Source organism: Phaethon aethereus (genome assembly GCF_964289735.1).
Source record: "Phaethon aethereus genome assembly, chromosome: 3".
Lineage (NCBI taxonomy): Eukaryota > Metazoa > Chordata > Aves > Phaethontiformes > Phaethontidae > Phaethon > Phaethon aethereus.
In genome coordinates this window covers 63,784,714-63,856,802 of record NC_138576.1, presented here as the reverse complement: position 1 = coordinate 63,856,802, position 72,089 = coordinate 63,784,714, and the positions used below count along the sequence as shown (strand labels likewise).

General features: G+C 40.6%; 1 protein-coding gene across 1 annotated transcript; it reads right to left on the bottom strand.

Moving 5' to 3' along the window:
* Positions 1-14,438: 14,438 nt before the first annotated feature.
* On the bottom strand, positions 14,439-71,159 carry ENPP1 (ectonucleotide pyrophosphatase/phosphodiesterase 1; the record flags this gene model as incomplete). Its single annotated transcript, XM_081997778.1, has 25 exons — positions 14,439-14,606; positions 15,448-15,604; positions 16,323-16,455; positions 17,266-17,346; positions 18,336-18,471; positions 20,230-20,384; positions 23,263-23,314; positions 23,716-23,891; positions 26,892-26,979; positions 30,817-30,886; positions 31,913-32,040; positions 33,114-33,145; positions 34,648-34,779; positions 35,943-36,051; positions 38,127-38,199; positions 38,513-38,578; positions 39,852-39,961; positions 41,013-41,132; positions 42,494-42,573; positions 46,168-46,265; positions 51,197-51,257; positions 51,427-51,552; positions 53,563-53,679; positions 55,321-55,393; positions 70,968-71,159. 25 exons carry the CDS (start codon positions 71,157-71,159, stop codon positions 14,439-14,441), a joined length of 2,733 nt encoding a protein of 910 aa, XP_081853904.1.
* Between the last annotated feature and the right edge of the window lie 930 nt (positions 71,160-72,089).

Here is a 72,089-nt window from a genome sequence, read left to right as displayed (position 1 = left end):
TGACTTGCACTCCTTTTTTTTTTTTTTTTCCAGGAACACATGTAGCCTTCTGCTGGAAGCATGCATTTTACACCATTTCACAGGTGTTAGACCTCTGAAGGTTTTATCTCTGGAGGTAAAGAAATTTAAATACTTCAGTGTAAGGTCTCCTAGAGGTGCAGGTAGGCATCATGCTGTTTCTAAGACTTTCTTCCAAAGGTATTCTGGGAAAAAGGAGCCCTCGTGTGGAATTCATGGCATCTTAACTGATGGTTAAAATGTGGGCCTTTCAACCATGAAGATGTTTCCTGATTTCATTCTTTGTGCCTAAGATGCATAGATGCAAGAATAAAAACTTGAGTTCAAAAGTCCAAAGTGACTTACATGGGAGAGAACATTTGTTCACATTCCTTCCAAAATACCTTGGGTTTGGATGTTTGCATCCTCAGAAAATCCTATTGTGCAAGTTTGCTACTGTACTTTTAAAATATTTTATTTATGTATGAAAGTGTATTCATTCAAATGACTAGCTCCTTAGAATGGATCTCCAGCCATATTAATAATACAGTTGGTAAAGGACCACTGAAAAGTCAATACTCATTTAATAAATGATACTCAATTAATCATTAAACAGGAATTCAAGGTGGCTGGAGACCAGCGTCTCAAATAATTTGTGAAATAACTCTAAGCCATCGTATTTCAGATTTTTGTACCATAACACTTTCGCATGGATTTGCAGCTTAGCTTTCTAACACAATACAGATGTGAACAACAGACATGGATTATAGCCCTTTCATATGAAATAGGCTCTACTCTCCAGATGGAAATTTGTCAGATTCCTCAGAACTAAGAAACATCCAAAAGACACTAGTTAAGAAACTCTTCAAGAATGAGCCACTTTTAATGATCCATAACCACACAGGAACAAATAAGTCTTTGAACAGTATCCAGTTGTTTGTCTCACAAAGACGGGGACTCAGCTGAGAAAACTGACTTTTGGACACCACTAGAAATCACATACGAGATCATTTGTATTTTTTTCATGTAGCATAGCTTTTTCAGACATCGCACTTAAAGACAGCATTTGTACCATTACACCGAAAAGAACATTAAATGTAAGAAGGAACAGTAATATTCTTACCTAAACATGTAATAATTCAACCATTCTGGCTTTGCATCCTACCACCAAAAACCCAAGTTCTTTAAAAACAGTGCTTAAATGTGGCTTTAACTGATGTTATACTATGCCTACATATGGAAGTAGTTAGCAAGGAGAAGTTGGGATGAAATACCAGTGTAAGGCTTTGCCCAAAACCCAAGAAAAATCCAAGAGAGGAAGTAGCTCAGTTAACTTATTTTTCCTCTCATTTTCCACTTTTTTTCCTCCCTGCAGTTCCTTTGATTCATGCCCATAAATGGACATACCAAAAGCCACCACATTCTCACAGTGTTTTTCAGCCTGCCTGGAACCAGGAAATACCAGGAATTTCTTCAAGGAACCTGTTCCCAAACTGTACTAAAGCCTTCAACACATTTAGCGTTTGAACAGAGGTTGGAAGCATGACTCAGGTCCCATCTCCACTGCATGATCCGACCATCCAGCGTTGCTCCTGCATCGGAGAATGACGACGGCTTGCAGTCATTACCGCTGGCCCTTCAGCTCTTCTCTGTGCTGCTCCGAGCCTGCACCCCCGGTGCAGTGGAGTTGGGACGATTCTGAGAAGCCCTCCCAGAAACCTCTGACTGCGTATTGTGGCAGCATTCCTCAGCTCCTGTCTGTTATTGGGGCAGTGCCAAATGCAGGAGTATTTACGTTTGCTTGATCGTAAGTAAATCCAACCCTAATAGTAGTATAATAGTGTTTATGCTGTGAGGAACAAAGAATTTTACAGCCTCGCGAGCCGGACCAAAAGGTTGCTAAGGCGGTACTGCAGCGTAAACACAATCCAGTGGTGCCTCCATTCATTACTCAGCCCCATTAACTGGGCCACTGAAAGAAATGCACAATCCAAAGAAATGTTTGTTGTTTTAAATTAGTCCTATTAAAAGCAGGTATTTAACAGCTTTCAGCAGCTACGAAGTATGTTTTCCTGCTCCCGAGCTAAATGCTAAGAACCAGCTTTTCAGCCAGTTTTCAGGACTTGGGTCAGCCTAATTGACATAACTGCAGTCATGCTGGTTTAGACCACCTGGAGCCCAAAGTCCCGAGGCTGTACGATGTTAGGGGAACTGCACGGGGCTGTGTGCCTGGAAGGGCTCCCAGGGGAAGGACACGAGGTTGCTCCTGTGGCATTTGCTGGGCAATAAGCACTTGCAGGAGCACAAATTGCACGAGAAAGTATTCTGTAAACAGCTAGAAGTACAACCTCCTAGGGAAGTGATAAGCCAGCGTATCTGGTAAATGAATGTGATGGACTAAGATTCAAAATAGATCTGAAATACTGTTCAAGCTTTAGACAATGTAACACTGGAAGGGCGTTAGATATAATCATACTACACTGTGATATGGTATGGTGTTAATTATGCTTTCTTAATTACATATTTCTTGAATCATGCAATTAAAAAAAAAGTTTTTATCCTTAGCCAAAGACGACATTTGATGTCTTCTGATGAGAGATCATCTCATCATGGACTTTGTGATTTGGCACAACACCATTCTCTGAAGGAACTTTGCCCTAACTCTCAGGCTTCAAGTTATATCACATGCACCGAGCCGTTCACTGATACAAGAACAGGTATGGCCCAGCGACATCTGTAACGGTGCTCTGCTCTCACACAGCTCCAGCCCCTGGTGGAAAGGTTGGCGGGGGAGAGGACTGGTAAAACAACAGAAAACAGATCAGCTAAACAGATGACCATCCCTCTGGGGTTCAGCTTCACAGCCAACAAGACGAAGAAAGATAATACTGTGCAAAATTTGCACCTTCTGGTCTGTGAATCAAGAGCAAGAAAGAAATGTGTATTTGATGAAAAGCATGAGAATAGTTGAGGACCTCTACACGCTGTAAAGCCAGGGAGTAAAAGTACACAGTCTTGCTGCAAAAATACTTATTTTCACAAATTTCCAATTTTTGCCACCCTAAGGAAGGTCAGTGTTAGAGTTCATTGATCTCAGTGGAAAAGAGTATTTGTTCTGACTTAATTCTCAAGAACACCATGTATGCAAGAGAGCAAACATGCAGAGCAATGGAAATATATAAAAAGTCACATTTGGCCTTTTCCATTTATACATATTGTTCTAATTCTAGGCTTGCCCTGAGGTCAAAAAGCCCAAGGTCAGTAAGTTGATCAAGCTTCTGAAATCTAACATGGTAGGAGTTAACGAAGAAGGCCAGCTCATCTTACCTTGGGAACTGCCGTGAGTGTCTCTCAATGGGTTTTCCCATCAGCATCATGGCTGTAGCTGCCCATCTGGGGGAATCTGCTCAACTGAGGTTTTTCTTCTGTGTGTGACTCCGAAGAATTTTTATAAGATGGCATAGAAATTAAATGTTTCTTTCCTTCCATTGATCCTCCTAGCCACAGCTCCACAGCCAATAAGTAGCCACTTCAGAAAGCACTACACAGATCAGAACATGCCCCAGCCAGTGATCCTGAATGGATCCCAGCATTGCTAATGCCTGTGAGCAGCCACCTGGGATTAGCATTGCAAGGGAAGGCAACATTTGTCTTTGCTTGCTGTGTTACAGGTTCAGCATTGCTGCTCGTCCTTATGTTCCATAGCAGTAACAAACAGCATTGTAGAAGTGCCATTTTATTTTACAGTTGTTTGATTAGTGTATTGGGTTTGCATAGCAAGGTTTTGGTAGCTGGGGGGCAACAGGGGTGGCTTCTGTGAGAAGCTACTAGAAGCTTCCCCTGTGTCCAACAGAGCCAGTGCCAGCTGGCTCCAAGAGAGACCCGCCGCTGGCCAAGGCCGAGCCCATCAGTGACGGTGGTAGCGCCTCTGGGGTCAGATAGTTAAGATGGGGGGGAAAAAAAGGGCATGTGACATTTGCAGCCACAGAGAAGAGTGAGAATATGTGAGAGAACAGCTCTGCAGACACCAAGGTCAGTGAAGAAGAAGGGGCAGGAGATGCTCCAAGCACTGGAGCAAATTCCCCTGCAGCCATGGTGAAGACCATGGTGAGGCCGGCTGTCCCCCTGCAGCCCATGGAGCTCCACGGGGGAGCAGATCTCCACCTGCAGCCCGGGGAGGACCCCATGCCAGAGCAGGGGGATGCCCAAAGGAGGCTGTGACCCCGTGGGAAGCCCACGCTGGAGCAGGCTCCTGGCAGGACCTGTGGCCCTGTAGAGAGAGGAACCCAGGCTGGAGCAGGTTTGCTGGCAGGACCTGTGACCCCATGGGGGACCCACGCTGGAGCAGTCTGTTCCTGAAGGATGGCACCCCGTGGAAGGGACCCAGGCTGGAGCAAGTTGTGAAAAACTGCAGCCTGTGGAAGAACCCACGTTGGAGAAGTTCCTGGAGGACTGTCTGCCATGGGAGAGACCCCACACTGGAGCAGGGGAAGAGTGTGAGGAGTCCTTCCCCTGAGGAGGAAGGAGCAGCAGAAACAATGTGTGATGAACTGACTGCAGCTCCCATTGCCCGTCCCTCTGTGCAGCTCAGGGGAAGAAGGTCAAGAAACAGGGAGTAAAGTTGAGCCTGGGAAGAAGGGAGGGGTGGGGGGAGGGTGCTTTAAGATTTTATTTTATTTCTCATTATCCTGCTCTGATTTGATTGGCAATAAATTAAACTTATTTCCCCAAGCTGAATCTGTTTTGCCCCTGATGGTAATTTGTGAGTGATCTTTCCCTGTCCTTATCTCAACCCATGAGCCTTTCATCGTATTTTCTCTCCCCTGCCCAGCTGAGGAGGGGAGTGATGGAGCAGCTTTGGTGGGCACCTGGCATCCAGCCAGGGTCAACCCACCACAATTAGATCCCCAATGAAATGCTGTTAGAGGAGAACTGGCAGTGTTACCCACCTTCACTTAGCAGTCGGGGTACCTGACTCTTAGAGCTGGTCAACATGGGATACACCTAGTGCAAGGATATCCTGTGAGGTCTAACCTTACACACATATGCATGCACACATCCCCATTGTAGCTTTCTGTGTTATGTAGTTATCCTCACGAGGATGTGGTTGTAATATAAACGTGTCATCTTAAACAATATTCCACTCTACAAATGTGTGTGCGCTCATCTTACCCTTTGGAAAACTGTATACAAGTGGGATTTTTAGTTCTGGCTTTTCTGACTTCTGCAGGTATATAATGAGCATGGCAAAGCTTGGAAGGACAGCCAGCCAGCCTTTAGAGCGCAAGGACTCTCTGGGTAAAAACTTGTTTTCTGTATGAAGAATTAATAAACTTACTACATGCAGATACCAAACAAGACTCTTCTATCCTAAAGAGTGCTTTAATTGCATACAGTTGAAAAGCAAGTCAGAGACTATTTATGTAATGTTTTCTTTGGCTCCTGCATGGCATTCTCCACAGACTTTCTCACAAAACAATTCAGAAACAATATGATGATATTTGCTAGCAACAACACACAGACATATATGATGCCCTCTCAACGAAAATCAGAGTCAAGCAAGCAACCATAATGCCGGCTGATAAAATCTCCTTGTGCTGTATGGTGACTGCTGCCTGTAAGAGGCAACACGTTCATGTTCCAAATAGTTAACAGTTTTGTCTAAGATGTCTCTAAGATTATTTATTAGACTTCATTGAACCAGAATGAACAAAAAATCGAATTTTTTGGTGCTCTGTATATCCACATCAGGACAATTTGTGGGCTAGTAGGGTTGCACAGAAACAGCCTGTCCTATAGTCAGAAAGTAAGGAATTGTGCACTGGCACCTGTATTTTGTCTGTCTGCTTCTCCAAAACAAGGAGGAGGAAAAAGTCAGCCTGTCATTTTATTTCATGAGAAAAAAATTGCTTTTTTGATGAGGCAATTTTGGAGCACATAATATCTGTTACATGATGCTGTTAATAGATGGTGTAGGGAGTACTGCAACGTAATCTAATATTTAACCTAGCTAGCATTTAGTCACAGAATCACAGCATATTAATACACCATTTAAACCAGTATCAGGCTAACAACTCCTGAAACAGCAAACACGCCCTATGGCGGGGACGGGCCCTGCTGTGGGGTCCCGGGGGCATACGGCTCTGCGGCCGGGGGCTGCCAGGCTTGGAGCCGGGCCCCAGGGGTGAGACCGGGCTCTTTCTCGGCATCACACTGACACCGTGTGGCACAGGCAACAGCCTGGTGCTCCAGGTACAAGCTCTGCCTCCGTACAAATGAAGATAAACAAGCTCATTGTGCTCTTTTTGGTGCTAGGTATTTCATTTCTCACTTGAAACAACTCGTCCTGTTTTGTTAAGAAGGATAGTGTCAGCTAAGCATGGGCTTGTTTGGAATATGGGGAATCTTTCTTATTTTCTCAGCAAGTATTAAAGTAATAGCTATACAGGTCTGTCAGAGCACCATGCCTTAATTGGACGTATGCTTATACACTCTGTGCACATTGTTACCTGTAGTAAAGATGCAGAAACTAAACCACCCCAGCGTGTGGCTAAGACTCCTCTGGAACGAGCTGCAAGCCACAGGATGGTGGTGGTGGTGCAAGCCACAGTGGATGAGGTGCCACTGATCCCCTTTCTCCCCCGCTTTGGGCTGCTGCCGTGCTTTGAACTGGCAGTAGACAGCAGAACAGGAGCCCCTTGCAGACCCTCCCTGGGCATCCTCTGACTTCCCAATGGCACCCATCCTCGATCACAGTAATATGTCACAATATATCACAATAATTGTCACCAGCAGGTACCTGGAAAAATCATCTGAAAGAGAGGTATATTTTAAATGTCTTGCTTTTTATCTTGCATGCTACTTAAAAACTAATCAACCCTCCAATGTTCAAGTTTTAGGATGAGCAGATCTTGCTTCTCCTCCTTACAGTCACACGTAGGTGAAATTATATTATGTAATTGCACCTCTTTTTCCAGTTGACTAATTATGTTACAATAAACCTTTGACTTAAATTGTTGAAAGGGAAACTCATTTCCCTCCTCACTTCTTCAACATGCATAGACAATGAGTCACGTCCATTTTGTGTAGGTTTGGTCTGATAAATAGGACTTTGAGTCTGATGCTCTGGATCTAACGGAAACCTACTGTAAAAAAGCCTCTGATCCAACGCCTTACTTGAGACTCATTTCTGTGAAATGGGTTTGGACATACAAATGGGCGAGAGAGCTGCTGTGCCTCGTCCTCCAGATCCTCTCTACTGCAGCTGTCCCCCCAGCCGAATTGTGGAGCACGGTCTGGTTCATGGACAGCTACATTACTTAGACTCAAAAAAATGGTAAGAAATGCTGTGTGTTTTTTAGGCTCATACAGTTCCTTAATAAATAAACAAGTTTTTTACAACTTTTTTGAATAACACCTTTATTCAATAGTAGCAATGATGGACTGGCCGTTCTTCATCACTCGGAACCAGAGATTCACCTGAGATTTGCTTTCATGGCCCTGATCCTTAACAGCACTGTGCACCTCATCTTCTGCACGAGCAAAGAACAGAGGCCTTTTAAAGACACGTTTCTTCACATCACCTTTCCCAGGTGAACAACTTTTAACAAGGCAACTTCACAGAACTTCAGCAACTTCTTAACTAACCTGGCTGGAAACGCTCAGTAAGCCTCAGACCTGGCACAGGACCCAGAGGCCTTGAGATATCAGTAGCACAGGGTCAGGCAGCGGTCAGAAAAAATGCTTCACTCTCCTAGTGCTGGCCTCCTTCTTGGAAAGGCTTGTGGACAGCCCAGCTTTGTGCTCACCATCGGCCCCATCCTTCTTCAGCTTCTAAACCTCTACCAAGAGCTACATCCCATAACTACCTGTGTACAGGTACTGCTCTCAGGTTGCTGCTTTGATAATCCAGGTTAGAGAAACGTTTCCTTACATAGGTTGCTTTACACAGAAATCCCTCTACCCGCTTTTTTCATGTTAAAGGTGGTGGCTCAGCCAAGCAGGTCTAAGAACATATTCAGGTTTACTTCTCTCCCGAGCACTATATTCCCCATATAAGTATTTCATATTGTGATTCAGCCTTAGCACTGCTGTTCTAGCTGTTTTCAGGATGGTTTTGAAATTCTTATCATCCATTCTTGTAATATTTCGGGTTCACTATCATGTCTTTGATGCCAAAAATGTCCATTTTTCATAAGCTTTATTTTGGTATGGATGATGCTTTGGCAAATTGTCAGTGCGAAGGATTCATTCTGGATCTTGGAGGAATCTCCACACTTTCTGTATTCAAGGAGCTACACGTCAAGAAACTACATGAATGCAACTTTCATCAAGCGCTGAATCTAAACGGCTGTCACCAACTGTTTTCCCAGAGCTACAGCTATCTATGCCCTCAGATGACAAAGCTATGGAGTCTGAAAGTCACTCTAAATCCTGATAAGGACTTAGAGCCAGCTAGTGGGTGTGTCTAAAAATTGGTGCCTTCTTCCTCAAGGTGTTTCTGATCTTCCCAAGTTTGTTTGCTTTGTCCCTTACACATACTGAGAAGTGTCCAATCTGATGGATTGTCTCCTCCATGTGAACAGCAGATCAGCACAAGTCCCGTCCCCTGGAACTTGAGATCTACAGCCAAATTTGTTGACTTAATCAAAATACAGTCTTTACCACCCAATCCACCAGCTGACTTTCCTCTGAAGTCACGAGTGTTCACTGTCGTAACACCACCTCACTTCTCCCACTTGAATCAGGCTATTTTGGCTGTGATGTGTTCTGATCTTGCAGTATATGGGGGCAATGGGTCTGGGATCAAGCTTTTGCTGGTTTTGGTTTTCCTTTTTTTTTTCAGAAAGCTGTGGACAACATGGTTTATATCACGTAAGCTCCAAGATTATGTCCATTTCTGCAAGATGCCCCAAGAACAACTATTCCCCACAGTGATGAAGTGGTTGATAGAGAGTCACATTGCATTTCTGCTCTGTTGAAGCCAGCAGCAGGAGTCAGCAATGCACATTTTATGTGATTTTAGCTCAGTTGTACAAGGAAAGAGAAGTGTTAACATCTGCAGTGTAATCAGTTCCACTGGCATGTCCAATATACAGGATATAAAATAGTTTATATTAGAAAACCTTTCCTCGGTCATAGGAAGCCATAGAATAACCTTCTCCTGCAGAATTTTTTTGATTCTTTGCACCCCAGTAATTCAGTCTTCCCAGTGCTCTCGTCCCTAAAAATTGTAGTAGGAGTGTTAGCTAATTACAAGAATGTGAAGTATTTCATAAAAAGCCTAGGAAAGCCCATTCTTTTCCAGGTGGTTTGCCTGGATTTCTACTGTGCCAGGGCCATAATTCCTTAGAAAATTAATACTAAGCAAAACAGATCTTTTCCCAGTTATCTCAGATCAGACCAGAAGAGGGCCAGATACCACCAGCAAATGCATCTGTATTCACTATTTGTTCAAAGTAAAACGCAGCCATACATGATTATCAAACTTTGCACCTCTCTAAACAATTTATTTTGAATGGCAGAACAAAGTGTACATTATTCCTTTCGCCAGTGTAAAGAGGCTAGGTACAGTTTTAGACCTACTCACAGCACTATAACACAGAGTATAATTAAATTCTGTAGCGGACTGTGCCATCTCACGCAGCCAGCAGGTACAAGATTTAAAAGTGAATTCATCGCCCTCAAGCAGCGCACTTTCTGCCATCCAGAAATTCAAAGCTCTGGTACAGAGGCGGGATGGCAAAGGTAAGGCCTCCAGCACAGAGAGATATGAAGAGACATACACAAATTCTCTTTGTGCTGGTGCGCAAGCGCAGTTTCGCCAGACTGCAGTGAACGCAGAGTCTCCTACCATCTATGCATGGCTGAAAGCCAGTCTACGGACATCACCAAAGGGCGCTTCCGCTGTCTTCTGATCAGGGGGAGATGGGTCAGGAGCTTTGGGGTGACTCGAAATTTTTCTACCCTGCTGTATTTTTTTGTTTCAGCAGAGAAACTAAAAATAGAAAGGACTAAGCCTGCAATAAAGGGCAACACAAATTTAACACACATTGCGGCTGAAGAAGAATACGACAATTTGCAATGGCATCCTCTAAAATCTGTTGCCAGGCTTCCATATTATTGCAAGTTTGTCCGTGGTCTCCATAGCAGCCTTTCCTGAGGCTCGAGGCTGGTGTGGTGACTCACAGTGGTTCAGTGAAGGACTCAACTCCTTTCCAAGGGAGTCTGAGTCACAGGATGCCAAACCTGGACTGGTTTCCTGTAACATAGAGGCTCCCAAACTATGGTAGATGACACTACTCATAGCACACAAGGCACCTCAGTGCGGTCCTCCAACACCTCCCAGACATTGCCGCAGGGCGTACGAGGGTAAGCAGGAGACATTGCTGCTGCTGCCACTGGCAATGGTGGTACCCAAAAAAAAAAAACATTTGGAAACTTTTGCTTTAGTAAGTTGCTGGGTTCACAGTAACTCTGTCTCCGAACTCCTCAGGAGGGTAAAAACAGTTTACCACAACACAGCAGTAAAAGAGCTGAGTATAGGCTGAGTATCGAGCCCTGGGATGGTTTCCTGGCCCCATGAGTGGTCCCGCTGTGGGCACAGAGCGTTACAGCAGCCGCCCTGGGATCCTGCAGCAGGAGAGGTCCCTCATGGTGCTGTCATCCCCGAGCATCTACTCCAGAGCGATACAATGGGCAACTCATCCTGGCACCGGTGCCTCCTCAGCAACAGGCTTGAACTTTGTGGCAGATCTTGGAAGAAGGGAGGTCAAAGTGAGATCTTTCCTGCCAGCCAAGTGCCCTAACCACAGAGCCACAGCCTTAGGCTTTCTTTTATACTCTTTTTTCTCTTCTGGTCCCCATGAATCTCATTTTCCTGGAGAAGCGGGTGCCCTCCCATGCAGCAGAGGGGTAGCTCCTCCCAGCTTGCTGAGCCTGGTTTATAACCTTGTATTTAAAGGGATAATTTTGTCCCTTGAATCTCCTCAGACTAAGGAAAGGCAGAAGCCCAGGCCACCCACTCGCCGGATGAGACAGGGCAGCCTCTGGCAGGTGCTGTGGGCAGGCGGCTGCTGCGCACTGGGCTGGGCACGGTGGTTTAGTGGATACTGGAAGGGTCGAGAACAGATTTGCCAGAACAGGCCCATCTCCAGTACAGGCAGTTAGGTATTGCTTTGTTTTCTTAAAGCACAGTTGATCCTGAGGTAAATAAGAACAAGAAACGTGTAACACATTAGTCAAGCAAACTACCTCACAGTTACTGATGGGACCAGCCAGCGATATAAATCTATACCACCCGAATACCTCTGAAGGCACAACTCCACGTGCATTTTTTTGAGCAGCAAAACCATCCTGAGGTGTCCTCTTACTCACTGCTCTTTCCTACCGCGCCATCCCAGAGCCATCAGCTTTTCAGGTATGTTAAGGCTTGCCTGCCCAAAATCATTTCACGACCCATTTCATTCCATAAGTAAGCAGCCCAGGCCACTGCCTAACGTGCCCCACAGTTAGACAGCCCACACCTAAACCGTATGTCCCCTGTTGCAACCAGGCCTTTTTTCCTTTCTTCTTGAACGTAACAGTCACAAGGACTCACAAGGTGAGCTCTGTCCACCCCGGAACAACCTTTAGCGTCTGTGAAGGCTCCTACTACCCCCTTCCTCAGCTGTCATTTCCTTACCCTAAGCAAACATCATTGCTTAGGAGATGGAGACTAGTCAGCACCTTCCCTGTATCGGTGGGCACCAAGTGTAGCCTACAGCATCTCCTGGTGCCTCCCCTGAGAATGCCTGCTGCCACACAACACTGCTAGGCACATCCAGACCCATGACCTTTAGTCTGCCCCTCCGCCATCTCTTCTACCTGCAGGAAGGGCAGCCTACACAGCAGCTGACAGGAAGAGGCCATGACAGTCATGTCATGGCAGGGTTGGTGTGACACCTTTCAGCTTCACCTACTGAGAATCAGCTCAGGAGCTCCAATACCATATACCAGCTGAAGCAGAAGATATTTTACATCCAGATAGACAAAGCTGCACGATTTTTACAGAATTGCGAGTTTGATGGTGGCCATAGCATGCTCCCCAGGGCTCATCAAGCTTCAAGGACACAACCCAGCATCTGCTGTCCTGGGGTATCTATCACCAGCCACTGAATACCATGACTAGCACCAGCATTTATTCCCAATGTTCAACACCATCATTACAAATGTTTCTAAAAAAGCAAAGATGAAGAAATACAAGAAGCAAAACTATTTACACTAAGTTTAAATCAGGATAGCTCTCCTCTTTGCCAAGGTAACTCGTCAGTTTCTGGCAAAGCCACATCTCAAACCCCTCTCAGCCGCTACCCTCTCGTGATGACCGTAACAGCTTTCACAGCCATGAAACCCTTCCAAAATCCTCCCTAGGTCAAAACAGCAGTCATCTGCTTGAAGCTTATCCTGTTCCATCTTTACCCAGGAGCTAGGCCAGCCCTGCCTCTTAACTGAAACTGGCATTGCTTCACTTTCTGAAGACATTAACACCTCTATCATTTGCACTCAGGAGACAATACCAGTTCTATAAAAAAAAAAAAATTAAGAACATTTTGATCATCTTTCTTCCTACCCTTCCAATAATGAACATAACTTCTCCTCCAACTGGAATGTTGAAGTTATCTTCAACTCAATGAGCAGAGATTGAAGCGACCCCCATCCCACCCCCCAAAAATAACGCGAAACAGTGCTCTACATCTGCACCAGTGCTTACCTAGCCACTAGCATTTTGTACAGAAAGGGTCATGAACAGCATACTGCTTCTGATGGTTTTATTGGTCACAGGCAATGTTACAAAGCAGTTACACTGAATAATGCTGTCACAGTCATATCATAATGTGAGGTTGCTACAACACATTTACATTTCACACAGTGAAACTACTTTAGAAAAAAAAAAATCATGCTTGTAACAGAAGATCAAGAAAATGCATTTGGTTAAAAGAAAAAATGGTCCCAGGATTTCAGCCCACTCAAACTGAAGTTAATGGAAAAGCTTCCACTGACTTCAGCAGGCTTTGAATCCAGCCTCCAACATCTCCTGACCAAGCTGTAAGGTAAAATGCCTCTCTGCTCAGCCACAGGCTCTTCATTCTTCTAACATACTTGTGCGTGATGCATTTTCCTCTTTTTAAATGAGAAGAACGTAAATGTGTAATTGACTATGCCAAACTTTATACATAACAGAGCCAATTTTGGCTCATCAGCTTTAGAGAGAGTGGGAGAATTACAAAGGTTTCCTGGAAAAGGAGGGAGTTCCTATGCTCCTGAGTGCCTGTAGCAGCTGTTTGTGTAGCCTGAAAGCTTCCAAGAAAGCTCATTACATGCTTCTTCAGCATTTGCATCTGGCAGTGCCTGCATTCAAGATAGGTAACTTATGTGAGCTGGTATTTGGATGATATAGCACTAGAATTGCCACAAATGCAGCTAGGATCTGGTAATTTGCTGCCAAGGGACAACCGAATGGCCTGTGGGCAGTTACTGTAAGTGATGAGATGTGCCATCAGAGAAGATCATCTTACCAGCGAAATTATCTTTTCTTGACAAAAATGTGATTTCAAAACCACAGCTGACAAAAGCATGCACCAAATTGAGAAAGACACCTTTGCTTCAAGAAAACAAAGTCTTTTCATCAAATCTAAGCTTAATTTGAAGTAAGATTATTTCTGGGAGCTCAGTGATCTTCCTGAATTAATGTCTTCTGATTTGCAGGTGACTTGATGCATCCTATACTTGCTCATTCTGAGGATGCATGTACAACATGCAAATTCAGTGTTGGAGACACGAGAGGGCAGCAACATCCCAAGGCTTCCCAGCTAACAGAACTTTTAGCCAGTCGTCTTTTCTGTGTCGGGGAAGGTTCAGTTACCAGTCTTACTAACCTCAGTATAGCTTCTTGCACCATAACACTGCATTATTTTATGAGACCCAAAGCTCAGAATGTAATTCACGCCTCAAGGAAAACTGAAGTGAGAGGTGCTGCTACTATATTTCAATGGTCACCAAGAATGTAGTTATTTCCCAGAACTGTATTTGCCATCTATATTTTTAAAGTAGACTATTGATCATAACCCATGCTTTTTAAACTTCTCCCTCTCCAGTGCATATAAAAGATAACGTTTTTGTTCATGTCTCAAACTATGATGATCAAATGCTGTTAGCATTTAATAATGGACATGGTTCTACCACATTCAAGTGGGAATGACAGGAGCTGCCATCCTGTGTTACATACATAGTCCATCAGGAGTCCCTGAGATACAAATATGGCACCCACTCTCCTCCCTACTGGCATTTTGGTCAAGAGTTCTCAATAAGTGTTCCAGCTTATTTAAAAAAAGACGTTTTCTTTAAAAACAGTCTATTTACAAATCAGTTGTGAAATGGATAACAACGTTCCATAGGAAAAATCAGACTGTTTCAAAAGTTGGTAAATATGTTTTTAACTGTAAAATCTCAGACACTGGCTGTTTTCTGTCTTGATAGAAGCTGAGTCCAGTAAGCAATTCTACATCTCTGATCCGAGCTGTATGAAACTTCATTCTCTCTTCAACCCACACAGACTCAGACTTGCCGTCCTATGAGGACAGAGGAGGAAAAAAAGGGTTTGTAAAACATCTTTTTTTCCTGACATACATTTATCAATTAGCAAAATACATTCTGATGTTTTTTAAAGACAGAAAGCAGTAACTGTTGGCAAACATCTTACAGAGAGCACTGCGTTATAAATAATTATAAGCTTGCCTGAATTTAGTACTTGCTGTTACTTCCTCAAGTATCCAGAACTTTTAGCTGCAGCAGTGGAAGTTTGTGATAATGGGGAATGGCAGGTGAGGTCCAGAATCGCTCCACCAACTCTGATAAAACTATTTCCGAGAGCTGTGCCTGACACTGGAAGTGTAATTCTTCACTGTGGGACACATCTATGCACTTTCCGTGCTTTGTTCTGGTTTATATGTAGTGTAGCTATGCGCATTCCCATCACAATGCCAAGTTACTCAAGTTAGAAGCAACTAATGCTTTTCAGGAACATCTGTGTCTTCTCCTTTTGGGAATACATTTGGCCTAGCACTGACCTTTCTTTGTGGATGACTCATCTTCTCCTAGAAGCTCTCATCCTTCTCAGCTGTTGACTGGATACTTACATACATAGACTTCTGTAGTGCATCATACTGATGGTCTCAACATACTCTAACTCTACCCTGCTAGCTGTAAGTTTTTCTCTTTGAACAGGGAACATCTATTTTCACATTTGAACATATATATAGTCTTTAACATAATTCTGTTTACAAAAATATTGTCTGCTCTGTCAAGACGATGGTGTTAGACTGTATCATTTTTACAGTCTTTAACTAGTTAATCACTGATATCCAAGCAAAACAAGCTCAAGCCTGACTTGGGACTCAATAGACTACTTACTGCACAGCTTTCACTGTTGTCTTCTCTGTGAGGTACAATGAAAGGTAAGGCATCTAGAGACCCTTCACACTCCAGAGGAGTTTCAGAAGTATTTTTACAACTAGTCAGCACAATGAAGAAGTGAGTTGGAACCAGAACTTCTGAATTACTGGCATGTCTGAAACACAAAAGATCTTTCTGTAAATCCACCAAATCATACTTGCACAACAACCAAATGATAGCAAATCAGCTATATTCTGGCATATCAATTTTTGCAATCTACTTTTTTAGCCCGAAGAAAGCTTACGCCTGGATGATTACTTCTTTGTAATTACTATTTTGCAGATCAAGTTTGGCATGTAGGCTGATCTAAGTAACAAGATTGATGAGGTATAACAACAAACTGATTTATCATAAAAATATGTAAGGATTCAGAGTAGTTGGAGAGTTCAGCCTGAGCCCATAAAACCATCTTCCTGCTGGCTTGAACCAATTTTGTTAACCAGTGTAATTGTACTCACAACTGTAGTAAAACAGCTCAGAAAGTGTCAACCATGACACCAGGAATAAGACCCTACCTCATCCACTCCTACAGGCAATGTCATAAGTTTTCAGGCTAGCAGACATTCTTCCACATGCAACAGCTTCTCTTACACTTCACCTTCAGGTTTTAGGATGACACATTTTGAGGCTGCATTTTCTCTTTGTGCTTGTTGCTTATTTCTTATCTTTACATGTCTCTATCCGCTTAGGGTCATCTGACTGTCTCTCTGAACTGATGTAACCTGCCAAGGGCCAATCTCCGCAAGATGCTTTCCTTTATAACAAGGATCATAGTTACTTTTGGACACTAATGAAGGAAAGAAACAAAGGATTAGAATGTGAAAGGTTCCCACCTTTTCACCTTTTCCAGGGTATCATAGAGCCCATCGGAGTCATAATCAAACACAGGACCACTGACTACATTGACACCACTCCTGGCTGCAGCATATTCAGGTAGCAGATATTGATGGAAGTAGTTCCATAACACTGAAACACAGTAATGGAAGTAGGAAACAACCTCCAAGGTAGAAGCTGTTAATACAACTCTGCAGAGTTTTCAGTGGAATATAAACAGACATGATAAGCTAGGAAAATAATAAATTATACAGGTGTTTAAGTTTTTAAAGATTGCATCTAACTGAGCAGCAGCATGCACTGCAGTATCTGCTGGCACTGTGGTTTCAGTCATCCTAACCACAAACCTGACTGAGGCATAGTGATGCTGCTCCTCTGTGGCCTTGGTTTCTTTCCTTGGAAACCAAATCACAGAGAGGCTAGTGGAGGAAAGGTGAGAGAAGCTGAGGTCTTCATATCTTTTCTTCTAGACACATGCTTATTTTCATGTTTCCTTAGTGATTGAGACCCTAGATTCCTGCCTGGAAACTCATCTGAGTTTAGAAGACATTCCTAAACTGGAAATGAATTTAACTCACATAATTATATATGGTATCTGGGTTCCCTAGAAGATACCTACCTAAACAGGGTTTTGTACTGAATAAGAAAATGCAAAGAAAAATGTCAGACATTAAAGTGGAGACACTAATACTATGCTCCCATGTAACGAGCCAGTTGATTAGGAATCATAAGCTCGCAATGGTGGGCCTTCTTCACATGAGTGATAATCCTACTTCAAGGAACTTTTCATTGAGGTAAGAAGTCCACCGTTGGGGGAGGTCTTACTTTACAGAGGCAGCTGAACCACAGGTCATTTGCATGGTTTGGAAGCAAGGAAAAAAAAAATCAGCAGTCTTTCTTATATTCAACTGTGCACACAAAATATGCATACAAATAAAATACCTTTAAATGCAGGATACATTGGCACAATGTTGCTGGTAAGCAAGGCATCATAGTGGGGTTTCTTTCCATCTGCCATAAAATCTAAAACAAAGCAGCAATTAATTACTTAGCTTTGTTACTTTAAACTTACATTTTCATGCTTTTCAAAATTGGTGTAATAACATTAAGGTGGAGCTGACCTAACTTCACTTTCCAAAGCTGATGTGGGTCCAAGTGCTAAACTTCAGTTACATGCTGGATCCCATTCAAAATAAACAATCTTATAAGCAGCAGTAGTAATTGCACTTGTCAGATATACAGTGGACACATTTTCATGTGATTTAAAAATATCAGAACAGACTTTTGAATTGTGGAGAAGAGAATAAAATTCACTTCACAAGTGTCAGACCAACTTGTTCTGACTGCAGAATCTAGGCATAAAAACAGGAGCTCTTTTGGAAACTTGCGAATTACACTTGATGTGGATGTTTAAATAACCTGCAGTAAGGTCAACATAAAATGCTTCCAGATCAGGTCAGTAACAGTTCACAAACAATTTAACCCCTTGTAAACAGCTAACTATTTTGTAATATGTTTGAGAATCAGAGCTATATTCTTCAGACCAATGCTGAATTGCTTTACAAAAGACCACATATGGCACACAACAGTGTATTTCAAATAGCAAATAAACTTATCAAGGTGGGTTTTATTTACTTAATGAAACATCCCTAAATTTTACTTTGGATAGTTCCAACTAACACCTGTCATACAAAGTGAATTTGCAACTTACTAGCTTGCCAGAGTTGACTCAAGGTTTACATGTTTCTTCCAGCTTCTTCTATGAGATGCCACTTTAGAAACCTGACAAGTTCCAAAGCTTTCAGGAAGTATTAAATGACCTTGGACAACTCACCAACTGCTGAAGTGCCTAAAATGTTTTTCTTTCTCGTGTGTGGAAGTGAACTGCAACAATTCAGCAACTACTGCTTCCTATGCTGATTAGTTATCAAGAACATCTATAAAAGACTACACATACTACATCACATACTATTTAAATCAGATATGCTGTACAATGAAGGCACTGTACTTACTTGGAGGAGAAAGGAATCCATAAGTTAGGCGAGGATGATTGTTGTAAAACAAGCATGTTTGGTTATGATTAAAAGAAATACGAACATCTGTGTGTAAACAGCTGGAGGTATCTTCTGTAGCAGAAATCCATTCGTCCTATGGAACAAGAAGAAAGTATCATTGGTAAAAGAGATAGCTGACCGACAAGACACCTCTTAGTGTGGGGGACTGCAAAACTCTAAATATTGAGCTGCAACTGCCTTTAATGGTGTGAAGGGACTTAACTAAGATGCAAGAATTGTTCCTCTTCTGTCAGTGGAAAACAAGCCTCCCTTCATATATTTTGGTCCTGGCTTCAGCTGGGATAGACTTAATTTTCTTCCTAATAGCTGGTATACTGCTCTGTTTTGGATTTAGTATGCGAATAATGTTGGTAACACACTGATGTCTTCAGTTCTTTCTAAGTAGTTGTAGTGCTCATACTCAGACAAGGACATCTCAGCTTCCCATGCTCTGCCAGCGGGGAGGTGCACAAGGAGCTGTGAGGGGGCACAGCCAGGACAGATGACCCAGACTGGCCAAAAGGATACTTCCCACCATATGATGTCATGCTCAGTATATAAAATTGGTGTTGCCCATGGGCGTGAATCGCTACTCAGGGACCGGCTATCAAACACCAGGTGGTGAGCAATTGTTGTACTGTACATCACTTGTTTTTGTGGATTCCTTTATCAGTAATGTTCCTGTTGCTGTTATTATTATTTCCCCTTCCTTTACTGTCCTATTAAACTGTTTTTATCTCAACCCACAAGGTTTTTTTCCAATTCTCTCCCCCATCCCACCTAGGCAGGGACAGGGAGGTGAGCAAGTGGCAGCGTGGTGCTTAGTTGCTGTCTGGGGCTAAACCACAACACTGGGAAATAAAGTGAACAGAACTGCTCCATTTCAGTCGAGTTGAGAATAACATCTTCCAAAAGAGAACGTAGAAGTGCCCATTAAAGATGAGGTTATCTACTCTGAATGTACTTGTTCATTCAGGCTAGGAATCAGAGGCAGCCAGATGTGTTGTTAGCCATCTCTCTCCACTGGGCCACTTGTCACAGTAACTGGTTGCTTCATGCCACTAACCTCAAAATATTTAGGATCAAGCAAACCTTGCCAGAGTTTAGTTAAATTTACTTGTAACAGTCATTATTTAAAACCTATGATTCCTAGATAATCAAACTAAAAAGCATCCTCTACTGTCCTAATTCATTTTAAGTATGATGTGGCTTCTAAATTTTCTCTGAACAGGAAAGGTAAACTTGAAAAAACAACTTTCATTCACAAGGTCAGTGCTCTGCATGAACATGTGCATCTTAGTATAGGGTTTAGGACCGCAAAGAGCAGATTTATCTCCACCAACCTCTTTTTCCCTAATCAGAATGATCTTCCAAGAGAAGGATGGGATCAGGGCGTGAACAGTTCAAGACTGTCTAGGGATTGTTTCAAAAGGATCCTGCCACACCACAAACACTGCTTTAAGACCACAAAACCCATGTTGAAACCAGACTTTAAGGACAGCACTGGCAGACTTCTGGAGCAGACCTACGCTGCCAAGCAGTAAGCCAGTGCAGACTCAGAGGGCTTCTGTATCAATGGCAATGGGCTCCTCACTTCTTGGTGGATCTGCTCACTCTGGAGGCAAAACGGCAGCTCACTCCAAGAAACAGGAAGGAGTCAAAGCCAATCCTTATTAACATAAGGAAGTGAAGAAAAGCTCATACAAAATTCCTCCTTTTATCTCACTTGATTCTACTTAGTTCCCTGGGAGATAATATTATGAGCAGAGCTAAGAAGTTCAGGTTCAGGAGTAACCAGCATTCAAGTTTTTTACCTTTCAAGGTTGATTCTAACCTTTCTTCATATACTTACGTCTTTGTTAACAGTGTACGCACTCCACAGGGACATCCGGTAGTCCTTGCTGTATGCACTAACATAGCGGTAATGGTAAAGGATGCAGTAATTATGTCTCTTCTGCAGAACCCTGGGCCGTCCATAGGGCAAAGTAAGCTTCTCTATCTTCTTAACTGCAGCAGAAATAGTGCTTGTTACATTTCAATCAATACTGGTTGTTAAGCATCTTCCTCTTTCATACACCTAAGGTTGCCCCAGTTTCCAGTTGCCAAACAGAGAAGTCACAGTAACGGAACAAAACAAACAAACAAAAATCATTCTTACACCAAAGGTATAGTTTCTATGCTAAGGCAATAAATTAAATGACAAAGCCAGTATAAAGCAATCATTTAAACTAATACTGTAAAAATTAAGTTTATATTTTTGTTGTGGCTTAACCTAGCAGGCAGCTAAACACCACACAGTCATTTTGTAGCTGCAAAACCAAAACACTTTGCCATTTAAAACAGGGGATGGATCTGACTTACAAAGTTAAAGTCTTTGTTGACCTTGTGTTTCAATTTAAATATGTAATGTGGGATCTGCTTCTACATAACATTTAGATGGGACAGTAACCAATTGTGGTGATTTGAAATCTGCTGAGGCGACTATTTAAGTAGAAACAACAAATTTGTATGTAAAGGTGACATTTAAAGGACTAACAAGTATAGAGCACTAAATAAACAATACAGTGAAGTACTGGTTGGATTTTCAGATGTGCGAAGACTCACTTTACAATGAGCGTGACAGACACAAAACCTTCCTTCTCCTCCTCTCTCATGGGCCACATCTCTTTAGAAAGTTTGTATATAAAGTTGTCTCCAAATATTTTATGTATGATACTGCAAAGGGTTTTTGGCAGACCCTTGCCTAAGGCATTGCCTGTTTATTGGTCAACTACTGCATCCAATGGAAGAGTGAAGACTTTTCTTTAAAACTGTTATCAGAAAGAAGCTATGAGGGATCATCAGAGGCTAAGTCATTAGACAGAAGCTGAAAAGTTAAGCAGAGTTAGCAACAGAATTACTTTAGAGTCAATACCACTGATTTTAAAGAAAAACAGAGTCATAAGAAACATGCAGTCATCTGCTGCAGTCACATGTTAGCAGAAGGTTTCAGTTTTTAATCCCTAAGACAGACAACACTTTCATCAAAACACTGAATATTTAAATATATGCCAACTGGAAACAAACAAAAATAAGGTTTTTGAAAAAGTTGAAACTTGAAAAAGTTTTGGAGTTTTCTGATGTAAAATAAAAAATGAGGAAAATCATGGAAATATTTTAAGATTACAAAAGTATTACTTTGCTATTGAAATGCAAATATTTTCAATCATTACACAGCTGTATTATAAAGAAGACGACAAAGTATATATTCCATTAAGTAAGTCACCATGATCCCCAAATTATGCAGAACTACAATTTCAAGGCAACTATTTTAAATGGAGAAAGAAATTGAGCAATGAATGTTGCAGGTTTTTCCCACAATAATTCCGCAACACAAAAAATGTCAAGATTATGACATTTATTTCTCCACCCATGAGGGAAAAGGCAAACAATTCCTTTTTTTTTTCCCCCCCCACAAAACTAAAAATGCAGTTAATATTTTGTTGTTCTTACAGGCTGTCAAGTTATGACAATCAATGAGAGAATATGCAAACTGAGATAACTAATAAACTCTAAATAGTCTTAAGGAGAATCTAGGTTGGTTACTAGAGTTCTTTCCTCTGTGATAATACTTTTTATATCTAATTAGTAAGTGTTTAATTTATGCAATTTATAAGGAAAGTACTGCTATCAAGACCAGTGCTAAACCAGGTCTCACTGATAATCTAAGCCAAAATCCTACTGTTTCAAAAACGTAGGTTTAGAGCCTTAGGTTCCTATTTCTACAAAACTGAACTGAAATAGGTTATGCGCCTGGCCTTGCCATATTTCTTCAAAGGGGGTTCAATAAGGCACTCAGGCATCTACCTACACATTAGCAGAGTCTGTTTCAGTGCAACCACTTGCATGCTTAGGGGAAAGCACACCATATTGTACTAACTGGATTTCATTTTGTTGCTCTCATGAGTGCTATAATACTGAAAGAGTTATTTTAAAAGGGTTCTGGGACACATTTTAAAAAGATGCCCTGTCATTAGTGGAAAAGATTCAAGAAAGCTCTAGCCACTCTTTGTGCCAGGACAAACTAAAGAAACCAACAGAAGCCTTAAAAATAGCCCTGAATAAGCAGCAAGTACTGGATCCTGCCTGTAACTGGCATTCAAGTCCAGTTCTTAATAGTGAGCTACAGTGGGGTGTTGCCAAATACAGAGTTTATTTGCGTAAGAAATAAGGTTTCATGAACACATACAAGGCAAGGACTCTATCAGCCTACATCTCTTTCTGACAGCCTAATCATCTTGATTTCATCTTTTAATGTATTAGCACAAAGGGCTACATTCCATTTTGACTTACGGTTTTCATGATTTACTTATTGTCTTACCTGCTTCATGCTCAAAACAGTTTGTTTTATGTCATGAGCACATCCTACAGCCTTGCAAACTGCAGCTCAAACATGGCATGTATATGTCCAAAGAATGGAAATAAAGCTTAAGCAAAACAAGCAATAGCTTAAGACCATGTAACAACTTCACCATGTAAAATACCCTTTATGCTTCATTAAAAGTATGCTGCCATCAAGATGCCAGTATTTGCAGGGACTTCTTATCAGATACTTCCTCATACACTGCTTTTGCTTCCCATTTTGGAATGCTCATTACTTCAGTGCTAGAAAATGCAGAATTATCAGATAATACATGTGCCACAAAGACACATGTATACGGATACATTTGAGAACAAATGTTTCAGTAGGACTGAAAGCCTCAGAACTATAGTCCCAGCTAGTATTTGAAAGAATTTTTACTCCATGTACTTCAGATTTGCTCAGAAGTTTAGACATGAAACATTTTATATTTTTAATAATTCTTACATTTTTGTTATAATTTTATATTACTGTCTAAATGCTTACCTTCTGTTTCAGTGAGATTTAAACGCTGATGAAAATCCCGTATTGGCAAACCCTATAATTATAAAGCAAAAACAGTGAGATTGTACTAAGTGTTCTACAAAGCATATTATGAGCCAGTGCTATACATAAAGTACCGAATGCAACATCTGCCTCGCAAGTTATCCCCATACAGAACTCATTGACATCCACTGGAGAGGGGCTACAGAGAATCTGCAGAAACCGACTGTTTTTGCCACAAACAAATCTACAGAGCCTTGAAAGCCACACAATATTCACAGAAGGGAAATTTCAGCATAGTTAAGTACCCACCAACCCAGGCAAGATTTGATTTTGAAAATGATAGTAGGGGACTGCAAAACTATCAGGTTATGATAAACACATGGGAATCCAGAGTTTCCCTCTGGATACAACACAGACGTCTGCCTCCTCAACTTCAACCATTTCAGTACCTACCCCTGCCCTGCAGGAGCAGCCAAGGCTTACTGAAAAGGCTCTTTGTCCCACCACAGAGCATTCAGAAGGATGGCTTGCTTCTTTGGGATGGTGGGGAGTATAAACGGGGTTCCTTAAAAGATGGTTTAGGCGTCCATGAGTTCCATTGTTTGGGGCTGGTTTCAAATCAAGCAAATCTATGAAAGAATTCAAATGGTATTAACTGGATGAGAAAGACTGTAATACGCTGCTGCTTGTATTGTGATTACAAGTATGGGTGACTCAAAGCTGCACTGCTTGCTGATCATAAACCAAAAAGGGAAGACAATGTAACCACTTTAAAAGGAAGCACACTTGTTCTTACCTATGGCTCAGGGTGGTATTAGTCTGCTTGTAGAGAGGGACAGAACAAGTGCAAAAAATGACAGAAAAAAATGACAAAAAGTTATTTTTGTTTGGGTTTTTCTGTTTGTTTTTGGTTTTTCAATTATCTGAAAATTAAACACATAAGCTTCAGTTAACAAGCATCACTAAAGGGTAAAGCCATAAAAGAAACTAGACAGAACATAGGTTTCTGCCTGTCACTTAGGTCCAAAATAATACGCTTCAAAATTTTCAAACTACTCTAACCACAAAAACATCTCTAACCCATAAATGCTTAAATCTCTGCCATTAAAGTAACTCAAACAACTAAAAGCTCTGCCTACCACCGATGCTCAGAGACACTTCAGACACCTTCAAAATACTGAAGAGATCAAGCACTATTTCATGCTTAATCCTCGCTAGCATTCATAGATTTGCTGTTCCTCCACTTAACTCATACTGAATCTATGAAATAAGATGTTTTCAAAACATAGCAGGTGATGAGACACACTTGTATCAAAAAACCTGGGTGTCTAGATCACTCACATAGAACACAAGAGTTAGAGCTGAACTTCCCGTCCTACATGGGGAACTGAACACATTTCTCCCTCCACTGTGCCACTCAGGTATGTTAATGTCATTCCCTCTAGATGAAGCTGGTTTGCTTTGAAAAGAAGAATAAAACAACCTTTCTAATCCTAGCAGTCCCTGCTCCAATGAACACATCCCACAAAGCAGTGAAAAACTAAATCAAAACCAGTCCTGGAACTCAGCTCCCCACATCAACAGCTAAATTACATTGTTATCTTCCTGTTATTTTGAGTACCCAGGAATTCACAACTGCCCAGAAATCCCCAGGTCTGACAATTTGAACACGTTGGAAAACATAAGGTGAAATTCCCCTATTCAGACAAGACAGTTAGTTAAAGCATGAGCACCAGATACATACAAGTGCTGAAATGTTGGACGAATGGGAGACAGTATCCCCTCTTACACTTCGCAAGAGGGTACGGTCAGGCACCCCCCTGAGAAACGCTAGAGCCCCAAATGACAAGTGAAAGAAGACACCCTTCTGCAGTCCAGAAGGCACCTACGCCCTGGGCAAGGAGAAAGTTAAGTCACCTCACTTAATTTTCTATCTGAAAGTTAATGTGCTGGCTTTTTGCGCATCCAATTCTTCTAATTTCTTCTGTACAAGACGGAGGAAATCTAGACCTCAATGACTGCACTTAAAACGCCTGATCTCTCATGGAACTTGTGTCACTGAAATGGCAGTAAGGACACTACCCCTCCTGTGCAGCATACACAGAACAGATCAGGGAGCACAAGAAAGTGGTTCAAGATCAACCATGACATGAGAAGACAGCAAAGCATACAAGGCTGTGAGAGACACGCTTCCTGACAATGGCCTGTTTCCTATTCCAGCAAAGAATTTAAACACATGGTTTAAGTGTGGTATACCTGAATATCGCCACTGATCACAAGCATGTGCAGTGCTCCCATTAAGCGTTTTCTGGATCAAACCCTTTGGTAGTACTTTGCCTCTCAGAGATGCAAGATGTTAGAGCAAGTACAGGTCCTGGCAAGAGAGAGAAGTAGGCAGGAAATAATGGAAAACAGGTGAAGACCTCAAGGAGAATAAATGAACAGGAAGTGGTAAAACTAGTGATAGACTTGGGAGAAACCATGAAATATAGAATGAAGAAGGGACAAAGGAACAAGGAGTCACAGTAACATTGTTTGAAAGGGATGGGGGGGAGCAGAAAGGGCCACAATGCGTCTAATTTTCAGAAACACCACTTCCCTGGTGTGGTATGCTGTACAGTGTCAGAAAATGAAGCAAAGAATATCTGTATATGGAGTGGGCTGTCTGCGATCCTCAGATACAGAAGCAGACTGCAAGAAACGGCTATCAAGCATGAATTCTACAGTGACACCAGAAAGGGGTGGGAAACAGGAAACCTGACTACTGCAAAGACAACTAGCTCCAGAGCAAGACTTCAAGGCAATGGGATGACAAACTAACAGGACAGTTGCAGTCCATAAAAAGACAAAAAAAAAAAAGCATATTTGCAACACCTGTTGTATTAGACAATGAGAATAGACAGGGAAACATCCAAATCTAGTATTAAAAAACACAACACACAAATTGAACAAGTGACACATACAATGATGAATTTGGAAGGAGGTTTATTATATGAATTGAGTAAACAAAAATAGAAAAAAAATTTTATCTAAATTAAAAATCTATTTCTATCAAGTAACTAAAATTAAAAATACGGTAAAGGAAAGCAACAAATAAGAAGACACATGACAAAATCCAAGGAATTGTTTAACAGCATAAAAAGCAGAGGGGGTGACTGACTCAGGCTTTCTGGAAATGAGCTGGCTGGCAGCTACATCCATACCCATTCCTATACTTGTTATTTATTGTTCTGCCTGAATAAGGTCACCTGAGTGATTAATATGACAAAGCCTCTAGTTAGATACAAGAGAGAAATATCCCTTCTTGATGGTAGGGAGATTGTGAAGTAGTCAGTTTTCAGAGTGGGAAGTCAAAGCGTCAGCTCCAGAGCAGCCAGAGGAATACAGAGAGTGACCGGTGGGAAGGAGAGATACAAGGTGGCCTGACCAGTAGATCCTAAACAGCCGTTAGTCATTTAGAAGCTGGGCCTTTCTCAGAAAAAACAAACAGCTTTTTATTTATGAAAATCAGCAGCAAGTCTTAAGGACAAATTTCTAAGAACACTTAAAAAAATCTGTTAGTAGAAGATTTACAATACCCAAAAGATATATTTTACTGAACAAAGATGACTCCCATCAATTGTACTTACCACACATTAAATTATATACTTCAATGTTTTCAAATGGATCAACTTGAGTACGAAACTTGAATCCTGGTCCAAACCCAATAAAGATAGCCTAGGATTTACAGAGAAAAGTAAAGTGTAACTCTGTTTAAGACAAGTTGAAATAGAAAATATCTTCATATTCAGAGGGCATTTTCTTCCCAGAACTTAATCTTTACTTTACCAACATAGTATGGATCAAGTCAAAAGCATGGTTTTTCTTTAAAAAAAAGTAAATGTATAAGAATAATTTTTAAAAGTAGTAAAAGAGTATTAGGAAACCTGATTCTGTCTCATTGTTGCCTTTAAAAATTTGCCTTCAGCAAGTCCCTTGCTCTTCTCTGCTTTTGAAGAAGTTAAAGCATTTAAGAAATTAATTTTAAGCGATTCAATGGAAATGTTGAGCCAAAATAACCATCACATTTCATGCCCTGTAAACAACTTGGAAGCTTTTAACTTAAGGCTATAAAAACATCTGTTCGTAGCAATGTTTTAACTGGTTTAAGCAATGGTAAGATCCAAGGCTTCTACGCCTGGTTTGCAGCTGTTCTTTCTTCTTCTTGCACCATTTCCTGAGATGTACAAGCTATTGTGTAGCCATACAGTGAACCTGATCCAGGAACACAGCCAGCTCAAAAAACTTTTTTTCCTGCTAGCTCTTTTCCTTCTGCTTCAGTTCCCCGACCTACTTAATGCTGCACGCACGCAAAGCTTACACTAGTGTAGAGAAGGGTTTGCTGCAGGAGTAAGAACAAGGAGACAAAGGCAGCAAATGCTTCAACTCAACTGCTGCCAGAAAGATTGGTTTTGAACTTATCCTAAGATACTCAGCTTCTTTTTAATTAAGTGAAACAGACTGCACCCATCTGTGGTATCAAGATACTGAATGAGTGATGGATGCTTTGCACTCTATTGCATCTTCCTGGGTAAGATCTCAAAGCTCTTTGCAAACAGTGCAATTGTCTCAGATTTCATAGCTGTGTGGCAAAAAAAAGGCTAAAAATCCAACTCAAACTTCTTTTTTTTGAGATTAAAGCATAACACAGGCTGTCATTCTGCAACTGTTGATACTAAAATCTGTAGGCTAATAATTTACTCAACAAGACTAATTTGAACCAGATGAGGCAGGAACATGCTACCTCCTTTCTGTTGAACTAGGTAATTAACAGAGTATGAAATTTATACTGCTATAATGTTAACCACAAAAGGATAAGCTATATCTCTTTTAAGACCAATTAGGGACGCTATGAACTGACAATCCCAAGTCTGGCAAAAAGTTTGAATAGAGTCAACTTACCAAAAAAAATTTACACAAACTGTAGCAGACAGAGAATATACTAAGCTGACATTTGGCATCACGCAGCCTTGCTGGCTGTAACCCATTACTAGAAACCCTATCAACAGGTCTTTCATTGTCAAATTGGGGAAGAAGAGTAAGCCTGGAAGGGCTCAGATACAAAATTAACACAGGTTTTGGCTAACAGTTTTTAAAAAAAACAGTTTGACGCCAACACTACATAATTCTACAAGACATGAAAGAGGCTTTTAAGAGAAATGTATGCTTCACGTGGACTATGTAGGTCTTTTCATAAAACTTGTTTTCAATAATAGTTTTAATACAAGGTTCCCTCTTTATAGACATGTTTACACACATTCATTGTAATAGTACCAAGTACCTCACAACTGTTAGTGGACTTTATCCCGAAACCAGCTTTTTGAAATTAAGAGTATTGCCTTTCATTTTACTGAAATCAGGAACTAAAGCAGAGGATAGGTTAAGTGACTTCCCTATATTAGATGGAGCTGACTAAGAATCTGATTTCATGTTTCCCTATGATCCCTTCCCATTTCTCATTAAAGAGAAAAATTTTGGGACTCTCCTTATTTTAAATGACTGACATGTTCCCTCCCGAACAGACTACCTCTAAACAGTGATACATACTCTGTCATGACACAGTAGAATTACAGAGTTGAGAGATCATTTAATCAACTTTTGCAAAAAACAGAATCAAAAGTAATTATGTTATTTCTGAAAGATGCTTGTCTGACCAGTCATTAGGTTATTCCCATGGTGGAAGCTACAGAGATTTCCAGGGCAAACTGTTGTACTCATTGATGTCTAAAAAAAAGGTTTTCTAATAACCAAATCAACTCATCTGTAGTGCAGTTTAAGACTGTTACTTCTGTTCTTAGGCAACCCAGAAAACAAATAAAGGACTAGCATTACAGACCAGGGGACTAGCGGGCTAGGGAACAACTTCGCTTGCAAGGGCCTGGGTGACATAGCAGACAGCAAGCCAAACATGAGCCAGCAGCACACCCTGGCAGCAAAGGCAGCCAACAGCATCCCATGCTACATGAACAGAAGCTCAGCCAGCGGGTTGAGAGAAGGTATTATCCCTCTCAGCATTTCTTTAGGCCACATAGGGATACGGCACCTTCAGCATAAGAATGACATCAATAAACAATCACCACATTCAGTAGAGGGCCCCAAGGTGGTTGGGGGCTGAAGCTCTTGCCCTGCAAAGAGGAACAGGGCTTGTTCAGCATGAAGAGACTGCTTCTGGTGGACCTAACAGCAGTCCCCCAGCACCTACAACGGTAGAGCCAGCATGGCTCTATCATGGTGGATGAAAAGCTGGACATGAGCCAGCAACGTGCAGTCGCAGCACCAAAGGTCAACCATCTCCTGGGCTGCATCCAAAGCAGCCTGGCCAGCAGGTCGAGGGAGGTGATTTTGCCCCTCTACTCCACTCTGCTGAGACCCTACCTGCAGTCCTGCGTCCAGCTCTGGAGCCCTCAGCACAGGAAAGACATGGACCTGTTGGAGCAGGTCCAGAGGAGGGCCACAAAAATGATCAGAGGGATGGAACACCTCTCCTATGAGGACAGGCTGAGAGAGTTGGGGTTGTTCAGCCTAGAGAAGAGAAGGCTCTGGGGACACCTTATTGCAGCCTTCCAGTGCTTAAAGGGGGCCTATAAGAAAGATGGGGACAGACGTTCTAGCAGGGCCTGTTGCAATAGGACAAGGGGTAATGGTTTTAAACTGTAAGAGAGTAGATTCAGACTAGATAGAAGGAAGAAATTTTTCACAGTGAGGGTCATGAAACACTGGCCCAGGTTGCCCAGAGAGGTGGTAGATGCCCCATCTCTGGAAACATTCCAGGTCAGGTCAGATGGGGCTCTGAGCAACCTGATGTAGTTGCAGATGTCCGTGCTCATTGCAGGGGGGTTGGACCAGATGGCCTTAAAAGGTCCCTTCCAACCCAAACTATTCTATGATCCTATGCTCTTCAGTGATACACAGTAGGAGGCAGAGAGACATCACGCATAAATTGAAACAAGAAAGGTTCTGGCTGGCTATAACTAAACACATTTACACCATGAGGACAGTCAGGCCATTGAATGGATTGAGTAGAAGTTGTGGAGCCTCTGCCCTTAGTGTTTTTGAAGACGCAACTGCATAAAGCCCTGAGTAACCTGCTCTGATGTCACAGCTGACTTCATTTTGAGTTGGAGGTGGGACTAGAGACCTCCCAAGCTCCCCTCCAACCTGAATTCTCTGAAGGTCTACAATTACTGTATTTCAGGATTTGAGATAAGTTTTCTCTTCTCCTGCTTTTAATGTTACAACAAAGCAACTTGGCACAACTTTATACTCTTAGCAGCACAGTGAAATCTCTTGGGTAAGTCCTATTGAGTTTTTGCCCAACTCTTATGACAACATAATTCCATCCTGTGTGGGTTAACTAGCACATCACAATAGCAATCCTAAAAATGCTTGATTTCTTTAATTGCAGATGGAATAGTGTCACATATCTTTAAAAAAAAAAATCTCAACACCCAGCAAACACAACATTCAGAAATAGAAGGAGCTAAAAGTAAGAGCTAGCATAAGTTTAAGTCTCACCTGCATACTGGGGAAGCGATTGTCTGAGCCATGGAATCCACCCGTGCAGCTTTTAATCTCCAGTGGTTTCCTATTAAAAATTCACAGTTTATAAAACTCACACTTTACAAATCATATCAGTATAAAATACATTCAGTGATGCATTGTTGTCTATTTAAAGATTCTTAGAAGCTTGTCTATAAGGAATAGAACGGCTTTAAGATCTGGAAAAGAATGCCTTTAAAATCAGAATGATTTTTTTTTCTGCAAATGTTACGCCTTTGGAATTCTCAAGTGTCTGTCAAAGTCATTTAAAGTCAAATATCAGGTGACATCAACATTTTGTTCTCAGGATTACAGATTTTCACTTCACTGTCATTTGGGTAACAGAACCTTACAGTCCTGTAGATTCTTAAGATTTTTTTAATATCTTTTTATTAAAAACAGTAATGTTTAAAAACAGTAATTTAGAGCATTCAGCTGGGCATCTTACAGTCTAAGAAAAAAAAAAATCTCCAACATATGCCAGGTCCATACATATTATTTAAACGTGTACAGTTCTAGTAACACAAACCTGATTTACATGACTTGCACACATCTACAGTATTATACAACAGGACTTAACTGAACACATGGACTGAAAAACTTGCATGATGAAAGCCCTGGAATATCACACAAGGTGTTCAAAATTACATTATTATAGCAGATTCTATCACCCTGGGAGTTGTAAATTAACTGGTCAGAACATGTAAGGTAATTAACAATAGTGGGCTCAGTAAGTTCAATGTATGCCAGTGGATTGCTCACAAGACTGATTCAACTGAGTAGTTATGCACATGGTTAGCTTTCATGACTCGTTTTGGAAATTCCTAGAGCATGGCAAGATGTGTTCAAGTATCTGACAAAAGAGACCTTAGTTTCTAAGACTTGTGTCACAAAACCTATGAGCCTCCTCAGGCCAGCAAAAACTGTAGAGAAACCATGCACAGTTTCTTTGCAATGTCCCTCTGCTATGACAAACAAGAATACTACAAGAACTCTAGGCATTTGGAAGAGAAAAGCTATGAGACAACAAGAAATTATCTGCTATATAATCAAGTACTGAAAACTAACTTACCTGGCAAGCTGCCATTGGGTGTCTAAATAAAAGTGCAACGGTTCAATCCGGTCATTATAGGAATAATGGAAACGCTTGGGTAGCAGTTCTTTCATATAAGCTTTAAAAGGCTGATTTGGTTCTATGCACTGAAATGTTTAAAATATAAAATGAACATTTCACCAAAACTTTTGCTTATGTCATGCACAGTTCTTATAAAGCACTTCAGTTCCATCAGGTTTGGAGTCATATTAATAACTATTTAAATAAAAAATACTGACTGGTTTTACATTCAGTAGTTGTTAGACTAATATTTATATTGGATTATGGACATAACTTACTCTTTTTTTCTTACAGCCTACCATTATACAGAACCAAACAGTACTGCTTAGAATTAATAAAGAATTACACTGAGACATGAACATCATGATACTTTCACAAGTGATAGGAGACTATCCAGTGCAATAATTCTACAGCTCTGTAATACAGAAAGTAACAGACATTCGAAAGGTTTTTAGATTGGGACAAATGGGGTTTTCTACCAACTAAGACCCATTAATGATTTTTAAAAAAACAAAAAACACCACAACAAAAAAACCCAACCAAAAAACACTCCTCTATAATATTGGAATTTTTGAATAGCTAAGTCACCTATACAAACAGCATAGCTCTTACTGACAGCAGTGTCTGCACAACTGAGAGGCAAACAGACTGAGGTGCAGGGATGAGAACAGAAGCCAGGTATAGAGCAGAAAAGCAAATTCCTTAAGCTGGAACTAACAAAAAAAAAAAAAAAAAACCCCCACAAAATTCAATATCCTCTCTCAATGCTGTTTACCAAAAAGGTGTGAGCAAGAAAATCTTAAGCTTGTCCAGGAAATAAAACTGAGCTTTATACTGACTTGGCCCTCAGCCACTATTGTCCAGATACACAAGTTCTCCAGTTTGAAGAGCAATGGTGCTAGATAAATGTTAGTGAAAAGAAATGAACACAAAACCTTAGTTAATGCACAACCACAGATAGCCATATAAGACCTTACTCAACTTTGACCTTCCCCCTTCCCCTGCATGGAACTACTTTTGTTAATTGTATAGCATATGGAAGGTCACTGATTCAAAGTCCAGATACTAGGTATGTAGCCCAGCAAACAGCTGATGCTATAAAATACCTGTAAATGCCAGTAGAAATTAAGCGAGAACAACAGAGTAAGATGACACTTACTGTGAGGTTTCTGACAATGCCTTCATAATTAACTGGAAGAATCATATGTAAGAATTAGTCACCTAAGTTAAAAAAAATCAGATGTAAAATGAAAGCATTCCCATCATGTAATATAATTAGCTTAGTTGCAAAAAGTTTCTGGACATACAAAATTATTTTTCCAGAGTGAAAACCATATGGAGCAAAACAAGTCACTAAATTCTCAAGCTACTGCTTTTACGAAATTTTAGTTCACAATCTCTTCTCCCCATACTTACTTATTTAGAGCTTTAAAAATTTTAAACCATATTAGCCACAATTAGAAAAATAATCTGAGAAGTAAGTTTTCACAAACGAGGCAATTAAATGCCGTGCTAATCAAGCTGGATTTTTCCTGCTTGCTAATAAGCTTCTAAGGAAAAAGAAACAAATACAACCATCAGAACAGCAGTTTTATCTGGCAAGCGTCCTTAGAAATATAGCCAAGTGCAAGCTGGCTAAGATTCAGATGCTTAGACTCAAGCCAAAAGGGACCATTACATCACTTAGTTTGACATTTGGTATAACACAGACCCATTACATTTCACACAGTTATTCTGTCCCGAGTCTGATATCCAAGGCTTGACTAAAGTACATAAAGGAACACACTGGCAGGGGAACCATTAATAATTGCTGCACAGATATATGCAGTGCTATAAAAGACAGTTATGCTACTTCATGAAAACAGTGCACATGTCAAAAGCAGGAGATACTCTGCTTTTCTTCTTCCTGAACTTGTTTCTCCAGGGAGGACCTGGAACTGTATTTGACTCCCACATTCCCCACAGAAACATTTAAAACAGTTCAGAATAGCATCAAGCAATGAAGTAAACAGGACTTAAAGTCACTGGGGTTGAGTCCTACAATTTTTAAAGGGCATGCAGAACAATAATCTAGATAGAAAAAAAAACCTATGAAACATGAAGGAAACACCTGCATTCAACATTAAAAAGAACCAAAAACTGCAGGCATTAAATGTTAACCTAAAATGAGACTGCATAATGAATCAAAGTTTAACATTTGTAAGCATTCACTCATTTTTACTCAGGTTTATCTTATTCATGTTTACTTGCAGGTTTTTTTTAATAACTAGTAAATATGTTATAATACATATAAAATAATACATAAAAGATAGTAACAATCTAATATTCCTTTAAGATGGAAATATAGCAAATTTATACATAAACTAGTAAATCAGGAAATGAGGTGAGGACCAAAGATCTGATTCAAAGGAATGTCACTCACAAGGCAAGAGCATTTGCAATTGGTCACTCTGGGGCAGCCCACAAAAGCTATCTGTAGCATTCAAATATACTGTCAGACCTGCAGAGTCAAATGGTCTTTAAAAACACAGTGCACCACTCAGTATTTCCTCTTCATCATTATCCAGGTTGTCCCCAGCTGACCTTTACTCAGGTTTACCAGTGGAATATGTGGATCCTAAGTTTGTATTCATGAAGTACAAAAGCATGTACATACAAAAACAGTAACAAATATTAGTTTAGCAATTACATACAAGAGAAATACTCATCTGGAACATTATTAGGTCTTAGGCGAGCTGCAGGACCAGGTACTACTATGAAATCTTGAACATCATCCAGATAGCTGTTCAGATATGCTGTTTTTCTGCAGCTCCCTGCTTCCATCCCTGCAAAAGGAAATAAATTTTATTTAAAAATAGGAATATCAATGTAGAGTAGTCTTGCTGAGGAGACATGTAACTTCAGTTGTAGAAGTCAGAAATGTAATTTCTCGGGTCTTTTTTATCAGCAACCCCAAGACATCTGATCCAAGGAGACCACAATACTCATGTATGGGAGAAAGCAAAACATTAGATAGATACACACAATCAGCCATTTCATCAGCCAAGAAAGGCACTCCAAGTGAATAAACAGACAAATTTTCTTCTCTGAAGGGAAAGAAATCTTATGAGTCTAAGAACAGTAGTAATGGTTAAACCAAATATTTATTTAGCCCAATATCCTACCTAACAGTGTTCAGTAGCATGTCTAAAGAAATACTCAGTAAGCACAGCAATTATGGACTGATCTTTCTCCCAGTCTTCCTTAACAGTTTCCAGAAGTCAAAGGGACTTTGAGTTACATATTGCATTTGAACTCTTACTTTTAATAATTCTTTACAGGTTTACCCTCCATTAATGTTGTAAATATTTTTTAAACCTGTATAGATATTTGGCTTGGATCATTCCTCATGGCAATGAGGTCTGCAAGTCAATTTTGTGATGCATGTAAGTGTGTTTGTATTTTGTTTGTAAGGAAAAGAAACAGAAAAAAATTTGTAAAATACACAACTTGTTATAGAAATAATTCCAGAAATATAGAAAAGCTATTACAGAAATAAATCAAAGTTTCGCATTCACAGCCTTCAAATAATGAACAAGGGAACTAATAACTGAAAAGAAGATATAGCTTGTATTTTCACTTTTTCAGCAATTTGCAAACTATAGCTGTGTAGTATACTTAAAAGACAGAATAATATGAAAATTATTTTTTACAATTCACATTTTTTATTCTATTTCTTTTATCGGCTGGTAATGATTACAAGAAGAATTAGGAACAAAATATGAAAATTATTTAATCCCTTCTTACATTCTCTACTTATTGCCCCTATCATAGTCTGATTCTCACGTATGTGGATTATCTCTTATACCATCTTGATAATATGAAATGTAATTTCTAGGTATTAGCTGCTTTGTTAACCTTGCCAGTAACATGCAAATACAAACTCAGGATACTACTTTATAAAAACAGCTCTTCAAAATTCTGACATAATTTATAAAATCAAATTTACCATGATCTGATATAAAAATAATGTTTAGGCATTTATGCAAGTTCATTTGCTTGAGACCATCCATCAGCATCCCTACTATGTTGTCCACTCTCTGTAATGCCATAATGACCTGCAGGACAAAAATAGAAATGTAAAACAAGTGTCAATCACTTCAATTAAAAAAATATAATCTATTTCTAGGGAGAGTGAATGAATTTAAATTGTGACAGCATATGCTAATAAAGAAGGAGCTCTTCTTATAGACCATTCAAGGCTAGACACAGGCCAGACATAAATGAAGGACAGAGGGGACCTAAAACTGTGCAGTAACCCCCAAACTCGTATCAGGGAGACATACAGCACACAGTAACAGGAGGAACTGTGAGGACAGGAGACTTACAGCATTCTCAATATCCTGTTAAACCTGCTTTTTACGTGTTCCTACTTCTCTCAGTTGCATAGTCTTTACATCTGTTGAGAAAGGACTCGACAGCTACACCTATATATATTGCTGAACAAAAGTGGGAGCCTGCAGACTGCCTAGCACCCGCATTGCTCAGGGCTACCTCCATCTACAGAAGACCAGCTACATCTACACTATACAGCTCTCAGCCCAAATTTTTTCTGGGCCTCACACTACTAAGACACAGCTACACATTTTTATGTGTTATTTCAGTTGAAGATGTTTAAAAACAAAACAACAAAAAACCCAAGCAAAAAAACCCCAAACCTAAAAGAAACCCTCAAAAACCCCCTACAACACCCCAGCTTATAGCCAGTGAGAGTGGTTTTAAAGTACGAAACTGAGGATCTTTGTTGCATTAGCAGGGGCACACCAAGGACAACAGGCAATGCCTAAGAGTGCAGATGTTGATGAAAGAATACCAGAGGGCTGAAGAGAATAGAGGAAGCCAAGCATGCAACACTCTTCCTCAAAATCCCTGTTGGGAGAGACCCTGGAGCAAACAGTCATTGAAATTGTGACTGGATATTAATCTCAGAGCAAACTAGTTTAAAGGGACTGAAAAAGCCAGACTACCAGTTTAGCACTGTTTGTGATCAGGGGTCTGGTGTGTAAGCTCACTTGGGGCTACTTTTGAATATTTGCAAAGTAAACAAAACAAAACAAGTATTTTTAAACCAAGTCATCGAACTACTGGTATAAGTTGTCTTGCTTTGTGTGAACAAAGATGAGATGCTCCTGGGGAGACTATGTACAAACCCTCAGGGTCTTTCTCTCCAGAACATTTCTGACATACTGAACCTTCAAATCCACTTATTAACCAAAGAAAAGGATAATTAATTTAAACACATTCCCTATACTACAGTTCCAGTTAGTTGTCTGCTACTTCACTGGGCACTTACATGCATCTTACAGTTCCTTACAGGAGCAGTAAGTAACTGCTCACACCTCAAGAGAAACTGGCTAGAGCTTTTTACTGTTGTCACCGCCAAGGTTAAATACCTAGCTAAGATGCCCAAACTTCCTGACCGTTCAAGGTGGGAGAGCTTTACAATGTTCAGGAATTTTCAAGTGCTTTTTCCTTTGCATTTTTCATTTTGGTTTGGTAAAACATAAAGCTACTTAGTACTTTTGAAAACAGTAGCAGTCTCAAAGACTCCTTATTTATACAACACATACACCACAGACTGTGATGGGATGAATGTCCCTTTTATCACCCTCTTTCTGAGAAGGCATAAAACCTAACTGCAGGGAGAGAAGACCAATATTCATCTAACCTTTGCACAGATACTCGGGAAAATGACTGACAATTATAACATGAATACTTCACCACCAAAACTTGGATCATTGCTATTAAAAAAAAAAAAAATCTCTGTTCTTGCTAAATTGAAAGTATACAAACTTTGTTTTCATTCCCCTCCCACCCCTGCCTCTAAAACCAACATAAAGAATTAGTAGGAGAAGATAAAACAGCATACAAGACATACCCAAACATGCTTTGGCAATTTAAAAGTTATTGAAATAAAGAAAATAAAAATTAGACTTACTAAATAGGCTATTTATTACATGCTTTGTATCAATGTTAATTATGGATGGACTGTCTATTCACAAATTTTTTTAACTGAACATGGTCTTCGTTAATCTAACATGAATTATGGAAGTTTATTATAGAGTCACAGCAAAGCTTCAAGTTAAAAAAAAAAAAAAAGAGAGAAAAATTAAGAAACTACAAAACTACTTACACCACTGCTTACTGGTCCAAACTTATGGCCTGAGGAATCTGGTTCTTCTAAATACAGAGTGTAAAAGTGTGGTCTATATCAAACAGTACCAAAAATGTAATATTTTACATACATGTTGAGACAGTTTGAAGAGATTATAGTTCAACAATGGATATCAAATATTGGAAACACCACTATCATTCAGAGGAAGAACACATTAAAGGGAAATCGAGAAATGTAACTTAATTTAAAAAGGTTTCAGTCATAGAAACAGGCTTGCATTAAATAATATTTTAACATTGTTAGAATAATGCATAATATATTGTAAATATGATTTCTGTTTTAAACAAAGTAATTAATTCCAATACTACTCGAACAGGAACTTACACTTGCAATTGTATACCCACCTTTCATCTTCAGGTAACTGCAGCCAGTGAAGAACAGTTACCACCCTTTCTTCAAAGGAGATTGAGCTGTATCAGAAGAATACAAGATCAACCAACCATGTATTCCCAACTAAAAAATTTTAGTCACACATGACAACATAAATGTACTTGAGCAGAGAAAATAGAATTCAACTGGATGCCACTAGTGGCTATTTAGCAGGATGCAAGTTTATCTGTGCTAATTGCCTGTGACCCTACAGGAGTTAACGATCTGATCTAAAGCTCCCTTGCGTATTGTCACCATTGATTGCAATGTGATTAGAATTAAGCTCCCAGTGTTGCTTGTGTTTGTTATACAAAGAGAATAATTGGCTTCAAGGTACAAAATCATGTACAGGTGTTCACGCCTGTATCATGTTTTGAAGATATTTTGGTTTGGGGGTGGGTTGTCATGGGGTTTTTTTGTTGTTTTGTGGGGTTTTTTTCTGTGTGGGGGTTTTTGGGGTTTTTTTTTGGTTTGGTTTGGTTTTGTTTTAAGATGTTTAAACAGTATAGAACTTGTATTCAAACTATGTCATAAAGTAGATACTCCATATCAATTACTGAAGTAGACCAACAATAAGCATGTTGACCTGTAACAATATGAGGCACCCACAAAGTTAGTAATTCAGCTACTCAACACAAGTTCAAGTAACAATGTGCAAGACAAAAAAAAAAAGAGTAGTTAGTCAAGAATCAAAATTTCAATGCTATATGAAAGGTATAGGAAGAGAAAATTATTCCAGGAAGATAGAAATTAAAAGCCTGATTTCTTGGGTGAGATTTTACATTATTTAATAAAGTGGTGATAAACAGATTTCTGTAGAATTTTCATTAGGCAGAAAATGTTTAACTGCAGTAAAGAGCAATCACTGACTAAAATATGAATGCCTTAGTGTTAAATATTTTCAAAATTTGCAATGAAAATAATTTTACATTGGCACAAGTTACCACAGTCAACAGTAAAACTTTAGTTTTCATGGACAGTATCACATCAAGACCTGATCCATTCACTGTATGAGATGTTTGGATTGCACCTACAAAAGATTTTTGTAAGAAACAGAAAAGCACTAGAGCTTCAAAGCTGGGTGCTCTTAAAGCTGATTTTTCCACGTTTCTTATAAAACATTTGCTGAAGAATGACAAAACCATTAGACAAAAAAAACCTACATTACACCGAAATAAAGTTAACTGGATCCCATCTTTTCCCATGTTATGTACAACTATTTAGAAAAGCTAAAAAACCCCAACTTTCTCTGGTGTCTGTCCCGTTGCAACAGTTAAAGTAAAATATTAATCCAAGACACAGGAATTTACATACCTATTGTATTCTTCATACAGGTTTGGAAAGGTTCCATTAACTGCTACGTCTGACCCAGGCCAGAAGAACGTAGCTGCTTTTAGACCTTGGTACATAGCTGTTAGCCAAATCTGCAAGGGAAGAACAATCACCATCATTAGTGCAGGTCCCTGAATTAGCTGAGTACCTGCCAGATCCACTACTGCCCCCACCTGCTCTGCACCTTTCAGCAAGATCAAAAACTACAAATATGAGTGAAGCACTCTGGACATTGCTCTTGCCTGCCATTGCTTATCTGCAGTCCAGATATACCTTGCAGCCTTATTCCTTATGGCAAACACCAGCATCCCTTCTGCTGCTACACCAGGGGGAGCCAGGACAGAAGTAGGAACCATTAGCTCCCATGGATGCAGCAGTAACACAATGGTAGAACCATGGCTGAACAGTATGAAGGTGAAATGTCTCACAAACAGTGAAGCAAGAAGGAGTGGGAATGTCCTGAGGACCTATGCCCCAGATACTCTGAAATATGGGAGCAAGATTTTGGTCAACTCTTCTGATTTTACTGCTGATCTCATGATTTACAGTTGTGTGTTGTTTCTTCACAACAAAAAAGAAAAAAAATAATAAAAAAAAAATTGGTCCTCCCCACGTTACTAAATAGTTGCATCTGTTCGCTTGCTATTCTTAGGCTAGCACTGACCCAAACTTTCGCATGCCACTTCATTTTGATGTCAGTCTCAGCAGATTTGCCACAGTTGTATGATTGAACTGAGATGTTTTCTTTTAAAACTGCGTCTTTAGACTTTGTAGTAATTTGGGCAGTGTATAAACCTTTACTACTGCTTATTACTAAAACTAACTGGTCTGTCGATTTCCTCAGAGGAGTTAACTGCAAGCCCACTTCATATTCAAAACAGAACAAAATCTGGTATCTCTATTAGTTATTTTAAGCTAGTTTTCTCCCTAGAGAGAATTCCATTTAAGTTCAACAAAGCCTGTTACACTTTGTTTCCTTTGTCATTTTGCTGCTCTAGTATGGCAGTTCCTAATCATGCTGAGTAATGCTTCTTGGCTGACTTAGAAGTACCCTCTGTACTCTTTCAACATCACTATGCATCCAAGTGATATTAAGTAACATAACAGGCTGATGTACATTCTCAGCAGTGTATTAATACTTACAGGCTGTCCTTGGTACCACTGTGGATTAAACTTCTCTTCACTTTTAAGAGTGAAGGATGCATTTCTTTTGGGATCATACATCTTGTTATCAATTATACCATGAGATTCAGGATACAGCCCCTGTAATTGAAAATATACCTTTGTCACAATGTTATAACGAAAAAGAACCTTCCAGCTACACAAACAGATGTCCGTTAGACAAATACAGCCAGTGAATAACCTGTATGTGACTTCTACTCCACCAGTAGCTCAAGACCCAAATTTAACAGCATCACCTACCATTGCTGTTAAGCCCTACCACCTTCCAGTTCTTGATTGCTTCTCAGTGAGATTAAAAAAAAAATAAATAAGCAAGGAACTTGCTCTGGGGTCAAACCAAAAGACACTGTCTCAGTTCACACATTTGATGCATCTTTAGCACCAATGACAAAGCAATTACCTATGCTGGGCCTCCATCACATGACCAAAACCTGGGGATTTCAAAGGAGAATTGCACACCAGCGGGTGAAAGCTCTAGCTGCGGATAACCATAAGCAGTGAAGGAAGTGCTCAGAGGCACCAGCTGTTTGGTAGTTTTAACAGACTTCATGCTCTGCCTTCAAGCAGACTAGGTTCTTCTTACATTAAAGGATAACACAAACACCACCACTAGGACCCTAATAAACACCAAACCTGCTACTTTTCACAACAGGGAGGTGAGACAAAGCTCTATATTGAATTTAGGGACACTCTCACATGGCTGCAGGGCATGCTTAATGCCTCTTAGTTGCATATTCAACCATGGATATTTGTGAAGATTACACAATTAAACATTTAATTCCTGAACCTGTGCTCCTCACTTACCAAAACTCCTAACAAACTGGGAAAGTAAGAAAGAAGGTACAGATCCTCAAGTGTTTGACTGAATTTTAGTTCTGACATGATGAAACTAAGAAGGATCTGCTGGATTCCAACCCTGCATTCGGTGTTGAAAACCTCAAAGATGAGCTTTGTGACATTCCTATCCAGGTTTGGGTAGAGTGCATCAGTCAACATCAGCGTGATGTTCAAATCTTGCCTTTCATTTCATACTCTTTTTTGCATCATGTCAAGTTACCGCAAAAAAAGTGGAACAAGGCTGGCAGTTTAAAAGAGTCAGACTGCTCTCATTCCAAGAGAGTGAGCTGCAATTTAGTGGAAATATTTACACAAATGAGGATTTGTAAAGTGATGTTACCTTCCACCTACATGGGAATTCTTGCAGCTAGTCTTGGAAGGACTGGATTACTTAATCAGATTAGAGTTGACCACTAAGACATAGTGTTATATAATGACTGTTAATCTAAACTAGAAAAAGAGTATAATACATACATTTTCATATTCTGAAGGGAAATCCTATTATTTTAATATTTCATCAAAGAAATATGCTGTTCTCTTGGAGACAACTAGATAATGAACAGTCTCTTCAATAGTGGAAACATATAATATACAGGAATTCTTACTGTGACAATGGAGTAGTGATTGGGAAAGGTTTTTGAAGGATACACTGGTCTCATATTGGAAGTGTATGTTCCACATTTCTCTAGAGGAAGGAAGAAAGAAAATCAGAGTTACAGAAATAAAAACCCTTGCAAGTTTCTCTCATGAAGACATATACCGACTAAAACCAAACCAAAATATATTTCCAGAAAGTTTTCATTCTTCAAAATTCTGGATTTAATACTTCATTTTTCTTCCCACGTTCATTTACAAGATGACTAAATGGTTATTAATACAAATTTTATATATTCCTAACAACTGACATCAATGGTCACATGAGCAAAACCTACAGTCCTTATGAAAAGCATGGATAGATAAGAATGAATAATCAGAGAAATCACACTCTCCAAAGTTGCGCTGCTATGCAGTAAGTGAAGTCTGCAGCTTGAGACCAACTAGGTACTTCAACTCAGGTGCTCCCAGAGATGAAGTGGCCACTGGCACAGTGGTGACCTAGCTCTCTCAGTCACATGTCAAATCAGTATTTATTTTTCGGTCTCCTTTTTATTTGTGGGTTGTTTTTATGTTTTGTTTTGTCTTGTTTTTAATGAAAATAATCTCTTATTCCAGGAGGAATCTCAAAGTTTTCTTTATTTTGATATGAAAATCATAGGTTTTTAAGGAGATTAGTGCACAGTATCTGCTAGTATGAAGAGTCATTAGCCAGGTCAAAGCCCTTAAGCAAACCTTACTTAAGTTACGTATCTAAGTTTCCACAGGCCCTGATCTTAAGAAAGAAAAAGAAAAAAAAAAAAGCCTTCATTAACAACTTCAAAAATACTATGTGATAACCAAAACCACTTCAACTGATGCTAAAGAGCCAACATTAATGACCCTATAGAAAGGCCATCACTGCGTTGTCTTCACTGGCCCTCTGGGTCATTATATACAATATAAATAAAATAGAAACAAAAGGTTTGGAACATAAAAAGTGTTGCATCAAGGCACTTTGAACTCATTGGACTGAGGCTTTGGATTAGATCTCAGTTGAAATAATTAGTTTGAGCTAATTGAGATAAAAAGAAGCCAAGCCAGAAAAATAAATCTTCAAGTTACACAGACAACCCCTCCCATATTTTCTTTTTGTAGTAATAAATCATCACTTGTACCCTTTTTACTGCTGCAACACACTTTATGTATTTCAATCATTTCCAAATCTGTTATTAAGGCTGTTTTCCAAAATCATAGTTTGTTTGGTGGGGGTGGGTGGGGAAATTGGGGGGTGGGGGTTTGTTTTTAGACAAAACAAAAATTTTTAGGTGCATTTTTCTCTTGCTTTAAAATCCTAGGGATTGTTGCTGGTACTTTCCATAAGAGTTATCTTTCTTCTTTTTGGCTTGTTGCCTTAGTTAAAGACAATTTAAGACAAGAGGAGGATTTATTTTAAAATTACAATATCACAGCATAGAAGTATATGAAAATATCTTCTCTGAATCCCATAGGCACACATTATGACTATGCCTGGATTCACTGAAAACACTCAGCTCCATGCTGAATTTCCCACTTTTCAGCAGGCAGCAGAGAGAGTGACTGTATAATGAAACTTGCTGAAAGGGAAATTATGATAGTGTCTTACAGGCATACAGATTTCTCCAAGGAGACATCATAATTTCATTGTAGGCATGGCTGAATTAACAGGACTAGATAATGGGAATATTATTATCTAACAGAATGCTGCACTTGTCATCAAGTGTTTTAAAGAGGAAAACCCAGGGATTTATCATGGTTCTAACTTAATAAAGAACTGAGCAGTTCGATAAGTTACTCAATGCGCATAACTGTTCACTGCTTTGTAAGGGCTGTCATTCATAAACTGTGTCTCTTTCTGAGCATTTACTAGTCCTGTAAATGGATAACTGAACTTCGAAAGGATTCAATACAATTTTTCAGCAATAGTCAAGCAATTTATCCATTATTGTCACTTGTTTACTACAGAGGAATAGATTTCATTACCCTTTCCTGCACAGTAAAATACTGTAGCAGTATTTACACACTCATAGAAACGTTTATCTTTACAGTATGACTGCTTCCACCATTTTCAGTGCCTAGACACATGGGACATCAAGTGCATGGAGATTTGAAGCCACAGGCCCTCAGTGTGTCATGTGATATACACCCCAGTGACACCCATTTTCATTCATGAAACTACTTCCCTTACTGAAGAAAGTTTGCCTTGTCTGAGCTTTTCACCCACAATTTTACTAGGAGGGGAAAAAAAGCCTAGAAAGCAAAGTTCTGTAACAAAAGAAAGCTGAAGATCCTGTAATATATTGTATCGTAAAAGTCTTCCATCAAAGTACAAAAAAAATGCCCCAGAGTAATATAGAACTGTAGACATAATGCAGAAATAATATTTTCCCCCAGACTGCTCCGTATTTTGTTGTGTCTAAAACATGTATTATTAGACATTCTGGTTGTAGAATCCTTAAAAAAAAAAAGTAAGTTTTGACCACAAAAAACTCCATGCTTCTGGAGAAGCAAAGTGACTTTGATGAAGATACTAAGATATTTGTATTTCTTAGTGGTCAGAATTTACCATGGGTTCATTGGAAAGAGAACTACAAGTTTATTATAGAAGTCAAGGAGAGAAGTTGCACTGTAGCCTATCCAGACCAAAGAATGAAGAAACTCTACATGTGGAAGTGAGTGTTGCAGCCTGGAAGTCCTGCAGATGCTTCATGGCAATGTTACCTGGTATCTCAGCCAGAGCTATAACCATTTCTAATAGCCAGCCTCACCTCACAATGCCCAAAAAGTCTTCTTCAGTTGAAATTTTTTATAACTGCATCTAATGAAATTGTTTCAAATGCCTTGTTTTATTCTAACATGGAACAAAACAAAAAAGCTGAAACCTCAAATACATCTGCGAATTGTTATCCTCTGGAACAGATCAAGTTGTAACCACCACTGTAGAGAAAAGCAAGTATTTTTACTGATTTATTTTTAGTCAAACTGAAACCAGCCACTCCAGGTAGTAATTTATGAACGACAAGAAAATTGGCATACTTTTCAGACAAGAGATGCCATCAGTTCTTTACAGACCACAGACAAAATAGACAGGAAAAGTAACTAAAGTTACTTAAGACGCTACAAAAGCTAGGGAAAAAAATGTATTTATGAGGCTCTCATTTCTTTTGAAAATGTTAGTTAAATGAAGGTTTTCTCAGATTCAGCACATTTCTACCAGCCTTTCTATATCATCTGTTCTTAACCTCTTCCTTCTCTATCTTCTTTTTCAAATATAATCAAATGCTTTCTACCTTGCTTTCCATTTTCCAAAGCCATTCAACCTAAATGTGAGACAACATGCAATATATAGTAAAAAGTAGGACTACTTCTATTTTGAAGAAATAAAAGTAAGCTTACAGAAAAAGCATCCACCTCCTAAATATAGGAAAGGCTACTTAATAATTTTTAAGGTTTCACTGAAAATCCAAAAAGCCCTTTCCTCATGCCCTCCCTCTCTTTGCCCTTCCACCCTCCCACACCTCAAGTTCTCTGCGCACAGTTGTTATGTAGGGCAACAACTTCAATTTCCATGGAAGAAGAGTGAGGATTTTAAAGAGTAAGCATAGCTCCATCTATGGATTTTTCAGGTAAGACATTACGATATTGCTCAGAGAAAGAAACTACTTACGTAATTTGCTAATAACAGGTAGAAGTTCACCCCAAGTCTGCAAATATTCTGCTCTGAAGCCATCCAATGAAAACAGTAACACTGGAGATGTGGTAAATCTGAACAAACAGAAAAGACAGACTCTGAGAAATAATTTCCTATCTCTTAGTTCAAGAAAGTTTCCCCCAAATCGTGGGGATGTTCATTATGGAACTACAAACCAGGCCAAGGAGGTAAGTCTTCCTAAGCAGGAAGGTTTGCAGGCTGGCCGTCTGGGCACTCTGCTCGTGGGCTGGTGGAGCAACCCTGCCCGAAGAGGCTGAGGATTGCAGTAGGGCATACACAGGGAAATCATGACAAGGCCTGATTTCCCAAACACCCATAAAATAAAGAACAAGCCAAGATGCTAACATAATCCTACTGGTAGATTTGGTACTCCTTCTCTTGAAATCAGTCCCACCAGAGCAACACTGAGCCCCTCCAACCCCGAGGCAAGAACAGGGAAAGAGAAAAGGCAATGTGCAGCCATGGATTTCCCTTAGTGACTTTGCTCCTGAACAACCTTTAATCTAGCTGAAAAAAAGGAATGTATCTTTTTACTTACGCAGTGCACAAAACTGTAAAAAAGGCTAATGTACCGGATATGTTAAATCAGCAACTATAACACACATTTCTCCTTTCATCTCATAAAGGTCACCTAACCAAGAAGAACTTGGTAACTGTACCAGAAGTACTACCAATCTCCAATCTGAAAAATGTCGCCCTACAACTGGAACACTGTAACGGTATTTCTGCCTGGAACTTGACAGACAAATTCAGAAACTGATTTCACTGGAACTAGCAAAAATAAATTCTCCCCTTCCAGTCTCCAAAGGACTTATGTTTTCCAGCCCTGATTTGTTCCCAGCTTCATCTCTGTTCAAACAGTCTCTCTCTAACTGTAAGTACTTAAAACATTGCATCATAGACTGGAACAGTCATCAGTCACTGCTTCCTTGAAGAAAAAATACCCTATGTTTGACCTACAGATATGAGGACACATGAGACTGCAAAAAAAAAATCACTGCAGTGCACCAACGACCACTGAAAATACAGATTCACATAAAAGAATTGAACATGCTTTACATGCCAATTGCAAGCTCATTTCTCCTTTTTATGTTTATAAATTGTAAAATGAATTTTTTTTTTTTAATTTTGTTGCACTTGAGTTTCCCAAAATAAAACAGTGAGGATAGAAGACAAATACTATTTATAAAGTGTTCACAATTTCTTTAGTGAGGTACCCCACAAAAAAAATCCAAGCAGCCATTTACCAGTGAAACATGTATAAGCCTTATTTCAGTCAAACACATGTGACTATATTAAACTGAAGATTAGTCAGGCAACCAGAACATGTCTATCCTAAGAAAATTTTAATCAATAATTTGGACAATGGTTCAGCCAAAAGGATTTCATTAGTCAGAACCATTACATAGCCGACCCTACACCCCAGACAGAATAAAACATTAAGATGTATTTGTAAGATGTATGTTTGTAGCCTAGTTTTTATTTATGTGGTATATTTTACACCATCTTTTGAAAATCTTAGTAGCAGCAGTTAGTCAGAAGCAAGAGATGAATGATCTTCAGACCAAGACTAAAGTCCCTTGGCAGAACAGAGTAGGGAAACTTCATGTACTACCTTCGCCCATATTAGAAGTATTTTTTGCACCACAGATTCTGATCTTTACAACTTTTGCAAATACCTTCTCCACTCCCCCCGCCAACAAATTGACTCCCTCCAATGCAGAGGTCTAAAAATCTTCACTGCAAAGTTTCCTGCAATAAAATATGAACTTGGAAGCAAAGATTGTTGAATATTACTTACTGACAACCTAACAACAACAACAAAAAAAAACCCACCCAAAACCAAAAACCAAACCACCCAATTTTAAAACAACTCCTTAGAAAGGGACTTTACGCAACTGTTTCTGGTTTGGCATTTACAAGTAAACCAACTGTTAAGTACATGTTTTTGTTGTCTGCAAATTCAGCTACGGACCCCTTCACACATGTAAAATTAAACTTGTCAAAACAGACCATTGCCACAACTAGGGAGACAGGTCATTTCACTTCTCATACTCTACACATGCTGAGACTCATACAGTTAGTGGTCTACCCTATGCTCAGGGAAGCAAAGCGTGACAGACCATGTTGAGCTGCACTCTCTTTGGAACAGCTCCAGTAAAATCCTCAGACAAACTAACCTGAACTCAGTTCTGAGATACATCAGCGATTACCATGACTTTTTCCTGTCGGTAGCGAAGGTTACATTTGCTACTTCAAAAATGTGCTGCCATGAGCAAGCCAGCCCAGGAGGCTCAAGTTTTGGCCCTGCTAGTGATTCATGCTGGCTGTGTCCAAACAGCATGACAAGGGTGTTTCACAGCTCTTGGATAAATATGCACACCACAGTCACATCCTGACTCCAAACTGAAGGAAATGCAGTGGTAATTATCCCCTCCTATAAACTGGCTTGTATGGAAACATAACGCAGGCAACACAGGCTTGCTGTGGTCTAGCAGGTTCACCAGTCTGGACGATCGAGAGCCCAGAACTGCAGACCACACTGCCAAGCTGACCTGCCTCACCGCAGGCAAGTTAGACCACAATTAAAAGAAAAAAAAAAAAATAGAAGGAAAAAAGAAAAGAAAGTCCCCTTGAAAAGTTAAGCATACTACACGGAAAAGTTCCTATGGCACATACACGCTACTGCCCATACACAGCTATCAAAAGTAAGAACTAAAGCTTTCTTTTCCACTAAAGGTACATAAAAGCCTCCACAGGAGGCATAATAGCAATCTTCAGGTATACAGGAGAGATCTGCAAAGAGGAAAGGAGTCAGTTGCTCTTCCAGCTCAATGAAGACAGAACAAACAGTAATCAGCTTAAAGTACACCAAAAGATACTAAACCATCTAGCTAAGCACTAGGATAAACTGCTTAAGTAGGTCTGAATTCTCAGAGCATTATTTCACTCTTAGAACAGTGGGAGGGAATAGATCGCTCCTGCAATCTTATAGCCCATTAACTTTATAATCCTATTAAATAGCATAGGACCGAGTCTTCAACGGACTTAGGTGTGTACTTAATTTTAAGCATTTGATCAGTGTCATAGAAATCAGTGGGATTTCTCAGATTAAGCACCTCATTGAACACTGCATTGACTTTTGTCTATTCTGCACCACAAAAGCAAATCCAAATAAAACTGAAACAGAATAAAAACAGCAGTTTGAACCCACAAAACATCCTGTATTAATATTCACATAACCAGAACTGATATCCTGAGGCCTCAAAATGAGCAGTGAGCTAAAGTCACCTGCACTCCTGCCTACCCCACCATAGGAATAAGTGGATTGTTTACAGAGTTGTTAGTTTTGAGAGAGGCTTTTGTGCTAATAGTCTGAGATGAGCCTTCAAGTCAACACTGTTGACCACACATCACCCTTTCCTGGGCTGGGTTTTATTGCAACATTTCTGGTTTTGCCAGGATTAAAACAATTTTAGTAGAGTAACTACGCATCCCTTTCGTGTGCTGACACAAATAACAAACAAAAAACCCTAAAAACAAGTTAACCAACAGGAGTTGCTGTACAGCATTCATGCCATTAACCTTGACTTCAGATCTGCACAAGGCTCTTCCTTGTCTATCCACTCCTTGGGGGTAAATACTTCCTAATCTTGCATTAGGGAAATCTGCATCCTAGAGTCAGTTCCCAGTACACAATCCTGAATGGCCCCTGGCCTCAGAACAGGAGTTAGTGACAAAAGATTCCAGAACTGCCTGGCTACCACCCTTCTATGTGGGGGCTTATCCGGGACTTGGACTCCAAGCTGGACAGAAGGTCCAATTTCTGTCTTGAAGAAGGTTCTGAAGTGTCAGCATTTGTTATTGCTCCAAATCAGAATGAAAAGTGCTTGTTTGATATAAAAATATTCCAAAAGGAAATGTATTTTATTTGACAATATTTTAACTCCAATGAATAAATATAGCACGATTTAAATATCTGAAGTCAAAAAAAAGTAATGACATAAGAACAAAATGAAATGTTTTTACTTTACTAAAAATATCCCTAGCACACTGTAATTTCAAAGTCATCAAAATTAAAATAGTTTTGATCTTTTTTGACACTTTTCAGACAAGAACATAACTGAATTCAACTCATTCCAACAAACTATTATCCAGTGGAACACTTTTCAATCAAGAATGTTTAAGCCACTTCTATTAGTAACTTAACATTCAGTTATAGTTTGCAGTCAACTTTAACTTTGAAGTTAATTTGAAGATCCCACAGCAAAAACGTTACAAGAAATGCAGGCTTTTTTCCTGGCTGGGAGCTTTGCTGTACTATTTGAGACCAAGTGCTGATGCCATAAACTAGATGAGTCATTTCTCACACAGTGTATACATAACTTGCAGGAGCGGGCCCAGGGTGGAGCTGAGCCAGAGAATACAAGGATCTCATGGCATTTCACACCTTTTAAAGAAAGTAGTTCAGACAGCTTGCAAATAATGCTGTCCCACTGCTGGTGAAACTGGGACAGTGAACTGCCACATTTTGCGGCTCTGGGGCTGGAACAGGCAAGGAAGTGGAAAGATCTTTAGAAGTGACGAGGGAGACGGGCAGTCTTAGGAGTCTGAGATTGCTGGGTGGCTCCGAAAATATTTGGGACAGTGGGTACTGGGGCACACACAGGACAATAATGAGGCTGGCACAAGGCAGAGCTGCCCAGAGCACACACATTTGTGAGACACAGCAGGGTTCAGGAATAGGCATATCTTGCAAGTCAAGCAAGTGCTGGGATACATGAGTGCTGCTGGGGTACAGCAACCTGATCTGTTAGTAAGCGCTACCAAATGCTGGCTGAACAAGGTGTCCTTCTCTGTCTGGAGCTGCTTTTACTGTGGATAAGAAAGGCAAGCAGGTCCCAGCAAGGCACAGTAGGGAAAATAATCTCAAAAATGAAACATAAGCAAAGAGCAGAGTTATGCAAGTATACAATATCCTCACCCTTTTGGACACTGAGGTTCAGTAATGTCCTCACACTCTTCTTCAACCCAGCTTGCCTCTCCTTAAAACAAATGAGTGCAATTTATTTTTTAAGACAGTACATTCGTATTGATAACTGCAAGTTTTTTCATTTTATTGTATGCTTTTAAAATTACATTATGTCCTTGCTCCTTTCATATAAATATGGGTACACATAAGAGAGACTGTAGGAATCTGTTGAGGATCTTTACCTTTACAAACAGCGTGATAATTGACACAGCAATCTTTATTTTCCACACAATCATCTGAACAGGAACAATGATATTCTGGTCGCCTCTTCTCTCCACACCTGAATTTATTGCAGATCCATATATGGGCTAAAAACAGACAAGAGAGAAGGACAGTGCAATGAAATACTAGCGTTAAGTGCAGAATTACTAAACTGAGTGTTAAGTTCAGTCTCAAATGTGTACTCACTCAAACAACAGTCTTAGGGTATCTCATGCATGCATAATATCACAGTCTTTGGCACTTTGGAAAATAGAAACACCCATAGCTAAATAATCCAAGTGTATAGCAAGCTCAATACAATTATGCAGCATATGGTTAGAAATATCACAGATCAGAAGATGCCAGTGGAAAGAATCCTTTTTACAGACCTCCTTAAATATGGTGATTTGTGTGGGTTTAGTCTGATAAATGCATACTATAAAGAAGCTCCCAAAAAACTGCCCCCAAAAACCCCCAAACTTCCCTGAAGCATACTGATTTTTCTGAACGGAATATTCCTGTAAGTTTGAGTTGTTATCAGTTGTAAACACAAGTAGATCCTTTGCAGTCAATGAGGATTAGTATGAATGAATTTACCAACTGAGTGAATACTCAAAATAAAGAAGCCAAAGCTAAACGTTTGAGTAGAAGACAGTCAGTATGCAATCTTCATACATGACTGGCGATTAGAGATCCCTAAAAGCTTTCTCAGGAGGTTAATCTTACTTTCAGGAATACTGAACTTTCAGTAATTCCACCAATGTCAGTAGATCTTTACTTTTGTGAGAGGTAGAAGAATCTATTATGGTTCTAGTTACATGATACTATTGGGAAATTAAAATTTGATTCTCCACTGATGTTAAGCTAATTAATTTAAAAAAACCAACACCAAGCAATGAATTCCCATTCTTAGTACTAAGACAGACTCTCCAGTTTGTTTTTAAAGAATGCTTTAAACTGAGGGAGAGTAATGTAATGGAACAAAGTGAGGAGTAAATCCCACGCAAAAAGCTTTATGCAATTCAAAGGACCTTTCAATAATAGTCAGTTGAAGCAGGGATCTAAACGCAGTTTAATCATTTTGTTTTAAAAGTCGATATTGGGATTTTCAATTTCAGGTTGAGACTACAGTGATAAATTTTAGAAATACATGTAAAGAGGAGGAGTGAGAAGAAAAATAGTTAACCAAAAAGAATGCTGCATATGAAGCTTTAAGGCAAAACTACATTAGAGAAGACAGTCAAGTTCTGTCCTTAGCGTTACCACCCACATGAACATCTTTCCCTGTAAAATTTCTTCATGGTACTTTTCATACCTTTGCCTATCTGACCTTTGCATTCTGGCAAATTAGGAGAACTGCTTCTCACTACAGAATCATTCTCCACCAGTACAATCTGTTTTATCATCCTGCCTTGTCCCAAAGGCTACCACATGACCCTGGCTTCACACTCAAGCTGGGGAGAACAGGGCAGAGGGCCTGAGTATCTGGGTAGGGAGAGATGGCAGCTTTCACAGAGCTGCTCTGTCCTCCTTTTTCACACTGGCCACGACAGAAAGTCACAATATGCAGAATGCGCTCCTGTTCCTGGCTTGCCTGAGAACGTGGGAGTTGTCCCTGATGCTAGGGACAATGCAGGTCACTGTTCTCTCATGGCCGGACAGAGAATGAAAGGCTGGCTGAGACCTCAAGTTGCAGTTGTTCCTCCTCTTTCCAAGGGGGAGGGCAGCAGCACGGTCCCTCGCAGCCTCTCTCCCCACAGGAGCCATGGGAAGGCCAGCCTACCGGCTATGTCAGCTCCTGCGTAGTCCAGCTGGGTAAAACACAAGCTTGCTTTGTGCGCAACAACAGCCGCAGCAGAACCCTGATATTTCCACAGGAGTCCCCAGTAGCACCATCACCACTGCAACTCCACCCATGGCTGCGACGGAGGGGGCACAAAGGGAGGGAGACCGCTGGCATCAGAACCACCCTGCTGTTCAGCAGCCCACCTCCTGCACTCGCAGCCATTTGAAAGAAGTCAGGGTTACGGCCACCTGACCACAACAGCACTCACATATGCAGAGCTGTCCCACATCACAGGAGAAGTTGCCCCCACAGCTTTTTTTTCCATCCTTACCTGGTTGTATACATGTTTCCTGGTAATCTAAGCAGCAGTTTCCAAGCTTGACACAATCTCTATCACAACGACAGCTTCCAAAGGTCCTTTCAAAGCAACGACCTTTGCAGGTTTTCACTGTAATATTGGATAGCGTTAGATGTCAGTGGCTGAGCCCAAATCAATCAACATGCAAAAGAAATGAATAAGGTCAGCATGTGGAACGACACAGGTGGTCATTCCCCAACTTACAGGAGGGCTGCAAAACCAGTGACAGCCAAAGGAAGAGGGAAGTCTTGATCCAACTAAATGTTTATTTTCTCTTATTGAACAAAAAATATTTTGTCATCATATTGAACAGAGGGTTCTATTCTAGCAGGAACATGGTGTTTCATTATTGGCAGAAACAAGTGAAACAAAACACTACAATTCTAGTTGTGACTGTCCCTGACTTTTTGTATCACCGGAAGATACAAGTACAGTCATTCAGATAACGGAAGATCTGCATCGGAGGAAATCTGAACCTGGGTTTTTAACATGGGTGCCCTAAAACAGCGAAATGCTTTTGCAGAGAACACTGATCTTCATTTTCACAGCTGACAATGTTTCACTTTCCAGAAATAATTAAACATTAATTAGAATCTAGACTGCACTGGCTATGCTTGCAACTCTCCCATGCTCATGTCCTGCTTGAATGACTGTCTTCATACAAATCAGAGGAACTGAAGAAGCCCCAGTTCCACATCCCGCTGTACCATGGCTAAGGTACTATCTCAAGACACAGGAAGGGCTGTTCCAAACCGACACAGGAGATATGAACTTGAGTATACTGCTCACTGGCTTAATTTTTGTTTGGTTTTAATGTTAAAGAAGGGGCATAGCATTCTTCCACTAGACTGGGGTTCCCTGGGAAAAAAAAAAAAGAAACTGGTGTTGTGAAGCATTAACAACACTTAAGTGGTTAGTCAGCCTGTTTCACCCTGTGCAATCACCAGAAGGGACTGAGCTAAACCCTTCATCATTTGACTCCTCTTCTCAAGAATCTTGAGGTGTGTGATATTAGGAAAATGAGATAATAACGAGCCAATATTGCAAAGCTCTAATACAATGAGAAAAAACCTAAACAGATTCTAGCAGGAAATTAAACCGAATTTTAGTTAAAAATCATTGTAGGACTGTTTGTTAAACAGATCAACTTTAAAATTATTCTAGATAGTTGTTCCCAAAGTGAAGTTTGATTTCTTAAAATATCTTTCATAATCTTCTACCTGAAGAAACCTCACCATTGAAAAAACCACATATTTTTCAGGACAGAAAACAGCCAGAGGAATTCCACAAGGAATGTTTTCAGACTACAATTCTAACCAGTAAAAAAATAACTTTTTTTTCCCCCTTCATAATTGACTGGAAAAGATGAAAAACAAATGTTCCAGGACAACATGAAATAGAAATTGTTGGGGTTGGTTTTTTTTTTTTTATAGTGAACTGAGAAAAGCCAGCCATGTGACATCACCACAGTGACAGTTGGGATACATGGAAGCTGCCAGACCAGACACTGAGTGCCAGGATCAGTTTACTTCTCAAGTGAGTACACAGAAGTACTGAGTACACCTGAGGTTTATTTCCTGGTTATTTTCATTTCCCTCTAACCGAAACCGCTTCAAGGAATGCATCCAATCCTCTTCCTGCAGCAAGAAAGGGTGGCATTCTGATAATATCAAATTTAATTTACAAGAAGGAAAAAAAGAAATACTTTTAAATAAAAGGTATATTAATTACCATCTTTTGAACAGCTAGGCTTCAGGCCAAATATACATCCTAGGATTGTCGTTAACATACAGACACAGAGTACCTGTGGGACAGGAAGGAAAAGAAGGTAAATGGTTTTGAAAGTCCTCATATAATGCTATATAATTGTACTGAAATTGATAAACATGCAGCTTAGGAAGGTGATTTAACTGCGTTCACAAGTTTTCACTCACACAAGTAGTTATGTTATTTGCAATTAATTACTGGTGAATGAACATGAATATTCTCAAGACTGGGCATGTGTATTTCATTTCTTATGAAGCTATTTAATGTAGACATTATGATATATTTCTTTCTCACAAACAAAAAATTAAGATGTTTATGGTTACACATATATCAGTTTTATAGAAAACTTTCTTTGCTCCACTTCTTCCTTCCTCCTAGGTTGTTCTAAGATGGTAAAGCAAAGTTTTGCCATTGACCACAGACTACAAACAGAAGGCATGGCCCTTAAGTAATACCTATAATTTTCTTAGGCAGGAAAACCTTTTCCCACTTCCTAGTACCCAGTTCATACTAGATGTTGGTCCATACCGTGGTAAGCAACTGTGGGATGTCACATTAGACTGACCACAGTGTCTTACACTGACCAGAAACTATGGCCATGTTTATTCTGGATTGTGAATGCATGAAAGTTACCAAACATGCACCATATTGTCCTTGCCCAGCATTTTAGGGCAAGATCTAATGCCTGCTCAAATAACAGGGAAAGATTCCTTTCAACCTCATTAACTATTGAATTTGGTCCAGAAACTCTTTAGGAAAAGTGTATATATTATGAATGCATATACAGTAATTAAAGAGTCCAGGAAAGTCAACAATGTGCTCATGATGGCTACTCAAGCGTAGAATATAATAAGGTAGTTTTGGCAAAAGTCCTGAAAGAGAAGGCACTGTAATAATGCAGACTTTCTTATTCAGAAGTACTTGGGGAGGTATGGGTAGGAGAGAAAGTATATCTCACTTTCCCAGTCATTGTTTTCTGAGGAAAAATTGCTTTCAAGCAATACTTCAATAACTTTACATACATGCCTACACAAAGCATCTCTGCTTTTTCCTCCTCCCCCATCAGCAAAAGCTGCCAGGTCAGTCTTTTGAGTACAATACCTGAATCATGTTGTGATGTGGCAAAAATTCATCTCATTTTTAAAATGCACCTAATTATTTCTCAAGACTACTTTTTTAAAGACTGTGAGCACTTGAGCAAATAAAAACTATTTGTACTGGTTTTAACAAATAACACTTCACTATACAATTTTGTTCACTAAGCAGTTAATAAAGACAGTAAGAAAGCAATGCTATGCACTCCAAAAATTGAAATTCAGGTATCATTCTGGATTTGTGAAGTACAAGTTGTCGTAAAACCTATTAATCAATATTAAAAATATTACATATATAGCATTCATGAAAAGTAAGAATTACAGACTGGACCTGATGAAACTTTGGCCTAGAATTCTGAATGAGACAAGTCTGGAATCTTATTCAATGCAATGTCTAGCAGAGAAGTAAGTACTTTTTGAGTTCAAATCTTTCTTTGACTTGACAGGGGAAGAAGAAAAATAATAAAAGGATAAGGAAAAAAAAAATCTGGTGTTATCAATGCACCCAGATACACTACAACGGATAGAAAGGTGCAACTCTCCGTTAAGCCTCCATTAAGCTGTCAAGAATGAACACAACTGTGGAGCTCTGTACTTACCTTTTTTTTTAACAGCATATTAACATGTGCAGTATCAACAACATTTTCTGTTAAGTCAGTATCAACAGTATTATCTTCCATGTAAAGTGTTCTGGACCTTTGAAATCTTCCATATGAAATATCACCTAGATAAGAGCACTTGCACAGCTAGGTAGGTAGCATGTCAGATGCAAGATGTCAAAGCCCAGCAAAATCAGTGGAGAGAGAAAAACCTGTTATTGTCCTTCTAACTTATGTATTGTTTGGAAATTACAAATTCAGTCATTTGTTTTTAAAAAGTCAACTTGAGAACATCAGGGGAGGTTTAGACTAGATACTAGGAAAAATTTCTTTACTGAATAGTCAAACATTGGAACAGGCTGCCCTGGGAAGTGGTGGAGTCACGATCACTGGAGGCGTTCAAAAAAAATGTATGGACGTGACACTTCAGGACATGGTTTAGTGGGCCTGGTGGTGTTGGGTTAACAGTTGGACTTGATGATCTTAAAGGCCTTTTCAAACTTTAATGATTCTGATTTTATTTCAGGTTGATGATATATTGCTTCTCTACTCCCACCAGGCCCTGTTACTAAGATCAAACAGTAGAATGTCCTCTGACATGTAACCACAATCATGCTTTAAAACAAACAAAAGCCACACCTACTTTATCTGCAAGAGCTTTATTCCCATATTTTCAAATAGCTACATGACCTATGAGACTTATGCACCTAAGGCATCCTTGTAATAAAAACACATTGCAGTGCCACTAAATGGACTATTAATATTCCCTCATGGAGATTCAGTGTAGGTAATGCATGTTTAAAAAGCAGGAATTTAATTGTGACACCAAATTAATGTAAAAATAAAATCTAAATAAACCCCACTCCAAAGTAGTAGCATTATAATACTTCCCAAGGAAAATGGGTAAATCCTCACTAAAGTTCTCACAAATAATTCCTGAGATTTTGGCACCAAATGTTACAAAATCCCAGTTTTGTGTTGTATTCCAGATTTTCAGTTTTACACTTCCATGAACATAATTAACTCCAACTAGCAAAAATATAAAAGGATTATGTTCACCGAGGCATATAAATGTTCTTTTGGGTAGGAAATACTACAAAATGGCAATGCTATTTGCTGCAATAGTGCAACTTGTGTTTCCTGCAAGTAATACTTGTGACGCTATGAGGTTTCCAAAAACACAGCAAACAGCCTCAAGTTGTGCCAGGGCAGGTTTAGACTGGATATTATGAAAAATTTACTGAGAGTGGTCAAACATTGAAACAGGCTGCCCAGGGAGATGGTGGAATCACCATCACTGGAGGTGTTCAAAAAACACGTAGACAGGGCACTTCAGGACATGGTTTAGTGGGCATGGTGGTGTTGGGTTGATGGTTGGACTTGATGATCTCGAAGGTCTTTTCCAACCTTAATGATTCTATAATTCTATACTGCAAATGCTGCCCACATCTCTACTACAAACCAGTTCTGCTCTCAAATTTCCTATATATACACAAGGAAAAAACATGGTCCAGGTCCTTACCTGGTATACTATGTCCATCTATAATAAAGGAAGAACTGGGAGCTTCCATTGATTCATTACATTCAAGCCTTTTGCTTTGTTAACATTAGTCTCACTAGCTTAAATTTTAGTCTCAAAAATATTTTACTGCAAAATACTAAAGCTTCCCCCCCCTTTTTTTTTCCTCTCCTTTCTTCAACGCTTAATAAAGAAGCTTCAAAAAAAACAGTAAGCTTAGAGGTAAAGCATTTGACAATGTTCTGGGATAGCAGAGTGCACTATACCATGTAATTGCAGCTTAGTTTTTAAGGCTTTGAATCAAAGCTTTATCATGAGCGTGAATGACTCCAGTCATGTAGATATTATCCACACAAATTGCACAAGTGTTCAGCTGGAACAATGTGGAACAACTAATGCTGGCCAACAGCAGCAGTAGTCCTGACTAGGCACAGCAAGAGGTGTTACACCAGTAGTTGACCTATTGTCAGTGGAAAGGCTCTAAGATTATCAGCTCTGCAGATGACGAGGAAAACTCAAGCTAGCTTTAAAGGCTGCCTAGGTACAGAAAGTCATCTCACTGCTGCAGCCCAAATGTGGACTAATTTGCTTTGCTTCTTGCTATATGGGACCTTGCTGCAGCAGGTAGGTTACTAGTATTACCTGAACTATTTTGCATACAGCTAGTTCAGGTTTGGGATGCTGCAGTCTGCTGTATAAAGATTATATAGATTTAAATATATATATATACAAGAAGTAGCTGCACATGTAGTTTAAGGTTTACTACCAAAGAACCTCATTAGAGCCCTGCAGCATCCTACTGCAAGCACAAGACTCACATCTTTACCTACCACCACACTGTCAACCTAATGCCTGCCCTCAAGGTTTAGTCTCTTCAAACAAAAGCAGAAAGTCTTACCCGTTCTCTCTCTCCTGCATATTCTTCCCCCCCCCCCAAAGGGAAAGCAAGAATTGAGAAAAAGGTGCAATTAAGAAAGAATACGGGAATCCACATTTACTAGGAAGGCAAATAAAATTAAAGAACCTGGCCTTGTTATACACAAAAGCAGCACATGAACTTTTTATAGTCCTGTAACTTGAGGGATTACCGGTGTCAGATTTGATTTTAATATAATATCTGAGAAAAGTTTTTAAACCTACACAGTAACAACTGCAGAGAAAGGATCCTTCTTTGTTTTAAAAATATTTTTGAGAAAGTTTGTTTTGGAATCAAAAAACAGTCATCTAGGCATGAATCTCTGTCCCATCACTGCTTCCTCTACGTGGGAGGAAGCAATAAAAGCTTCGCTTTGTAAACATTATAGTGGTTGGGAATAGGTGGTTGAGTGTCTAGAAAACTGCAATCCTGAAAACATTTCAAAAGCCTTTTATTTTGAGCTGGACAGATGGAAATATGGTAACATGGTTAGAGAGCAGGAACATTTCTGTCACTCATCTCTAGAGCTGCAGCAGAAGAGAGTTTCTCAGCGGTGATTTTGGGGGAGCTGGTGGAAGGACCACAGAGCCAGCAAGCACACAAGCTGCAGACACCGGACCTGAAGAGATCAGTCAACTGCAAAGGTCTCAGTGACATACAGAGGAATCTCTCACCAGTCTTAGCTACCATCACCTTTCCTTTGCTATTGTATTTTACTCTTCCTTTACACAGCCAATGCTACTGTTCCTTTCTCTTCACTCTTCCCCAGCTCTGTCCATCTCCCCTACTCCCCCTGATTCTATTCTGCATTTTCTTTGGCAAAGAATGTATTTGTATTTCTTTTAAGGAATAATCATTCTGAATTAAGTTTCTTTCTGTGTCAACCTTCCTTACTCTTTGCCTGCCAAGTACTCAGTTGCTTTCCAGCTTCCTTTCTTCATCCCTGGTGTGCCATGGCCAACAAAACTCATCACTCCAAGGTTTAAGGTACATCCATTAACTAACAACTATGCAATTAACAGAGAAGCAATGAGTAGTAGTAGTCTTCCATTATAATCTCCATGACTGACTCTCACAGTTGTGTTACATCTGTCCATAAAGAGAGAAAATCTAGACTGGGTCTGTAACACCAGTATTGCAAAAAGACACAGAATTTTCCAAAGCCACTGGGATGCGTGAAGGCCACATGACATTTTCACTGTTTTGTGCACCTAGAATAGATGACTAATGAGCTGGACCTTAGCACTGAAATATCTTTGAGAAAGTTTCATCCACAGAAGTGTAAACACAGTAATAAGTAGTGAATTCCAAGCAAGAAGAGAGTCACTTTCTGTCTTTAAAAGGGCATTGTTAAAAATGCAGAAAGCGTACTGGACAAGGCAAAAACCTTACCTACACTTGCCAGGGGCAGTGGAACACTTACTCATGCTTATAAAAGTTATTTTTAAACAGAGATAACCCCCCAACAACCCTGTTTTATTCAGAAGCAGGGGATACTTAATACTAAACTGAAAGGAGGTGGATACTTCACTCACACCAGCACAGCTACATAGCTAAATAAATCACCTAAAAAAGTAAATAGAAGTTATCAGCACTGAAACAAGTGCACCACCTCCTTCTTGCACCACTCATCTCTTCTTTCCACATTTGTAAATACATCTTTACTCTTCAAAGGCTTGCTTCTGTTGATTCACATTCCACATCTAGAGCCCATGAGGAGGAGAGCCACTGAGACTCTCAGGTCCTGGTTGTCCTGAAACACTGAAGGTGACTGAATTATCCTGAAGTCAGTGGAAGGAAAAAATGCAGCTTATACCCAAAATCTTTTCAGAGCTAAAAAGAATTACTGTAAAAATGTATAGAGATTATTGTTTTTCTTCTCAAACCAGCATGCAGAAGGTCTACTCTTGCTGTTTCTATTGAATGTGCTCAATACTTATTACATACTATTGCAACCTAAGGTCATTCAGAGGAGAAGAATGTTTTAAAGGTAGCTCAAGCCACTGTAAGGTGTTATAAAAAGCCCTCACGGAGCTTACCAAAGAGTGATAACTGCTCATTCAGCAGGGAATTATCAGCAGAAGATATTATCATACTATAGCTCTCTAAATACCTCACAAAACTATTCAAGCATCTGGTTTTTCCACAAGAAAGCTACAAAAAGATAGAACAGCGATAGCATCTGTCAACTAGAATCTAAAATATTTTTCTTATTTATTGCTTATCCAACTGTCTAGGTACATATTCTCCTGAAAGGCATTAACACATGAGCTGTTCTCAAAGCACACACATTTCACCCCTAGCTGTTTTATTTTTCAATGCATTTTACACCATGGGAGAATTCAGAGGGAAACTGAAGTGCAACTACATGCTAGCCAAAAAGAAGAGGGAATATAACTTCTTGTTAAATTCCCAGAAAAGACATAGCAGCTGACCCTGCTATTTAATTAGCAGTTAGATTTTTGTAAAAACCTAAGGATAAACAGGACTGAAAACTGAACTTGAATTTTGAGAAAATAGTCAATATTGTAGTTTCAAACACAATTCTTTTATTTAGCACAGCAGACTATGAACACAGAACAAAGACTACCACATGCCACCCGCTTTAGTGGCAGCCACATATGAACGCATGGTTACACAGAAAGAGGGGAAATTGTCAGTATTACGCCAACTCAAAACCGTTGTCCGCACAAGCTGCACTTGACCCATGAATAAAAGCAAAACTGGAGAAAAACATATGGCTGTGAGCCATCATCATGGTCTTCCAATTCCAAAAATCCCTTTTCAAGAATAATGCTGAAGCTGTTGCAGTTTATAGTACTGTCATGAGACTTGTTACAAGAACAGCACAAAAAGGGGCTGCTTCTACTGGGCACTAACAATACTGCCAAATATACCAAGTAAACCCATATTCACTTCCATTTTTCTGCAGCAGACACTGTTGCTACTGCCACCATGACAGCAACATTAGGCTGACCAGGAAGACACAGCGACCTTAAGGAGCAAGTGAAGAAATCCTGTAAAACACTAAGAATGTAAGGAGTGTCAAAAATTGCAAATCCACAAAGGGGCACAGGAACAAGACAGAACAAATAAGGTTTCAAAGCTATTCACTATGGGCCTTTAAGTATACTGGTATCAATCACAGGCACACCTTTAGTCCTGACTTCTTTGGCCATTTTCCCAAAATGAAGGCCAGGGCTGACAAAGAGGCCATTATTTACTTCTACACTCTTTGAATATAGCCCCTCAAAAACCAAAAAGCAGGCTTCCACATTTTGAGGCTTCACAACATGGAAACGTTGTATTTCAGCCAGAAGAGGACTCAGGAACTGGCCCACTTGATCGTGCCACAGATAAAAAGCACAATGAAAGATAAATGGAAGAGTTTGATTATTGACTTTTATGTAAGCAGCTATTACACTTTTTGTTATTCTATGAACAATAAAACAAACAAAAACCCTTTAACACAAACTTGTGCCCAAATACTCCCACATATTAAAAGGCATTTATGTGGGCTGATTTGCCTATATGCCATTACACAACTGAAGGACAACATTCATTCTTTACCTGAGTTTCTCCAGTAATGCAGGTATTTCATCTTTACTTATTACTTCCCTTTTCCCTTTAGCTAACTTATTTACTCAGTGTGGAACAATTAAACAATAGACTATTTGCCAAAAAACCTTACTTATACTTTCCTTTGCTGTCCACCACATTCCATTTACAATAAAATCAATTGATGTCTTAAGTACCCTTAGAGAAAATTTTTTATACAGCTGAACTGTGCAACACCTGTGCAGAAAAAGAAAGTTTTTGCTTTTCAGCGCAGAAAGTATTTTTAAGTTGTTTTGATATAGTTCCTGTTTTCAAAATACCATTCCAATATTGATCATTATAAAATAGCTTCTCTGAAAGTCATATATACTACTGTTTCATTCAAACAGGACACTACTGCAATGCAGAATATTGCCAAATTCAGTCAGACAGAACATTCTTTAAGACAAGTATTGATCCACTGCCCATCGCAGTGATGTCTGCCAATATATTAATTTCTAATACTGGCTCCAAGGTGAGAAATTTTTCAAGCCTTTCATGTTCTCAAAGTCTTTAATTTGCTCTACTCCTCCTTTCAGCTGAAAGCAACAGACACATAACTTCCACGGCAAGACAAATCACAACAATTCACTCCTTGTGTAATTTTACTGATGTCAGTGAAAGAATGCCAAGGAAAAATTTTGAAGAGCAGGAGTTGGAAGGAAGCCTTGCGAAATTTCTATACCTTTGGCCTTGCCTGAAATCTAACAGTTTTATCACAGTAACTAAGTTGTTCTGAATCCAAGTTAACAATTATCTCTACAGAAAGTCTATCAATTTAAACTATTAACATGTTCCTTACTATTTTAGTATCAGAGAGCCTTGCAGAACTACATTGAAGTGGTGTTCAGACCAAGAGCACACTCCCCCCTACCACGAGTTTGGCTGCCTGTCCTTGCTCCAGTTGTCTGACACTCTTTCAGCTGTTGAGAGCACTGTTTGGGAAACCTCAACCAATCCTGAAGACAGTTCATCAACAAAAAGCTGGAAGACGCCTCATCAGAGTCTCCCCCAACGTTGTTTTTGCAGCTGCATATAGTCATCACTTGCCTCCGTCCCCTGCCTTAGCTGTGTTACAGCCACACCGCAGTCATGTCGATCCTGGTCAAGTAACCTATTGATCCAGACCCTGACTCAAACTCACAGACTTGACCTCCTTCCTTGACTTTGGAATTACCTCATCACAGTGTACTCCTCTGGCAGTCTAGACTATTGTCTGAATCTGGTTAGCATCCCCAAACCTGCTTTGCTGACCTTGCTCAGGTACTACAAGACTGTCCCTTGCCAGTGAGGCTACTGTCCATGTCTGCCTTCTTGTCACACCTGGATACAGGTTTACCTTCTCTTTCATTGCAACTTGCCCTCATCAGGTGCTTGACAGGTAGACAAAGACTATTACTGCAAAATTAAAGAAAGGTAATGAAAACCCTAAGGTGTAGATTGAATCAGAGCTCTGAATATTCAAGCAGGAAGTCTGAGCACAGGACACTAATCACAGCCCCTAGTCCCTCCTTTGTTTTGCCTGAATGGACCAAATGGCTGATCCTAGCAAAACTACAGCCTAGTCCATCAGCAGATAGTCTACACTCAAAGTCCTAGTCACAACATGGATGTTTTCAGGCAGGCAACCAGCCAGCAGTGTTGACAGAAGCATGCAAGTCACACAGCTGGGTGTACTTCAGCCTATTCCAAGCTTTGCACTCCAGCTGGAGGCCAGGAAGCCAGAAGCATTCACACACTGCACTCGGAGGTGTGAAAAGTCTCCCGGATGCCTTGAAATCCTCCAGCTCAGCTACATGAGCGACTATCTTGCACCCTGTCCTAAACTGCACACCATTTTGTCTATGCTGAAAGCCATACCTAAGCTACCCAGCTTAAAGTGGGCCAAAGTATGCTAAACAATCACACCTTTGACTGTGGCACAGCTGCACCCAAAATCAACCTAGTTTGGCAATAAAGTTTAAAAATTAGTTCTGAGTACAATGACAAAGGCAACCACTGTTCTCCATTGGTGAAGATTATTATGCAAGTGTTTGGTTTTGGGGTTTTGGTTTTGTTGTTTTTTGGGTTTGTTTTTTTTTTAAATGTAGAAAAAGCCTCAATTCTTGCAAGTGTTTCTTTGGATAATATTTTTTATTTCATATCACCTTCTATCATCTAAGATAGGATATGCTGACCAGGAGGATTTCCAGGGTTAACTTGTATTCTTGCTTTACTTGCACTTTAGTGCTTTAATATTTCTGAACCAAAAGCACGTCAAAGTCTATTTAAACTATGGTCATCCTGTCACTGTCACTTTTGACTTCTTATTTCAGCAGAGGATGTTTGGTGCTAAAAAATTAAATTGCGTAACAGTCAACCACTTTAATATCATTGTTAAGCTATGTGGAGTTTCTTGGAACACAGAGGCCCCATCTGAGCTCAATCCAGCATTCTCACAGTAGCAAGTAATTTCAGTATGGACTACTTTACTGAAAAAGGAAAAAAGGCAAGGTACCTAAAGCAAAACTGTACAGAAAAGGCTGAAATGGAATTATTTGCCGAGGAACAAAAGAAGACTAAAGACTGAACATGGTGCCCAGCACTCCCAAACTCACACACAAAGTAAAGTGCCCTTGAATCCAGTGCTAAAGAACTCACTGACAACCATAAAAATATCAATACCAAAGTCTGCTGAAGTCAATAACCATGTTCCAAATCACAAGGTTAGGGCTTGAACACTTAACTGTCAATAACTTTCCTTTCTTCACAGGAGTTACATTAAGTCCTGACTCTGTATGATGAGCATGAAGGGAAACACCCCAAGTTTGGAACCAGCTTTCTACACAGTCCTTCCCCCAAGAATCAAGACCACACTGCAGTAACGGCAGAAGACAGAGAAGAGTTCATCCAGTGATCACACCCCTCTCAGGAGCCCAAATCTGAGAGCAAAGCAAGCTTTTGAAGGGCCTGGGCCAACACACTACTCAAAGAGTCCAACCCATTTCCCACCTGCTCTCTCACTAATTGCTCCCTTTCTCCAACAGCAGATGTAGAAGAGAATATAGCAATGCTTTATTCCAAAAAGTGCTAGCCTATACGAAGGTTTAGGCACCCTCAGACATATCTAGGAGGGAAACCATCAGCATTAAAACAACCGAACAGGCATGCAGTCTTCCAGACACCTACATAAGAAAAGGTTATTTTCCATACCTTCACCAACTGGGGGGGGGGCACAAAACAAACAAAAACACCAAACAAACCTACAGTTGCCTTCAAAATCGTGACACAGCACACCTTTCCCTGCATGAGCAGAAAGTCAGCAGCTATGGGTTATTTTGGAAGGAGGTGGTGAAAAACTTTCAGGACTCTTACAGAAAATATCTTTATAGCCAACAGATCTCTCTTCTGTAGTTAGAGTCTCTCCTGACTGCAGCAATGACAGATATTAATGGACAAGAGATACTCTTCCTTGGGCTAAGACTCTCACATACAATTTATGGGGGTTTAGGATTCAGATCTTACACCCTAAACTCAGAGACCCATGGATAACTGGAAACAGGTTTATAGAATCATAAGGCTAGAAGGGACCCCAAGAGGTTTTTAGTCCAATCTCTTGCCCAAAGTTGGATCAAAACTGAATTTAGATCTGCCTGCTCATGGCTCTATGCTGTTGAGTCTTGAAAACTTCCAGGGGTGGAGACAACACGATCTCTCTATGCAACCTGTTTGAACACTTAATTATCCTCACAATAAAAAATAAATATTGATATCTCCCTATATCCAGGAATAACCTCTCCTGTTTCAGTATATGGCCATTGTCTCATTCTCCCACTGTGCACACCAGTACAGAGCCTGGTTCCACCTTCTCGATTATGTCCTCAGAGGTATGGGAAGGATACTGTTAGGTGTTCCTCACCCAAGCTATCTCTCCCCCAGGCTAAACAAGCCCAGGTCCCCCCGTCTCTCCTCACAGGAGAGGAACTCTAGCCCCAAACCACTTTGATGGCACGCTGCTGAACTCACTGCAGTTAAATTTATCTTTCCGGCACTGGAGGGGCTCGAGCCTGAACACAGTATTCCAGGTGGGGTCTAACAAGCACTCTACATAGGGACTTTGTTTACCAGTCCCTGGATACAGCCCAGCACACTTAACTTTCATTGCTAGATAAAAAGACAACCAAGATCCGTGCAGACTCCCAAGGATGCCATCTTTATCCTTTGCTGGTTTCAGCCCGTAGATAAGGCCTTCTCCCACCCACTGCCTTAGTCTGATCCTCAGGCTGATAAAGAGTTCACTCACCATCCAAAGGAGAAAGTGACCAAACATACAGGAGTGCAACACAACCTGGATTACTTCTCACTGCATCTGCAACCAGCCGTAAAACACAGAGCAGCTTTCTGGGAGTATGCACCAAGAGTTACAGTGGTTTAATTTGTTAATTAAAACTGGTTTAATTCACAGGTATTATCCAAGTTCTAGCTACCCTCTCAGTAAATTACAGAAGGCAACTGAATAAAGGAAAATTTCAAGAGACTGTTTAGTATTTGGCACACACATAAAACACTAGTCTTAAAAAAAGACCAGGCTGCCTTAATTAAAAGGCTACAAGGAAAAATAATTCCGGACTTACAAAATATTTTTAAGTGTATTCCCACAACATTTTTTAAAACCTCACAATTTATTGTCTTTATGCACTCCAAATACTTGAGTTACTCTTTAGAGGACACTAACATACTTTCAATGTCTCAGACCGGACCTTACATGGAATTTTTTGATAATTCTTTTCTAATCAGGAATTCTCAAGTTGCAAAAACTCCTGAAGAAATTTTCTAACAGAAGTGTGAGTTTAAATTAATTTTCCAGTTTTGATAAAGAAAGCTTGAAACTGCCTAAAAAGAAACACTGTCTATTTTGCTACTTTTTCCCTCAATGGTTCAGCCATTATAAACGCATGGAAAATTTTATTTTAATGGAATGAGTGATTCAGACCAAAATGCATTGCCTGAGAGTCACTGGCAAGCTGGAACAGAAAACCTCTAACCTAAGCAAGAATTACACTGCTCTTGTGTGGCAGCATGCTGCTCAGTCACACGACAGCAGCAGGTGAGCCTGGAGAGACTACAGCCAGCCAGACAGCTCCTTGGACTTTGAGGGACAAAGGTGAGAGCTCAGAAAATTGGCAAGACACGAAATGAAAAGGTGTGCACAGAAGTTACATAAATGAATAAAAGGATCACCATCTCTCACGATTACTCAAAGTTGGATGTTTTCATTCTGTTGCCTTAGGGAAGCACAATGGGTTAATAGACCCCTGTGGGCCTGCCCCACCATTTGGTGAATCCTTCCTGTGCCGCTGCAACAGAAGAGCCACCTGCATGGTATGAAAAGCTACAGCTGAACTAAAATTATGCCTGCCACAACAAGGTCTTCTAGAAGCAGAGGTGACTCTATACCACTTCATTCTCTACCTACATCCTCCCTCAACCCTCATACATTCAGCTAACAACTAAGTACTGTCATGTAACACAGAGGCTTCTGGAGCAACCACCAAAATCCATGGGTAGAGTCCAACCTTTTGTACATGCAACCTCTGCAAGTTCCTCCATAATAGGGTGAAGTTAGCTCATGGACAGAAGCTGCGAACATCGAGGTTGTGTTCACAAGTTGTACAGACTTCTAAGGGTGGCAGGCACATGGATAGGAAGAAGGGAATGCAAGCAAGTCTGTGCTTTCCAGAAAAATTAAAAATGTAATTCAAGTATTCTCTAATCACCAGAAATTCATTCACTAGTTTTTACAAAAAATTCAACAGAAACTTACCCGAAAGTCAAATTTCTCTGTCTACCCAAACGAAGGAAGCAATGGTGCCAGCAAGTAGGATAAATGCAGACAAAGAGAGTTTACCTGTGTCTGATTTGAATAGCATCACTTTTATAGTTTCCCATTGCTCAACCCAAAACACCAAGCAGGTAAATCTACTCACTTCTTTCCTACCTCTACATCAGGATGAGACCATCAATGCATTATAAATACACTGGCTTGAGAGAAAGAAAGAAATTTCATTTCCAACTCCACTTGGAACTCCAACTAGCAAACTCCAGTTTCCTACTCTTATGACTTTCTAACACAATATTTAGGCCAAGTATGTTCTTGTTTTACTCAATCTACTATCACCTGCAGTATTTAGAAAGTTTTTCCAAGTTCTCTCCAAATATTCTGTATTATCTCAGTGTCTGCAATAGCTGAAAACAATACTGCATGTTTATTTATATTTAGAACTTCTAAATTATTTCTGTATAGATGACATATACTTCACTTTGACACTTTAGTCAGCACAGGATGAACACTTTGCCGATTCTCAGTTAAGGTTTGGAAAATAAAAATAAATTCTGAAGAGTAAGTACCTGCAAACATTTTGATTTATACTTAACTCCAGTCTTTCAGTTGCTGTGTATCTCTAACCATTTTGTTGTGTTAGAGCCTAAAACACTCAGAGCAAACACATTAGTTTTTTAATAGTAAATTATTGTTTTCCACTATTATTACCTACTCCTAAGCCTGGAAAAAGCTGGGCTGTTTTCACTACCCAGCTGCAATGGCTTTTATGGGACAACCTAACCTCCTCAGGAGACAACAAAGTAACGAAACAAGCTATAATCCACTGTCATTTAAGAGTTATTTAAAGATTATTTTCCATCAGAACAGTTACTAAAAAACATTTCTACATGGAAACTACCACATGCCCTTATGTGAATTTTGAAATTTTTATTATAAGGTTCTGACAAGCTTGGAAATGCAACTTACCACCCGTTACATCAGAAAGTACAACCAACATGCAGTTGCTAGGATCTGGCAGACAGTTCACTTGAAACAGTAACCAGTTTACAAAACTACAGGTAAGTTTGGAAAGGCATCTTGGTCCTTACGCTTTAAGGCACTGAAAGAGGACTGTTTATGAGATATATATCTCTATATATTTACATGATAAAGAGTCCGCTGCAGTTCCACCAAAGCTTCCTTCCAAGAAGGCCACAGTTCTTTCACCTCGATAATGCTTTTAGCCTCATAACCATTACTCCAGGCAGCCTGGAAAGTCTTATTTTCACATCTCTACAGGGAGGATAATTATAATGCAGCAGCATAGCCAAAACTGGAAAGGGACCTACCTGCTGACAATGGCTTTGGCCATCAGGCCACCTGAACCAAGGCTGGAACCAAGCAGCACTTGGAGACACACTTGCAATCCACAGTATTTCAAAGTCAGTGAAAAGCAAGTTTTTATACTTCCTCCATCCCTTCGGCTCTTGAACTCTTTTTACCTTTTCCTGTTTTAACCTGTTTTTGTCTCCCCTGGTGCATCCCCTACACCGAACAGCTAAAACTAGACGCGGAAAACAGGACAACCATTAACGCTACAAAACAACCGAGACGATTCAACCCCGAGTGCCTCCAAGAGGTAAAAAAAAAAAAAAAAAAAAAAAATAAAAATCAGCGGCAGCACCGTTAACGCCGCTGCAGCCAGGGTGCCGTCTGTAAGCGGCACCGCACCCGCCAGCGCCGCGCTTCCGCCCGAGGCCGCCTCCTGCGGCGGGCAGGCGGGAGCCGTCCCGCAGCGCTGCTGCCCGGGCACCCCGAGGAGCCGCTAGTGCCCAAGGCCGCTTCTCTCTCCCGGGGCCGCAGCAGGCCGCCGGGACAGACCCCCGGGAGGCTCCGAGGGTCCCACCGGGACAAGAGTCTCCCCGAAACGGGAGAGAAGACCGCGGCCGCTCCTGGGACGGTCCCCAGCCCCGCGAGGCGAAGCACCTGCCCGCGGCCGCGCTGCCGGCGAGGCGAGCCGCGGCGAAGGCCGCCCGCCCGTCCCCCAGCCGCCGCCCCGCTGCGGCGGCGGCCCCCCGGCCCTTACCAGGGAGAGCACTTTGTAGGTGTTGGGGTCCTTACTCTTGCCGCCCGGAGCTTTCTCAGGCTCCTCGGCCACCTCCATGGCCGGCAGCATGGGCACGGCCGCAGCCTGCAGCCCACCATCGGCCACCCCCACCCCGTCGAGACGGTCCTCATGGCCCTTCCCCGCTGCCGCCCGCTCCCCGTTGCCCTGCATGGTCACAGCCGTTCTGCCCTCCACCCGCCGCGGCCCCGGCTATTAATAGCGCGGCAGCCCGGCCCGGCCCAGCCCCGCCCCGCCTGGGAGCGCGGCCGCCGGCGGCCCCCGCTAGCCCGCCGGCACCTCAGCCGGCCGCGGCGCAGAGCGCGGCGCGAGCCGTTCCCTCCCCTCCCCGCGCGCCCCTCTCAGCCCCTCGGCCAGCACGGGGCGCGCCTCCGCTTCCCGCCCCCGCCCTGCAGGTGAGGGCGGGCCGCGGCCGCCCCTCCCTGCGGGCAGGCCGGCGGCGGGGCAGAACCGCAGGGCCCGGGGCCGGCGGAGGTGCCGCGGCGGCTCGCCGTGACATCACGCCGCTCCGAAATAGCGGCCGGGGGAGGGCGCCGAGCCTGTGTTTACGAGGGCGCGCGGAGTAAGTTTCCGCTGCCCGAGCCCCGCCGCGGGAAGCGAGCGGGGGCGCGGCCTTCCCCGAAGCCGCCCGGCGGCACAGGTGTGCGCGGGGGTGGGGGGTCCCGGTAACGCTCCCGGTGCCGCCAGAGTCACGTACCCGGCCCCTGGTGCGGGTTTGCGACCCGAGCTCCCCTTTATTGCCCTCTGCTGGTCCCCTCCGCAGGCCGAAGGTGCCAGCCTTGGCCCCTTCCCGGGGAGGCTTCCCGCACCCGCGGGGCCTCGGAGCAGCCGGGTACCTGCACACTGGGGCGGAAACTCAGTAGGCGTCTTCGGTTCCCTTCCAGGGGGTGTTTCTTCTTATCTGGGCAACTTCGGGTTAACTACCTCCAGGCCAGGCTGTGCTTGGAGGGTGTTAGGGTGAAATTCATGTGTAGGCATCCTTCTGGGTCTTGTGTTGGGGCAGGCACCATGTTGCTCCATGGTATCACCTCCCAGTGACTCTCGCTAAAGGCATCCCTGCTCCCTGGCAAGGGCGAGGTGGCC